At 45.8% G+C, this 66121-nt stretch overlaps 1 protein-coding gene across 2 annotated transcripts; it reads right to left on the minus strand.

Annotated features, from left to right (window-relative positions):
* Window positions 1–30331: 30331 nt before the first annotated feature.
* Window positions 30332–60530, minus strand: LOC147124395 (protein JTB-like). Of its 2 annotated transcripts, XM_085986423.1 has the most exons (7): window positions 60447–60530; window positions 58210–58324; window positions 52996–53036; window positions 50216–50301; window positions 47088–47302; window positions 42517–42590; window positions 30935–31065 (listed from the first exon to the last, which is right to left on the minus strand). In XM_085986423.1, exons 2-6 carry the CDS (start codon window positions 58281–58283, stop codon window positions 42545–42547), a joined length of 462 nt encoding a protein of 153 aa, XP_085842549.1. In that variant the 5' UTR covers window positions 58284–58324; window positions 60447–60530; the 3' UTR covers window positions 30935–31065; window positions 42517–42544. The 2 variants fall into 2 exon arrangements, with proteins under 2 accessions (XP_085842557.1, XP_085842549.1); XM_085986431.1 differs by lacking the exon at window positions 47088–47302 and having other exon boundaries at window positions 30332–31065.
* Between the last annotated feature and the right edge of the window lie 5591 nt (window positions 60531–66121).

Here is a 66121-nt window from a genome sequence, read left to right on the forward strand (position 1 = left end):
TGGTGGCAGACCTCAAGGAAGTGGGGGTTCCTCTCCAAGCGCTCACACTTCCATGCCACTGCAGAGCCCTCGGTCAAAGCCCCACCGGAGTCCACACCCAAGTGAGATAGATGTCTCAACCACTGCACAGCCGCAGGAGCCCTCACAGGCTCACAACCCCAGAGGACGCCCGCCAGAGGTGTCGAGACAGGAGCAGCAGGAAAGTGAGCAAGGGGCCTCCACATCTGCTGAAGCCACAGGGGAAGCACTACGTAGGAGCTCGCGTAAGAGGAAGATAAAGCACAAGTATTCACAAGGGTAGTATTTTGTGTTTAGTGTAAAAATGCCATCACGTCTTAATTGTACATAAACATTCTGATGGCAAATGTTGCAGTTGTGGCGTCTGTCATTTCGCTATTGGGACTTTCACATTGAGGCCTTAGGAATACTTGCAACTGTCAGTATGGTGGTCGGAGTGCTAGGAATCCTCTGGTTCTTGGCCATTGTCAATACTCTGGTAAGAAGCTGCGAGGCAAAAGTGTTTGATTGAATAGGTTAAGCAAATCTGGCCAGGATGAGTGCGTTCCTTGCATCCCGGGCAGCAATGTTCTCGCGTAATGCTGTCGTTGGTTGATGGGCCTCTGCAGGATGTTCTTTTTCGCACTCCTCCACCTCCACCTCCTCCTCCTCCTCATCTGAGGAGGATATGGGAGGAGCCACTTGGTCCTTGGGAATCTGCAAGCCACGACGCTGTGCCATGTTGTGAAGTGCACGATGATTCTGGAGACCCTGGCTGCTGAGTACTGCAGGGCTCCACCGGATCTAGCCAGGCATCTGAAGCGCATCTTCAGCAAACCGATGGTTTGCTCAATTATGGCTCTGGTGGACATGCGGCTGGAGTTGTAGCTCTCCTCAGCTTCGTTGGCTGACCTCCTCAATGGCGTCATCAGACATGTCCTCAGGGGATAGCCCTTGTCTCCAAGTAGCCATCTGTTAAGTTGGTCCAGTGTACTGAATAGCGGAGGCACTAGACTGGCGCAGTATGAAGGAGTCATGGCAACTGCCAGGGTACATGGCACAAACATGCAAAATCTCCTTGTGGTCACACACCAGCTGAATGTTAAGGGAGTGGAAGCCCTTGCGGTTAACAAAAATACCTGGATTGCGATGGGGTGCCTTAAGGGCCGCATGTGTGCAGTCAACGACACCCTGCACCCTTTGAAAGCCTGCTAGATGAGCTAATCCAACCGCTCGCGCCGTGACACTTGCTCGATCCTTGGTGAAATGGATGTGATTGTGCGCGAGGGCAAAGAGGGCAACGGTTACCTGTGTGATGCAAGTGTGTGTGGCTGCCTGGGAGATGCCGCTGATGTCTGCTGCTGATCCCTGGAATGAGCCTGAGGCAAAAAATTTAAGTGCGGTGGTGACTTTAATGGCCACTGGTAATGTTTGTCCACCTGGTCCTCTGGGCAGCAGGTCTTGCTGTAGCATTGCGCAGATGTCAGTCACTACCTCTCGCAAAAGTCGGAACCGCCTTTGGCACTGTTGCTCAGACATGTTGAGATAGGTGACCCTGCGTCTGTAGACCCTGTTTGGGGGGTATCTCCTGCGCCGACGGGCTTCCAGGCGCAGGCCCCTTCTGGCCTGTGCAGCCTCAGGTGGGTGAACAGCAGCCTGGCGCTGCTGCTGGTGCTGCTGTTGTTCCTGGTTCTGCTGGAGCCGCGGCTGGTGTTCGAGCTCCTCTAATGCCCAGATGGGAAGGAAATAAATGGCTCCCATGCTTCTGGTATATGCCTCCGTTGAGGAAGCGCTGAGTGAAGGTGGTGAGAGGGGTTTCCCAGGAGGCCACACTGGAGACGGGTGTGAGGCTCCAACCTTCCACAGGTGTGGTTAAGCCTTGTAAAAGTTGCCCCAGACCTGAGACCACTAAGTCCTGCCACCTGCAAATGATGGCTGATCAAATCTCCTCTTTATTGATTGACCTGCAGTTGATAGTCAGCAATCCAATAGTGCTCCCGCCAGGTTTCACATTCGTGTTTCCCACCAGGCATGTTTTACGTGGGAAGAGGGTTAAATTTGCAAGGGCCTGTTAAAATAGGATTATAGAGGCCATTTAGTGGTTATTAAGGGCCTAAAAGACCAGTCCTGCCTGTTGGATGCGGGATGGACTCCGGACCATCAGACACGCCCGAGTTAAAATTGCTCGTAGTCGGGAACCAGGCGGGGGTTGGGGGCCCGCCCGCCAGTTTTTGCGATTTTTAACCCCCCCACACGCCTCCAAGCCCGACTCCACGGCTCAATGAAAATCGAGCCCTATGACTCCGCTATCCAAATACTAGAGCAACTATATGTTAAGGCCCCAAACAAAATTTTTGCTCGGCATCTACTGGTCACAACTCGACAACAACCCGGGGTATCACTTGACAAATTCCTTCAAAAGCTTCGCAGGCTCAGCAAGGATTGTAATCTCAAAGCTGTCTCAGCTGAGCAGTACCAGGAGGAGTTAATTTGTGATTCCTTTATTAACGGAATTGCGTCTCCTTTCATACGCCAGCGTCTGTTGGAGAATAAAACCCTCAAGTTACAAGCTGCCTATGACCAGGCATGTTTTCTGAAATTAATAAAAAAATGCAGCTGCCTATGACCAGGCATGTTCTCTGAACTTAGCAAAAAAAATGCAGAGACCTATCTTTTACCGCATGCACGGACTGCTGCTATCACTTTTGGTGACTCCTCCAATGGGCCTTGGGTGGAAGCCCTCACTGATGACTACTCTATCCTAGCCAATGATGACCCTACCCTAGAAGCCCTCACTGATGACAACCCTGCCCTAGCGGCATCTTGGCAATCTGGAAGGAAGTGTTTCTTCTGTGGGGGTGCATTCCACTATAGGAAATGTTATCCTGTTCGTAACGCAACCTGCAGTCATTGCAGTAAGAAAGGTTACTTTTCTAAGGTATACTGGTCAAGAGCCCCTGTTAGTTTTGCAGCTGCTATCTATAAAACTGCTCCTCCCCCAAGAGCCACTACTAAGGTTACAGCTGCTATCTATAAAACTGCTCCTCCCCCAAGAGCCACTACTAAGGTTACAACTGTCAAGGGTAAAACTACTCCTCTCATCACAGCTGTTTTTCCCCAAAGCCTGTCCCATGCAGCCACGAAGGTTTTGGTAAATGGACACATGTTGAGTGCACTAATCGACTCATGCAGCTCTGACAGCTTCATCAGTGAGCAGGCTGTCAGTAAGTTAAAACTGCGTATTTACCCCTCGGACAGGGAAATTGCAATGGCTCTGACGACACTGACCACCAACTCTTCCGGATTTTGTCTTGTCGACCGTATTCTCAATGGCCGCACTTATTCCTCCACCCAGCTCGGGGTGCTCACAAACCTATGCAATGATGTGCTCCTGGGACAGGATTTCCAGAAACAACACAAAAGACTCACTTTTGAGTTTGGAGGGTCAAAACCAGAGCTTACTATTTCCAAAGTACCGTTTTGTGCGCTTTCGGCGGCTTCGCTCGAAGAGCCCTCCTTGTTTGCCAATCTTTCCTCCCGATGTAAGCCCATAGTCACTAAATCATGACGTTTCAGCCAAGATGATCTATCCTTTATCGAGGCAGAGATCTCTCTCCTTCTAGTTGACGGTATCATTGAGCCATGTTCATCTTCCTGGCGGGCTCAAGTCGTCATTGTTAAAAATCCTCTGAAGCAACACAAGAAACGTCTTTGCATCGATTACTCGCAAACTATTAACCAGTATACTGACCTGGATGCCTACTCACTACCACACATCGATGACGTGGTCAATAACCTTGCCAACTACAAGGTATTTTCAACTTTTGACTTAAAGAGCGCATACCATCAAGTACCGTTAAAGAACTCTGACAAAAAGTATATGGCCTTTGAGGCCAATGGTCGGCTTTACCAGTTTTGTCGACTTCCATTTGGGGTCACCAATGGGGTGGCCGTCTTTCAACGGGCAATGGATAACCTAGTTAAACAGGAGAACTTAATGGATACTTTTCCATATCTGGATAATATCACTATTGCTGGTCATGACCAGAAGGAGCATGATGCCAACGTCCAGAAATTTTTTGCCGTTCTCCGTCATCGCAACTTAACCTTAACTGAGTCCAAATCTGTGAAATCAGTACCATCAGTCAACATCCTTGTCTACTGGGTGGGCAATGGTGTCATCAAACCGGATCCGGAGCGACTTCGTCCGCTTCAGGAGCTCCCTCCTTCTACGAATCTCCGCTCTCTTCGTCGGGCCCTCGGCATGTTCGCCTATTATGCGAAGTGGATACCCCACTTTTCCGACAAGATCCAGCCCCTGCTTCACGCGAAGTAATTTCCATTGAAGGCAACAGTTGTTTCAGCTTTCAACCTCCTCAAGCAACAACTGGAAAAAGCCACGCTTCGTTTCATCGATGAAAATCTCCTTTTCGTGGTCGAGTGCGATGCATCGGATGTGGCGGTCTCTGCTACCTTGAATCAAGGTGGTCGACCCGTTGCATTTTTGTCCAGAACTTTGCAGGGTAGCAAGCTCCATTATCCTCCTGTCGAGAAGGAGGCTATAGCTATCATCGAAGCAGTACGTAAATGGAGTCATTTTCTCGTTCGTCGCCATTTCACGCTTATAACCGATCAGCGCTCCGTGGCCTTTATGCTGGATAACCGGAAACGCACTAAGATCAAGAATAACAAAATACAGCTCTGCAGGATGGAATTGGCCGCCTTTGACTACACCATACATTATTGACCCAACAAAGAGAATGTGGCCCCGGATACCCTCACGCGTGCATTCTGCTCTTCCATGTCAACTTCGACTCTTGCAGATCTTCATACTGACTTATGCCATCCTGGCGTTACCCGTATGTTACACTTTGTGCGATCTAAAAATCTTCCATTTTCTACGGAAGACGTGAGAAGAACATGCTCCACTTGTAGAATTTGCGCGGAATTAAAACCGCAATTCTTCCATCCGTCGGATGGCTCGCTCATACACACTACACAGCCTATGCAGCGACTCAGCATTGACTTTAAGGGGCCACTGCCTTCCTCAACGCGAAACACCTACTTGCTTACTATGGTGGACGAATATTCACGCTTTCCCTTTGCTTTCCCCTGTCCCAATATGCTTACTTCCTCAGTGATCAAATGCCTCGATCAGGTCTTTTCCCTTTGCGGTACGGCCAATTTCATCCACTCTGATTGGGGTCCCTCCTGCATGTCAAGCGAACTCAAAAGTTATTTTCCCAACGGGGAATCGCCACAAGTAGAATGACACCGTATTATCCTATTGGAAATGGACAGGTTGAGAGATACAACGCTATCATTTGGAACACCGTGCAAGATGAACAGAGGTCACACAACCTATCAGACCAGCAGTGGGAAACTATGCTTCCTGACGCATTGCATTCCATCAGGTCTCTTCTTTCTACATCCACCAACGCTACTCCTCACGGACGATTCTTCAGGTTCCAGCGTCGCTCCACTCATGGGACGTTCCTACCATCATGGTTGGCAGCTCCTGGCCCCGTGCTGCTTTGAAGATTCGTCCGATCTTCTAAGAGTGATCCCCTCATCGACAAAGTGGAACTGACAGATGTCAATCCCAAGTATGCATACGTGCGGTACCCTGCTGGCCAGGAATCCACAGTGTCACTTCGGGATCTGGCTCCCTGCCCAACCGGTCCCACGGACCCAATCGATGGTAGGACTCGTATCAATGACGCCAATACCCTGCGCTCCTCTGAGGATGACGCCCTACCCGGGACGTCAAGGGATCTGCCAGCTATTCCGCCGGATCAACCTGGGGAACAGAGCGCTCCCCGCGGGATGGTCACCTGAAGCCAGGATGCCGGTCACTCACTGACTACTGGGCAGGGTGAAGCCAGCTCTGCGCCTGTGGGGGCCCACACCCGGAGCCACGATCTCCCCAGTCCCCCTCAGGTCGACCGAAGCGACACGGACTCTGCCAGCCCGCTGGTACGAACTAAGCGACCCAGGAACCAAAACACGGTCCGAGGAGACGTGCCTTCCGGCCACCAACGGAGATCCAAATGACTGCGTCTATTCTTAGTCCGACTAATTTGGTAGAAAGAAGCTGCCGGACTTCCAATCTTTCAGGCGGGAAGAATGACATAAATCGTGCCATTCATGTAGAAATGACTTATGAAATATACTGGGCGGCCTGCTGTTGGTGCTGTCCAGGGAGAGTATAAATACTCGGGCATGGGCCCAGCTTGCTCAGGGACATTTTGTAAACAGGAACTAGTGAAGGATAACTAGACTTCCATGTTGTGAAACAGTCGATTACAGCCTTGTTTAATACTTTGACCAAGTGCCTAGTAGTTTTCTTACGTCACACACTGTCCATCAATACTCTGGCGGAGGCTCTGTCTCCCTCTGCCTCTTGTTGATTATATTTAAGTATTCACATATGTTCAGTTCTAGTCTTAGCATAAGATTTTAATTTTGCTGAAGGTGTTTTTAATCTTTTTAATCTGACAATTCTACAATTCCCCTTCATAGATTTTCACAGTTGATTCCCTCTACCTTTCTGCAGTTAAAATTTAATATTAATGTGATCCTTTTCAGATAATCAGATTTTATGCCCTTGTTACATCCTTGGCTCCATTCTGCTGATCAGTTATTTCGCAGACAAGGCCATTTCAAACCATTTCTTTATTCAATAAAGAAAGAAAACTTGTATTTATATAGCACCTTTCATGACTTCAGGATGTCAAAAGCACTTCACAGCTAATGAAGTACTTTTGAAGTGTAGTCATTATTAGAAGGTGTGGAAAGGCAGCAGCCAAATGCACCCACGATCAGCAAGGAGATAATCTTCTTTAGTGCTGTTGGTTGAGGGATAAATGTTGACCAGGACCTTGGTAGAACTCCCCTTCCCTCCTTCAAATAGTTCTTGAGATATTTTATGTCCGCCTGAGGAGGCTGATGGGCCTTGGTTTAACATACAAAAGAAAGCATCTCTGAAAGTGCAGCACGGCAATGAAGTGTCAGCTTGGATTATGTGCTCAAGTCACTGGAGTGAGGCTTGAACCCATAACATTCTGACCTCGTTAGCAGTTGTCTCAGGCTGAACCAGAATGTTCACATTTCCATCATATTCAACCCCTGTGCTGAGATACTGACCCCATATCCTCTCAATCACAAAGACTGCCTACCTCCACCTCCGAAACATCACATGACTCTGCCCCTACTTCAGCCACCTGTTGCTGAAACCCTCATCGATCCCTTAAATCACCTCCAGACTTGATTATTCTAATGTTCTTCTGGCTGGTATGCCATCCTCCACCCTCTGTAAACTTCAGCTCATCAAAATCTCTGCTACCAATTTCTTATCCTGCACCACATCCTGCTTTCCTATCACTCGTGTGCTCCATCCTACAATGCCTCCTTTTCCCCAGTGCCTCACATTTAAAATTCTTATCCTATATCTTTTAAAACCCTCTGTGTCCTCACCCCAGCCATTTTATTTTATAATTCTTTGGGAAGTGGGCATCAAGGCTGGCATTTATTGTCCATCCCTAATTGCCCTTGAGATGGTGATGGCAGGCCTTCTTGAACCACTGCAGTCTGTGGGGAAGGTACTCCCACAATGCTGTTAGGTAGGGAGTTCCAGGATTTTGTCCCAGCAACAATGAAGGAATGGCAATATATGTCCAAGTCAGGATGATGTGTGACTTGGAGGGGAACCTGGAAGTGATGGTGTTCCCATGCACCTGCTGCCCTTGTCCTTCTAGGTGATGGAGGTCACAGGTTTGGTAGGTGCAGTCGAAGAGCCTTGGCAAGCTGCTACAGCACATCCTGTACTCAGTGCACAGTGATGTCCTAGGACTAAGATGATTGGTCTCCAACAAGCACAAGCATCTTCCTTTGTGCCAGGTATAACTCTAGTCATTGGAGAGTTTTCCCCCTAATCCCCATTGACTTCAGTTTTACTAGGGCTCCTTGGTGCCACACCTAGTTGCTTGCTGGTTTGATGTCAAGGGCAGTCACTCTTCCCTTGATCTCTGTAATTGAGCTCTTCTGTCCATGTTTGTACCAAGGCTGTAAAAGTCTGGAGCCAAATGGTCCTGGTGGAACCCAAATTGAGCATTGGTGAACAGGTTATTGGTGAGTAAGTGCTGCTTGATAGCACTATTGGTGACTCCTTTCATCACTTTGCAGATGATTGGGAGGAGGCTGATGCAGCGGTAATTGGTTTTGTTGGATTTGTCCAATTTTCCACATTCTCAGATAGATGCCAGTGTTGTAGCTGTAGTGGAACATCTTGGCTATGGGTGCAGCTAGTTTGGAGCACAGGTCTTCAACACTACAGCAGGGATGTTGTCAGGGCCCGAAGCCTTTGCTATGTTCAGTGTCGTCGGCCATTTCTTGATCTCATGTGTAGTGAATCGAATTGGCTGAAGACTGGCATCTGTTATGGTGGGACCTCAAGGAGGCCGAAAAGGATCATCCACTCGACCCTTTTGGCTGAAGATGGTTGCCAATGCTTCAGCCTTGTCTTTGGCACTCATGTTCTGGGTTCCGCCATCGTTGCGATGTCCTGCGGTCGTGAAAGGTGCAAGTCTTTCACAATGGAGGATGTCTTCAGTGTGATGACTTGGTCACCACAAGGACTGTGTGGTGGTAACTCCTACCAATGTGGTCATGGACAGGTGTATCTGGGACAGGTTGGTTTGTGAGGACAAGGTCAAGTAAGTTATTCCTTCATGTTAGATTTCTTACCACCTGCCTCAAGCACAGTCTAGCAGCTATGTCCTACAAGACTCGGTCAGTGTTGGTACTACTGAGTCACTCTTAATGATGGACATTTTAAATGTTGTGCCCTTGCTACCATCAGTGTCCATTTTTTCCTTATGTCCCTGTTACAAGTTTAAGGTCTTGCCTTACATATGTGGTGCTGTTTACTCCTGTAAGGTATTTGAGTGTCTTATGTTTAGGGGTGTACCTGTTGTGTTCAATATCTAACTATATGATTGTGTAACCCAAGGGTATTACAATATTATCCCCTTATGATCCGAGTTTGGTATTCATGTTTTTCACACTGCTTCTTCAATCTCCCCAAAGCTGGCTGAGAAAACACTTGGTGAAACAAGGCTATTATATGAATTGTTAAGCTGCTTTATTTCATAGTGAGTGAACATACAGAGCAACAGTTATGATCAGGATTCATTTAGTTCAATCAGTACACCTTGTCTTCATGCAATAATACAAAATAATAAATATACTATGCCTAGCCATATTAGTCGATCATTTTGCTTTAAATCATAGAATCAAAGAATGATACAGTACAGAAGGAGGCCATTTGGTGCATCGTGTTTGTGCTGGCTCTTTGGTAAAGCTATCCAATTAGTCCCACAACTCTGCTCTTTCCCCATAGCCCTGCAAATTTTTCCCCTTCAAGTATTTATCCAATTTCCTTTTGAAAGTTGTAATTGAATCCACTTCCACTACCCTTTCTGGCAGTGCATCCCAGATCATAACCACTCTCTGCATTAAAAAAAAAAATTCTCCTCATCTCACCTCTGATTCTTTTGCCAATTATTTTAAATCTGCGTCCTCTGGTTACCAACCCTTCTGCCATTGGAAATAGTTTCTCCTTATTTACTCTATCAAAACCCTTCATGATTTTGAACACCTCTACTAAATCTCCCCTTAACCTTCTCTGCTCAAAGAAGAACAACCCCAGCTTCTCTGGGCTCTCCACGTAACTGAAGTCCCTCATCCCTGGTACCATTGTAGTAAATCTCCTCTATACCCTCCAAGACCTTGACATCCTTCCTAAAATGCAGTGCCCAGAATTGGACACAATGGCCTAGAAATTCATTGTAGCCACTTTTGGGGCGGTAAAGTCGGGCGGCCGCTAAAGTTTGCGCCCGCCACCAAATCGAGGCCACTTCTCCGATATTCATTAGCTTCGCCCTAAGAGTTTGCTCGAGCGCTAAAACTGGCGCTGGACGCCTCTCTTTAGGCGCTAAGCCGGAGGTGCTGAGCGAGAGCGCCGAGGCCGGGCGCAGCGCAGGTGCGGTCATCTCGTGATTGACAGCAGACACCCTGGCGCCGGCCAGCTCTTAAGGGGGAAGGGTCGACTTGGTCTGCTGCCACGCCCTGGATAGTGGAGCCCTCCAGCTAGGCCTGAACACTGCTACTGGACCCAAATAGCGCCTGAAGCCATGCAGAAGGCCCGTGAACGAGCGCAGCGCTTCTCAGAGCGTGATCTGAGTGTGCTGGTTGGTGGTGTGGAGAAGAGGCGCCATATTTTGTACCCGGACAATGGCAGGAAGTTGCCGGTCCGCGTCTACCGGAGAGCCGCCAGCAAGCTGTCAGCCAACAGCGAGGTCCCCAGGACCGGTGTCCAATGCCGCAAAAAGTTTAATGACCTCACTCGGATTGTCAGGGTGAGTACCCTTTCCAGTGACCTCCTCATCCTTGCATATGCACCTCACATTATGGGCAAAGGGACCTGAAAGCCCTAATGGCCAGCCCTCATCCAGCAGCTATGGGACAGGCATGAACATCAATTGCACATTCTGCACTTAACACACTGGCCAAGCTATTTCACCATGGGAGGCAGTGCACACAAGATCAGGGCGACACACTGGCCAGGCTATTCCACCATGGGAGGCAGTGCACACAAGATCAGGGCGACACACTGGCCAGGCTATTCCACCATGGGAGGCAGTGCACACAAGATCAGGGCTACACACTGGCCAGGCTATTCCACCATGGGAGGCAGTGCACACAAGATCAGGGCTACACACTGGCCAGGCTATTCCACCATGGGAGGCAGTGCACACAAGATCAGGGCTACACACTGGCCAGGCTATTCCACCATGGGAGGCAGTGCACACAAGATCAGGGCTACACACTGGCCAGGCTATTCCACCATGGGAGGCAGTGCACACAAGATCAGGGCTACACACTGTACTTAGAGGCCGTCCTTTCTCTTGCAGGCCAAGCTGGCCAATAACAAGAAGAGCTGGACTGCGACCGGGGGAGGCCGACCCCAGATCCAGCCGCTCACCGAGCTGCAACATCGCGTGGAGCGCATCATGGGTGGCCGGGTGATTGGCCCCATTGCATGTGGAGATGCCGACCCTGTTCTGGGCACCAATGGTAAGGACATCACCTTTTGGACCTCTCTCGTCCCACTTGCGCATCAGATCTACATCCTTTGCCACTGTCCGACCAATGCGCTGAATGCCACCACTCATGCATTCCTCGCTGACGCCCTCTCCTCACTCTAAAGCTACTCTTGTGCCTTCCTGCTTTCAGATGCTGAGGAGGAGGTCCCTGAACTTGCCAGTGACAGCCTCTCAGAAGAGGAGGAGGAGGAGGAGGAGCAAGAGGAAGGCGGCCCATCAGGGGAACCCTCAGCCGCGGCAACCCATGTGAATGTAGGGGACACGTCTTCCCTGGAGGGGAGCGTGGCGGAAGTGTCGGAGGGGAGGGGAGCTCATGGGACCTGCGGCCTGCAGAAACGCGGGAGGGGGGTGGAAGCTCGGCGGCCTTCTCCCCAGAGGGGGGAAGGGTCGGAGGGGAGTCCAATTGCTGGGCCCAGCGGCGTCCAGCAACGCAGGAAGGGTCGGCCAGCTCGGCGGCCTTCTCCCCAGAGGGAGAGTCCGGCCTCCAGTCCAGAGATGGTCTTCGCCGAGGAGATGGAACGCCTCGAGGACTTGTCCGCGGACTCGGAGCGCCGGCACACGTAGCTCATGGGGGTAGTGGCACGGTTGCCTGAGGCCATCGAGTCCCTCTCTCGGAGTGTGACCGACGTCGGGGCCTCACAGGCCATCAGTTTGGCGGAATTCGGGGCAGAGCAGGCAGCGAGTCGGGCGGCATTCGGGGCAGCTCAGGCAGCGAGTGGGCAGCTGATCAGTGGTGCCGTGCAGTCACTGGGTGCTCTGATGAGGTCACTGAACAGGTCAACATGGGCACTCACTGCTGCCACACTTGCTGTGTCAGCCAGGCATCGCCAGGGCACCCGACGCGCTGCAGCAGCACAGCGGTCTGTCCCTCGGCAGATTGGTGCGCATGCTGCAGTGCTGGCCCGGGCGAGTGCCAGTGTCTCAGGTGACCAGCGAGCGCCTGCCATCCGCCAGCTTGCCCCCATTCCTCCAGCCGCCACTGCCACTCCCCCCAGTGGAGCTGCCAGGAGCTGCTGCAGCGACTGATGCTGGCCAGCCACAGCTGCAGCATTCAACAGCCGCCCGCTCAACGGCCAGACCTCGACTAGGCCGACCCCCAAGGGCATCTGCCGTCATGACATGTGCCCCTCTGGAGCCTGCCCCCAGCCTTGCAGCAGCCAATGGCCTTACTTTGAGGAGGAGCAGCAGGGCGGGCAGGGGCCACACAAAGATGGCCAAGGCATCGCCCTAGCGGGCCAAATAGTCGAATGTGTGGCCAGTTGTGTTTGTTTTTTGAGGCCGAGAATTGGATGTTTGTTTTTTGAAGGTCGAGGATGTGATGTTTGTTTTTTACGAAGGCCGAGGATGACGGCCATTTTAGTTGCACTGTTTTGTTAATCCTCTCCAGGTTGTGGGAGCGAGTAATGTGTTTTTTGGGGGTTTCGTCTGTTTTTGGTTTTCATGTGGGAAGGGCCCTGAGTTTGTACAATAAAGCATTTTATTTATTAACATTGTCCATGTTTGATCTTTGAAGTGTTTGTTGCCTTAACCGGCTGAGGGCTTGCGGAGCGGCTGCAATCATGTTCTTTCATTGGCACAAGCCATTCCCTGACAGGGGGCCTAGAAGTGACGTTCAATAAGCCGCCGACGGGCGGCCCTTGGACCTTGTGCCTCCCTCCTGTGCTGGTACTCCTCGTCCTCCTCATGCTCCTCCTCCTGAGGTGGTGGTCCAACGTGAGGTGGCAGTGCCTGAGTCCTGCGGATAGCCAGGTTGTGCAGCATGCAGCAAACGACGACGAATTGGGAGACTCGCTCCTGCGAATACTGGAGGGCTCCCCCGGAGCGATCGAGACAGCGGAACCATTGCTTGAGGACGCCGATTGTTTGTTCTATGATGTTCCTAGTCGCTTGATGGCTCTCGTTGTATGCCTCTTCAGCAGGGGTCGTGGGCGCGCGGAGCGGGGTCATGAGCCAGGTACACAAAGGATAGCCTTTGTCCCCGATAAGCCATCCTCTTGGGGGAGGCTGTGCCTGGAACATGTCAGCCACAGTTGTCTGTCGCAGGATAAAGGCATCGTGGCTGCTGCCTGGAAAGCGGGCATTGACAGCTAGGATGCGCTGCCTGTGGTCACATACCAGCTGTACGTTGAGGGAATGGTAGCCCTTCCGGTTGCGGTAATCCTCGGCATGCTCCAGAGGTGCCCGCAAAGCCACATGCGTGCAGTCAATGGCGCCCTGCACCATGGGGAAGCCCGCTATTCTTGCAAATCCCACTGCACGCTGCTGCTGCTTGTCCAGGGTCATGGGGAAGGAGATGAATTGATGTCTCCTTCTGAAAAGGGCTTCGGTCACCTGGCAGATGCAGCAATGCACGGCGAACTGGGAGATGTTAGCGATGTCCCCAGCAGCGGATTGGAAGGAGCCGGTGGCATAGAAGTTGAGAGCCACCGTCACCTTCACTGCCACCGACAGAGACGTCCTGCGCATCAGCTGTGGCTGCAGATCTCTGTGAAGCAGCTGGCAGATGTCTGCAACCACCTCCCTTCTGAATCGCAGCCTCCTAACACACATCGCGGCAGACATGGTTAGATAGGAGGACTGCTGGTGGTATACCCTGGGTGGGTAAGGCCTCAGTTGGCGATGCCTGTTGCCCCCTCTGCGTCTAGCCAGGGCTGCCACTCTCTCACGGCATCTGTAAGCCCTTCTGGCATAAGGCTGAAAGTCAGCGTTGGCACCCAATGCAGCCCCCATTATATGCTGGCAAACACTGAGCTCTCAATGAAGGCAAAGATAATTGCTAAGCTCTGGCCTGAGCCAAAAATACCTGTCCTAGTGTTGGTCCAAACCAGTAAGCTCTCCTCCTTGGTCTCTCTCCAAAAAACCGTTGCACAAGAGTGAATGCTGCAAAATGGCTGGCCTTTATAGTGCAGGGTAAGTGCCCTTTAATTAGCGCTCCCCGCGGCCCACCTCGGCTGTGTACCGTTCCACTTCACAGTCGTTAGGGCCGCCTGGTGCACAATGGGCCGGCGCGAGTGAAGTTCCGGTTCGGGGCGCACAAAGGGCGTTGCACTAGTAAATGACGTCATGGTCTGCGCGCGCAGCAGGGCGCGCGCTAAGACTTTGCGCCAGCGCTAAATGTGTACTGAAGTTGGGGCGAGGCGCAGATCGCGCTGCGCCCGGGCGCTAAGCGCCTAGCGCTCGAGATCTACTCCTCCTAAGGCGCTAACGGCTGGCGCGCCCAACTGAATTTCTAGGCCAATATTCCAGCTGCAGCCAAACCAGTGATTTATAAAGGTTTAGCATAACTTCCTTGCTTTTGTACTCTATGCCTCTGTTTTATAAAGCCTAGGATCCCGTCTGCTTTTTAACAATCTTCTCAACTTGTCCTGCCACCATCAAAGCTTTTGTGTACGTACACCCCAGGTCTCTCTGTTCCTGCGCCCCCTTTAAAATTGTACCATTTTTTTATATTACCTCTCCTCATTCTTCCTCCCAAATACTAAAATAATAAAATAACTTCTAACGACTGCAGCTTTTGCTGGGCTTGACTGCCCTTGCAGCTATCTGTTTTAAAAACCTAACTGATTGCTTGTATCTCTATTTCCATTTTTTCTCTTAGTTTCACAGCAAAACATATTCAGAGACTTCCTAACACAGGCTGTGAGGTGTTTCTTGATTGCCATGACAGGCTAATGAATTACAATCTAAGCAAAACAATATCAATGCTTGGACATTAATATTTTAACTACCTATCATCTCAGTGGCTTTTTTAACTTCTGCAAATATAGTATGCTTTAAAATACATCTGAAAGTAACTTTACCAAATACCTTCTAAGGAAAAATGATCAAAAAATCATGAACTGTGACATTCACTGTGAAGTTCTTAGGGACTTTTTTCTTTGTTAAAGTTACTTTGTAAATAAATGCCAATTATGGTTGGATGTCATCAAAAGTGATGTTTATGCCCTCCCTAATGGTTGAGCTGGTTTAGGCATTGAGTCTTTGAGTTATACAGACCAAGGAGGCCCCAAGATTTACCCACAATTTGTACTGAGTTAGATGATTTCAGGCAGGATGGCACTAGAGGTGCTACAATGGGTTAGAGAGGAGAAAATTAGTCAGGGTGTTGACTCCTAATTGCTATATATTGACCTCTGCTGAAACATGCGTGTATGTGCTTGCCTGTGAGTTGATGGGATTTGACTCAACCCCAATAGTCAGCCAGAACTTAGGGGGTGAATTTCTGCATAACTTCGGCAGAAGAGCTATGGAATTCCTGTAAAAATGGCATAAACAATGTTTACATTATTTTCCTGGGGCTTCCATAGCTCTACCACCAAAGTTATGGCAGACAAGTGGGAGAACCCCAGCAGAAACTTAACACCTTATTTTCTAGGTACACACTTGAAAAAAGACCCCTTAAATGAGGCATCCTCAGAACTTTACACCTGCAAGTAATTACTGCCTCCAAGAGAGGAAACAGAATCAGCTCAAAAAGAAAATAAAATTGTGTTTATTTTGTGACTAACACAACTTTCTAAAGAATCTTTTACTTCTCCAAGCAATGATTAAATCATTTAAAGGCCAATCTAGACAGACTTGTACAAATGGTGTGTTACTTTCAACAATGAGAATACAAAAGCAGTTACCATCAAGCATGCTTGACTGATCTGCCCACTTACATTAAGGGTGCAACAAATTAGTGGCTAAAGGATTAAACTTGTGTTCTTGTGTACCTTAATTTCATGCTTGCAAATTCTATTGGAATATTAAAAGGCTGCAAATGTGATTAAACATAGAAACATAGAAGATAGGAGCAGGAGTGTAAAGTCTGTGGGTTGTACTGTTAATAACGACACAGACTTCAGGAGTAACAAACAAACGGGTCTTTACTATTCGAAGGTCAGGACGAATCTGCCCCAGCAATCCTGCCACAACACTTATATACTGGTGTGGTCACTGTCGGTATTACAGTATACAGAAGCCAAACAAGTAGTGCCACACCTAAAGTAGTTCTCTTAAAGGTGAACGGTTACATACAATAGTTTCCTTAAAGGTAGACGGGTATATACGCTACAATCCTCCCTTTTTAGCTTATTACTTACAGAGTCCCATTAACATACATATCTTCAACTTCATATAAAACACTTTACAGATATAATCTCGGTGGGAAACAGTCCACAAAGTCAGTCTCTGCGGGAACAGTTCACAGATTCAGTCTCCGATCTTGACTTGGTCCGAACAACATCTCTTTGGTGTAGCCGGTTCACATGGATAGTGTGACTCCTCCATAGCCTTTTCCTTGACGTAACAGCTTGAACTTTCGTCCTGTTGAACCGGCAGTGCCGACTTTTATAACCAACTGGCTGTCTTGATAATTTCCCACTTTTCAACTAATTTAGCTCCTTTCGTAGGTCCCCTCCTGAGCTGGTAGAAGTGATAATATTTTAGATAGTTATTGTCTTCTTCTTTTTCTTTTCTGCCTTTTTGAGACTCTCGGGGCTCCTTTCTCGGCTGCCAGCTGTAGCGCCACCAACTCTCTATGTTCCTTAGACCTTAAGTGTTTCATCCTGATTTCAGCACTTTGGGAGTTTTCCTCACAACTTGGGCAGACCACATCCTCGTAATATTCAGTGTCACTCAACAGGTCATGGTAATATTCGGGTTCGTCCTGAGTTAGGCCAGCGAGAGGGCCTTCTACTTCCTCCTTACCCATCTGGACGTTAGCTGACTGTGGTTCCTTCCCTAGACATCTTTCTTGAAAAGACTTCTTCATGCATTCATCTTCATCCCGCTCTTCCTGGGTTTCCTGCAAATCCTTCACTAATGACCTCATTTGTGATTTCAACACTTCCCCCTTCCCTCGGGGATTGATTGATCGGGCTATTCAATCCTTCTACTGGAGCAGCTGTTTCAACATTCTGTTGTTCACATAGACGCGATTCAGCGTACTTTTGGCATCCCAGTAAAGTCTGTTTTGCAACCTCAGCTATTTCCCAAACTTTTGAGAGCTCCGAACTCCTTCCCGTTGAAGATTGAAGCTCGTGTTCAGATTGTTCCCATTGCAGAGTCTTTTCCCTCAGCATATGAAGGAGTTGGCTGACCGTTAACTCTTCCACGGGAACACTGTGGATCAGAGTCTTCTCCATTTCATCCACCTTTTCCTCCAATGCTTCCACCTTCTGTTCCTCTTGTACTTTGGCTTTCAGCGCTCGGAAAAGTTGCGCCCTGATGCTCTCTAGCTCATGTTCAGGGACCATTCTTACAGTCTCTGTGTTTCTTACAGTTTCCTTTTCTTCCACTGAAAGGATTCCCAGTTGAATCTGTTCTTCAAGTTGTTGAACCTCGGACATTGCCGCCTCATATTTGTCTTGGGTTTCCTTCAATATTTTAATGAGTTCTTGGACATCTTGCCTTTCATGTTCTGCCATGTCTTTCACCTCTAATTTCTCATCTATGGATGGAACTTCTACCGATGAGTCTGTCTTGGCCTTGAGCTCATCAAGAATTTCCTGCAGCCTTTGGACTTCTTGCTCATGTTCAACCTTTAGTTGTTCATATGCTTCTACTGAAACTAGCTTTTCGGAGGTTGCCGAGTTAACCCCCTCCAGAATTGTAGCCTGGGCCTGTTCATACTGTTCTTTCAACTTCTCACACTCTGCTTGTAAGGAGTCATAGAGAAGAACTGGAATAACATCCTGGCTTCCTGAAGATTCCTCTTCATTTGCTTCTTTCGCAATTTCCTGTTGGAGTTCAGCCAAGTCTGCTATGCTATCTGCCTCTCGAAGTCTCACTGCCATCAAATCTTCTTTAGTCTTGCAGTCTATCTCAGCCATTTTCCGATTACTTTCATTTAACTGAGTGAGTAGTCCCTTATTCTGGGCTGAGAGATATTGCACCTTCTCATGTAGACCATAGCACTCCTTCTCTGCTCGACATAGCTGGTTACTGCTGATTTGGTTCTGTGTTTCAAGTTCCAACATCCTTTGCTTAGCTTCTTTCAGTTTCGCCCCTATAAGCTCCTCTTGCAACATGGCCACATTATTCACATCAGGTAAAGAAGCGTTTCTCTTTTCCATGTCCAAGATTTTTTTCTGCATATCTTTAAGTGCACACTGCGATTCAGCTTCTCTTAACCTTGCTTGCACTAGCTCCGTCTCCAATTGCAGAACAAAATCCTCAGTGTAGCGTGGTTTGCCTTTATGCTGTATCTCTAGATCATGCAAATATTCTAACTCCTGAACATCATAAGGGAGATGTGATCGGTAATTGGTCACGATGGCTCTATGGTCGCTCTTTGCTTGAGCTAGCTGCCTCTGCTGTCTTTCCAGGTTCTCCCATTCGGTGTCCCAGAACTTTTCCATTGTTTTCATCTCTTGTACGAGACGGTAACTCAACTGTTCTAATTGTTGTCGTACTTTGAAATAAGTTTGAGTCCGAGTTCGGTGTTCTTCCGTCGTGGATAAGTCCTTAACTTGAACAGGCTCAGAATTCTCTGTCAAACTGGAGTTCTGCTCTGAAGCTTTATTCTTCTCGGTAGCATAAGCCTTTATGCATGTCTTCGTTTTCTCCACCATAGTCGGCAAGTTCATTTTAGCCTTGTCTTCCATATTTGAGTTGGTCTTATCGTCATCCGTTTCAGAATCTGAGCTGATAGCTTGCACCGAGTCCTCACTCATTATGGCTTTTAGATAGTGCCATTCCATGTCTATTTTCTTGATCCACTCTCGTCCTAGAAGTGGTGGTCCTCCCTCAGATAATACGTACAAGTTCATTCTTGGGTGTTCTTTACCCCTATCTCTCACCTTGACTCTTATCTTCCCCATGGGGTATACCTTATGCCCCGTGTATGTCTGTAATATGAACTTGGTATTCCTTAAGGGTATGTGAGAGAATAGCCGGTGGTAGTCCCTTCGATTGATGACTGATAGAGCTGATCCAGTGTCCAACTCCATTCTTACTTGGACTCCAGCTATTCTTAGCATGACCCAGATAGTTTGTAGATCAGCTTCCCTCCCCACATTGTGAATTCTCAGACTACCCAGCTCCTGGTTGTTTGGGTCTGAGTCTGAATTCTGTTCGTCTGAACTCTTCTCAGCCACCTTGTGTACCTTGCTGTACTTTTCTTGTGGTGGCTTCCTTTGGTTGTTGGTCTTCTTCCCTGACCGGCATACCTTTGCGATGTGACCCAGTTTGCCACATTTCCTACATTCTTGGTTCTTAAACCAGCATTGATTCTGGTCGTGCGTTGTCTTCCCACAACGATAGCATTTTGTTGTATTCGAGGTAATTTGGTCCACCCCGAGTGCCGCCGCCTTCAGCTGCATTTCTGCCGTTCCTTTCGCTGCGGCTTCGTGCGATGCAGCTATAAGAACAGCCCTGTCTAGTGTGAGGTCGTTCTCTTCCAGTAGTCGCTTTTGCGTCCCTTCTTTGGACAATCCACATACGAACTTGTCTCGCAGTGCCTCTGTCAGATTCCCTCCGAACTGGCAGCATTTCGCTAGCCTACGCAGTTCGACCAAATATTCCGCGTTGCTTTCGTCTTTCCGTTGCGTTCTTGCATAGAATTTGAATCGTTCAGCCAACATCAACGGTGTGGGGTTCAAGTGGTCCTTCAGAACAGCCACAATCCCTTCGAAAGTCTGATCCGTCGGTTTAGCTGGTGCTAGTAGATGCTTCAAGAGCCCGTATGTCTTTGCGCCCATCGAGTTTAACAATGTTATCGCTTTGTCGTCTTCCTCTATTTTGTTGGCTTCACAATAGATCTCGATGCGTTCCACGTACGTGGCCCAGTCTTCTATCTCAGAATTAAAATCGTTAATATTCCCTCGCTTAGGCATCTTCCTTTCCTTGGGAGCAGCACAAGTATTTCTTTAAATTCTTATTTATTATTTATTTATTTCTAAGATGGCGGTTTTTCCCGCGAAAATGGCGGTTTCCCACTCTTTCCTTCTCTCCCCGCCCCTTCAATGGCGGTCTCCCGCGTCTGTCGTCTTCTCCGCCTAATGGCGGCTTCCCGCGTTTCTTCCCTGGTGGGAGGGGTACGCTTTCCCCACAGCGGACAGGTTCAGCCGCTGGGCTGGCTTCCGCACAGCTCCCCTTACTCGGCTCTGTCTTTCTCTCCCGCTCGCACGGCTCTACCGGCGCTGGGTACCCCGTTCACGGAGAACAGTTCAGCCGCTGGACTGGCTCTCGCGCAGTCTCTCTCCCCTTGCTCGGCTCTGTCTCTCTCTCCCCCACGTTCGGCTCTACCAGCGCTGGGTACCCCGTTGGTGGAGAACAGTTCAGCCGCTGGACTGGCTCTCGCGCAGCCTCCTTTGGTCGGCTCTGCCTCTCCCACACGCCCGGCTCCCGTTCGCCTCCCAGCCCTCACGCAGTCCGGTGCTTCCCTCCCCGGCTGCGGCTGAGTTTCTCTCTTCCCGCACCTGCTCCCGGTCTCAGCGCTTCGTGGCTTCGGTCGCTGCCTGGCTTTTCCCGCCGATCGCGGTCCGGCTATCTCACGACGCCGTTGGACCTGCCTTCCTGACCAGCTCTGCTCCCCCTCGACCGTGGTCAAGTGCACAGCCCTTATCCTCCGGATTTCGTTACACTTTCCCCTACTCACAGTCTCCGCGGCCGCCTTGTTTCCAGCTGATCGGCTCACTCCGCACCGTGGTAGAAGGGTAGTCAGTGCCTGTTGCTGCTGGAAGCTTTTGTTGCTAAGTCTTCTTCCTTTCTATTGCTGCAGCCTCGTGTTTTCTCCCAGCATAACGACGAGGGCGGTTGCCTCTCTTCGACGCTCTTTAGTTGCTTTGGTAGTCTTGCCGCAGGGTACGATCGGACTCGTCGCCACTGTAAAGTCTGTGGGTTGTACTGTTAATAACGACACAGACTTCAGGAGTAACAAACAAACGGGTCTTTACTATTCGAAGGTCAGGGCGAATCTGCCCCAGCAATCCTGCCACAACATTTATATACTGGTGTGGTCACTGTCGATATTACAGTATACAGAAGCCAAACAAGTAGTGCCACACCTAAAGTAGTTCTCTTAAAGGTGAACGGTTACATACAATAGTTTCCTTAAAGGTAGACGGGTATATACACTACAAGGAGTAGGCCACTCGGCCCTTCGAGCCTGCTCCGCCATTCAATGCGATCATGGCTGATCATCCAAATTCAGTACCCGGTCCCTGCTTTCTCCCCATATCCCTTGATCCCTTTAGCCTTAAGAAATATATCCAACTCCTTCTTGAATATATTTAATGTATTGGCCTCTACTGCCTTCTGTAGTAGAGAATTCCACAGGTTCACCACTCTCTGGGTGAAGAAATTCCTCCATTTCTGTCCTAAATGGCCTACCCCTTATCCTTAGACTGTGACCCCTGGTTCTGGACTCCCCGACCATCGGGAACATCCTTCCTGCATCTAGTCTGTCCAGTCATGTCAGAATTTTATAAGTTTCAATGAGATCCCCTCTCATTCTTCTAAACTCCAGCGAGTACAAGCCCAATCGTCCCAATCTCTCCTCATACGTCATTCCTGCCATCCCAGGTATCAGCCTGGTGAATCTTCGCTGAACTCCTTCCATGGCAAGAACATCCTTCCTCAGATAAGGCGACCAAAACTGCACACAATACCCAAGATGTGGTCTCACCAAGGCCCTGTACAACTGCAGCAAGACATCCTTGTTCCTGTACTGAAACCCTCTCGCTACAAAGGCCAACATACCATTTGCCTTCTTATTGCCTGCTGCACCTGCATGCTTACCTTCAGCGACTGGTGCACAAGGACACCCAGGTCTCGTTGCACTTCCCCTTCTCCCAATCTATTGCCATTCAGATAATAATCTGCCTTCCTGTTTTTGCCACCAAAGTGGATAACCTCACATTTATCCATGTTATATTGCATCTGCCATGCTTCTGCCCAATCACCCAACCTGTCCAAATCATCCTGTAGTTTCTCGGCATCCTCCTCACAGCACACACGCCCACCCAGCTTTGTGTCGTCTGCAAATTTGGAGATATTACATCTAGTTCCCTTGTCTAGATCATTAATATATATTGTAAATAGCTGGGGTCCAAGAACCGATCCCTGCGGTACCCCACTAGTCACTGCCTGCCATTTGGAAAAAGACCTGTTTATTCCAACTCTTTGCTTTCTGTCTGCCAACCAGTTCTCTATCCAAGTCAATACCTTGCCCCCAATCCCATGTGCCTTAACTTTACACGCTAATCTCTTATGTGGGACCTTATCGAAAGCCTTCTGAAAGTCCAAATACACCACATCCACTGGTTCTCCCCTATCTATTTTATGTACTAGTTACATCCTCAAAAAATTCCAGTAGATTAGTCAAGCACGATTTACCTTTTGTAAATCCATGTTGACTTTGTCCGATCATGTCACTGTTTTCCAAGTGCTCTGCTATTACATCTTTTATAATGGACTCTAGCATTTTCCCCACTACCGATGTCAGGCTTACCGGTCTGTAATTCCCCGTTTTCTCTCTACCACCTTTTTTGAATACTGGGCTAACATTAGCTACCCTCCAATCCATAGGTACTGTTCCAGATTCCATTGAATATTGGAAGATGATCAGCAATGCATCTACTATTTCTAGGGCCACTTCCTTAAGTACCCTAGGATGTGGATTATCAGGCCCTGGGGATTTATCGGCCTTCAATCCCATCAATTTCCCTAACACCATTTCCCTACAAATACTGATTTCTTTCAGTTCCTCCCTTTCATCAGACCCTATGCTCCCCGACATCTCTGGGAGGTTATTTGTGTCCTCCTTTGTGAAGACAGAACCAAAATATGTCTGCCATTTCTTTGTTCCCCATTATAAATTCCCCTGATTCTGACTGCAAGGGACCTACGCTTGACTTCACCAATCTTTTTCTCTTCACATATCTATAAAAGCTTTTACAGTCAGTTTTTATGTTCCCCGCAAGCTTACTCTCATATTCTATTTTCCCTTTCTTAATTAATCCCTTTGTCCTCCTTTGTTGAATCCTAAACTGCTCCCAATCCTCAGGTTTACTGCTTTTTCTGGCCAATTTATATGTCCTCTCCTTGGATCTTATGCTATCCCTAATTTCCCTTGTTAGCCTTGAGTTCGAATTTTTTGGGCCTGCTAAAGAGTTATAATTACAATCTGAAATGGGAGGCAGGTGGCTGCGCAATAAATTAAATCTCACTTTACATACAAAAATGCTGATGGCACAAAACAATAGATGAACTAACACAATAGAAGAAGGGTTGTGATTCAATACCATCAAAATCAGAAATACTGATTAGAAAGTTTGTTTGTAATAAATTGGAGGATTACATAAATGACTTTTAAATGATAAAGAAATGCCGTGATCTCTTAGCAGCCCTTTGAGAGGCAGATCTAGGATTTCAGATTTTTTGATGGTTATTGATTGCTGTTGAATGTTTTTTTTCTCTGGGATGGACCTCAGTTCTTGATTTTTAAAAACTGCTCCACAACTATCATTAAATGCATGATCCAAATTATGTGTACTCTTGAGAATGCCATCTTCAAATTATAAATGTATAAATGATACATGTGGATCAATCATCAAAATTGGATAAACCAAAAGAAAGATTAAATTACATGATGAGCATGTTTTGTGCCATCAGCCTTTTTGTATGTAAAGTGAGATTTAATTTATTGCGCAGCCACCTGCCTCCCATTTCAGATTGTAATTATTTTGTATCAGTCTTTACGGTAGAGGACACTAAGAATATCCCAACACTAGACAAACAGGGGGCTCTAGGGGGAGAGGAGCTAAATACGATTAAAATCACTAAGGAAGTGGTACTTGGTAAAATAATGGGACTCAAGCCGGATAAATCCCCTGGACCTGATGGCTTACATCCTAGGGTCTTGAGGGAAGTGGCGGTAGGGATTGTGGATGCATTGGTAATAATTTTGCAAAACTCCCTGGACTCAACAAAGGTCCCGGCAGATTGGAAAACTGCTAATGTAACACCCTTATTTAAAAAGGGTAGTAGGCAGAAGGCTGGAAACTATAGACCTGTTAGCCTAACATCTGTGGTTGGTAAAATGTTAGAGTCCATTATTAAGGAGACAGTAACGGGACATTTGGATAAACATAATTTGATAGGACAAACTCAGCATGGTTTCATGAAGAGGAAGTCATGTTTGACAAATTTGCTTGAGTGCTTTGAGGAAGTAACATACAGGGTGGATAAAGGAAAACCAGTGGACGTAGTGTATTTAGACTTCCAAAAGGCATTTGACAAGGTGCCACACAAAAGATTATTGCTCAAGATAAAAAATCACGGGATTGGGGGTAATATTCTGGCGTGGGTGGAGGATTGGCTCTCTAACAGAAAGCAGAGAGTTGGGATAAATGGTTCATTCTCAGACTGGCAATCAGTAACTAGTGGTGTTCCGCAGGGGTCAGTGCTGGGTCCCCAACTCTTTACAATCTATATTAACGATTTGGAAGAGGGGACCGAGTGCAACATATCAAAGTTTGCAGATTATACAAAATGGGAGGGAAAGTAGTGAGTGAGGAGGACATAAAAAACCTGCAAAGTGACATAGACAGGCTAAGTAAGTGGGCAGAGATTTGGCAGATGGAATACAATACTGCAAAGTGTGAGGTTATGCACTTTGGCAGGAAAAATCATAGAGCAAGTTATTATCTTAATGGCAAGAAACTGGAAAGTACTGTAGTACAAAGGGATCTGGGGGTCCTGGTGCACGAAACTCAAAAAGTTAGTATGCAGGTGCAGCAAGTGATCAAGAAGGCCAATGGAATGTTGGCTTTTATTGCTAGGGGGATAGAATATAAAAATAGGGAGGTATTGCTGCAGTTATACAAGGTATTGGTGAGACCGCACCTGGAATACTGCATACAGTTTTGGTGTCCATACTTAAGAAAAGACATACTTGCTCTCGAGTCAGTACAAAGAAGGTTCACTCGGTTAATCCCGGGGATGAGGGGGTGGTCATATGAGGAGAGGTTGAGTAGATTGGGACTCTACTCATTGGAGTTCAGAAGAATGAGAGGCGATCTTATTGAAACATATAAGATTGTGAAGGGGCTTGATCGGGTGGATGCAGTGAGGATGTTCCCAGTGATGGGTGAAACTAGAACTAGGGGGCATAATCTTAAAATAAGGGGCTGCTCTTTCAAAACTGAGATGAGGAGAAACTTCTTCCCTCAGAGGGTGGTAGGTTTGTGGAATTTGCTGCCCCAGAAAGCTGTGGAAGCTACATCATTAAATAAATTTAAAACAGAAATAGTTTCCTAGAAGTAAAGGGAATTAAGGGTTACGGGGAGCGGGCAGGAAATTGGACATGAGTCTAGGTTCGGAATGGTCATGGCCTTGTGGGTAGTGGAACGGGCCCAGGGGCCGTGTAGCCTGGTTCTGCTCCTACTTCTTGTGTTCTAATTCTGTGTTAGATTTCAGGAGATGGTTTTATTCCTGTTCCTGGCTGGGGCGGAGATCGCCTTTACAGAAGGTAAGTACTGTAGAAAATATAGGGACAGAGTGATCTCCTGGAAGAGTTTCGATCGCCTAGATGGGTCGGAGAGGAATTTCCCAGATTTTTTCTCCCAAATTGGCCATTGGGTTTTTTATCTGGTTTTTCGCCTCTCCCGGGAGATCACATGGTTTCGGGTGGGATGGAGAGTGATAGAAGATTTGAGGTTAGGATCAGATCAGCCATGATCTTATTGAATGGTGGAGCAGGCTCGAGGGGCCGATTGGCCTACTCCTGCTCCTATTTCTTATGTTCTTATGTTCTTAAAAGGTATTGTCAGCTCCAGTGATTGAAAGGTGATTTTTTTTTTAAAGTCCCTTTTGATTTGTTTCACTTTCGGGGGGGAAAAAAGGGGATTTGATGAGCTCATCCTCATTCTGGAAATGGACCAATCTATTCAAATGAGTTAAAAGATAGTGAGGAGATAATATGGCAAAATGACCATGATGCAACTGGAGGAAATACTGAAGGCTATACAGGATAAGTAAATAGCCTAATCGTATGACTAGTTATATAGAACTTGAAAGGATCAAATTACACATCCAGGAGCGTGTTACAAATAGCCAGTCATTCTCCAATCACCCCACTCAGAAGTTCCATGAAGGAGAATTTATCTCCGAATTACTGTTACTCGGTGCTAGTCTTTGAAGGGCTAGTACCATTCATTTTAGGACTTGAATTTAACTTCTAAACCTAATGCATTAACATTGATTTTGTGTGACTAATTTGGAGTGGTTACTCTGTGCCAAGTAGAACCTCTAATTAGATATGTTTTACCATAGGAAAAAAAACTAAGCTTGACCCTTCTTGCATGCTTGTTATATAAAGGAGGATATAGTATTTACCCACTTGTTCCTTCCTTGGTTTTCAGCAATTGTAGTTTCAGATACCTTTGATTCAGGTTGATCATAGACAGTTTAAGGAAGATGTTTGCCCTATATCTATTGTACATGAAATTCTAGATTTTCTTAATGGAACTTAGTCCTTCACTTTGCAAAATCATAAATATTGATGGCTATTGGCAGGTGGAAATGGTTCTGGTAAGCAACATAAAGGCTATTTTTCTAAAACTCTGCTGCCTGTATCCTAACTTGCACCAAGGTCCGTTCACCTTCACCCTTGTGGTTGCTGACCTACAATGGCTCCATGTCCAGCAATGCCTTGATTTTAAAATTCTCATCCTTGTTTTCAAATCCCTCCATGTCTCACCCCTCCCCATCTCTGTAACCTCCTCCAGCCCTACAACCCTCTAAGATCTCTGCGTTCCTCCAGTTCTGACCTCTTGCACATCCCCAATTTTTAACACTCCCACCATTTGCATGCATGCCTTCAGCTACCTAGGCTTAAGCTCTGGAATTCCCTCCCTATTCCACTCTCCTTTTAGATGCACCTTAAAACTTCTCTTCGACCAAGCTTTTGGTCCCAATATCTCCTTAAGTGGCTTGTGTCAAATTTTGTCTTATAACTCTTCTGTGAAGTGCCTTATAAATACAAGTTGTTGTTGTAAAGGTATAAACTATGTCAATTTAAGGTCATGACATTTGAGCTCAAGCAGTTTAATGACATTACAAGGATTAATGAAAATTGGTCCTTCAGAAAATACATTTTCTGTTTCATATTTTTCAATTCATATTTGGAGTGCCATCTTAAGCATTTAAATTAGTCCCCAATATACTTAAATATATTGAACTACTACTTCATTTAAAGGTTTATTTTTATTGATTGTAATTTGGATAAACAGATTTGATGTTTGACTGTGGGAGGACTGCACTGTCGGAGGTGCCGTCTTTCGGATGAGACATTAAACCGAGGTCCCGTCTGCTGCCTTAGATGGACGTAAAAGACTGCATGGCACTGTATCAAAGAAGAGCAGGGGAGGTATCCCTGCTGTCCTGGACAATATTTATCCCTCAATCAACATAACAAAAACAGATTATCCAGTCATTATCACATTGCTGTTTGTGGGAGCTTGCTGTGTGCAAATTGGCTGCAGCGTTTCCCACAATACAAAAGTGACAACACTTCAAAAGTACTTAATTGGCTGTAAAGCACTTTGGGATGTCTGAGGTTGTGAAAGGCGCTATATAAAATGTAAGTCTGTCTTTTTTTCTTTTTCAACCCTAACAAACTGTTTGATGTGTGGTGAAAGTGATTGCCCTTGACATCAAGGCAGCATCAACCAAGTGATGCACCAAGGAGTCTTAGTAAGACTGAAGTCAACAGGGATCAGGGGAAAAACTCAGCAGTGGCTGGAGTCATAGCAGGCACAAAGGAAGATGATTGTGGTTGTTGAGGCCAATCATCTCACCACCAGGCTATTGTTGCATGAGTTCCTCAGGGCAGCATCCTAGGCCCAACTTCCTTCAGTTGCTTCATCAATGACCTGCCCTCCATCAGGTCAGAAATGGGGAGGTTTGCTAATGATTGTACCATGCTCAGCTCCACTTGCAATTTGTTAGGTAATGAAGCAGTCTATGTCCATCTGCAGCAAGGCCTGGTCACCATCCAGGCTTGGGCTGATAAACGCCAGATAATATCACACCAAATAATGACCATCTCCAAAAGAGCCTAACCACCTCTCCTTGACATTCAATGGCATTACCATCACCAAATCCTCCATAGGCTAGGGGTCACCACTGACCAGAACCTCAACTGGATGAGCCACATAAATGCTGTGGCTACAAAAGCAGATCAGAGGCTGGATATTCTGCAGCAAGTGGCTCACCTCACTTCCCAAAGCCTCTCCATCACCTAAAAGGCACAAGTGTAATAGAATAATTTCTGCTTGCCTGGATGAGTGCAACTGCAACAACACTCAAGCTCAACACCAGCCAGGACAAAGCAGTCAGCTTGACTGACACCCCATCCGTTAGCTTAAATATACACTCCCTCCAACACTGTGGCTTCAGTATGTACTTCAGTACATCCCAAACTTATGACCTCCACCACCTAGAAGGACAAGGGCAGCAGCTGCATGGGAACACCATCATCTCCACGTCACACACCATCCTGACTTGGATATATATTGCCACCGTTCCTTCATTGTCGCTGGCTCAAAATCCTGGAACTCCCTACCTGACAGAATTGTGTAAGTACCTTCACCACATAGACTGTAGTGGTTCAAGGCGGCCCACCACTACTTTCTCAAATTACAACTAGGGAGGGTTGGCCTCGCCCGTGACCCTCACATTGAGAATTTTTTAAACACAAACTCTGTATGCAGGGGCATGAACTCAAGCTTAGGTGCAAAGACAGTCTAGATTTACTTCGCACAGAGTGTTGAATGTGTGGAACTGCCCAGGGGACCATTGGAAGTCCAGTGTCAACAAATTTAAGAGAAAATTAGATAATATTTTGGTAAAGAAAGCAATTGAGGAATATAATAGACTAAGATTTAAAAAATCTTTGGGACCGACTAGATTGTTATAATTTGGGCTTGCCTCGAATACTTTTTCCCCTATTCTCCTGCCAGAAGGCAACTTCCATACGTGAGTACACTCCCTAAAATCTGAACTTTAACTTTGTGCATTTAATGTTTGGGCAACTGTGCAGCAAAGCAAACATGCGCCCCTCTTACTGTAAGGCTGTTTTGTAAAAGTCCATTACATCTCATCACTTTTGAAAACAAGCATCAGCCAACGCAGCTACTTTTTAGAACAGGCTAAACTACTAAACTGACTTATTCACAAACAAGAGTGGTATAAGTGAGATCTTCAATAGTCCAAATACAGTGCTAGGGATTGAAATAGATTCAAAATAAAACTGTCAGCAAGTCCCTTTGGATTCCCTTGCTAAAAATCCTGATCATGTACTTCTCAGATGGAAATAAGCAATCCTATTTCTCAGCAAAAACAGTAGTTTTTATAATTATGCAAGAAAGCACTTGGAGCCTAATTTACCTCTATATACCAGTTCGATAAATACCTGTACATCCATTTATGAAATGTAGTTTTATTATACTTGCTTTTAAGGCAGGGCTGTCAGATAAAGGTGATCGACTGAACAGTAACAACCATCTTTACAATCTATAGATCATAAGGCATGAAGATAATGGGATGGGGGTGGTTGATGAGATTTCAAAGATTGGAAAATTGACACCATTTCAACCCACAACAGATCATAAAAACAGAACTATATAATTTTACAGCATAGGAGGAAGCCATATGGCCCATCGTATCTGACTCTTGTCACGCATCCCAAAACTAATTCCACTGCCTGCGCTTTGGGTGTATCTTTGCATCTCTCTATGCTTCAAAAGCTTGTCCAATTTTATCTTAACAGATGCAATGCTTTTGGCCTCAACCACTCCCTGTATGCATGCTCCAAAAGCTCTGTAGGTAAATTTCTCCCAACCCCTCTCCTCTTTTGGTGATAATTTTAAATTGATAACCCCGATCAACTCCCGAGGGCCATTACAATTAGTTCCAGTGCTGCTGCATTACCGTTAGCCAGTGACCCCTGTTGAAAGTGTGTGTGTGGATATTGGATGGGGACATTAACATTTAAAAAAAAATCAAGACTGTGAAAAAGCCATTCAGTCCATTAATCCCATCATCACAATTGCTTCCTCAGGACACGCATCAGCTATGAGCCTGGGTAAAATCTAAAATGTGGAGTAGTTAGATAAAACTTTTATTTTTGTAAAGTAATAAATTGAGATAACTTGTCTTGCTAGACAAGACCCAACATGCATAGCTTTTATGATTTTATTCCCTGCAAACAATACCAAAGAGACAATTTACATGCATTCAAACCTGCATTTTAATAACATTTAGATTACACTCCTATGGGGAAAAGTTAACACCAGTACAAGAAATGTATATTGAAATCAGTGCCAATGTGCAGTTTTTAGATTTATAGAAATAAAAGGAGATACTATAAATCAAATCTGAATATTTGGTAAAACAATATACTGAACAGACCATGTCCATCCATTTTATTATTTTTCTACATAAATAGAATTTTTATATTACAATTATTACTTCTCCATATATAAATATTATACATAATGAAACTGTCTAACCAATAATGGCTTCTTCAGATAATTACACCTTAACATTTGTGACCATCTTGAAAACTACAGCAATATTTTAAGTAAAACAAAAATGTGAACTCTTACATTTCCTGCAATGTACGTGGGTGGGATGCTGAATGTAAAAATCACCACAACGCTGCGGAGCACCGTTTGAAGAAAAGTTAATTCAAAAAGCAAGTTACTCTTTTTTTCTCTTCCAAAACTCTCAAATGTCAATAAAATTGTTGCAAAATTAAATCTCCCCAAGCTGCCGTCGCACTTTTTGTTCTGCACGTGTGTCTAGGGTCCTTTGTCGGAACATAACAATGACGGCAAAGATTACCCCCACCAAAACCATAACTCCTTCAAACTTCCAAAACTTCAGTTCCTCCATTTCAACTGAACGACAGCTAGAGAGGTGAAAGTGAAAACAGCATTAATTAAAAATGAAAGATTAATATATTTAATAGGCAATTTCCTGGATCCAACATTAAGGAGATCTACTAGGTTAATGACGCATTCAGCTGTGACTTTTATACAGAATTCAAATACAAGCTTTAGAGGATATGACAAGCCACAGTGAAGCATATTTTTGTATTTCATAGATGATGAGGATTAAACAACTTAAAACAAAAAACAAACTAAGCAGTGAAATACAAGTACAGGAAACTCTTTGGTATCCGGCACCGACGGGACCGGTATGTTGCCGGTTGATCAAAAATTCTGGATGACGCAGCGTGTTATCTACTGAGGCTATTTTTAACAAAGAAAAATTTTTAAAAATCAAGAAATGTGCAGTATACAGTAATTGGGTACTCACCTACAGAATGTGTTAAATGGATGGTGGAAGATGCTTGATTAAGTACAGTACTGCCAGTTGAGGGTAATGCAATGCAATGACTACCAGCAGCGTGGGAGACACACAGTACCCCTGTAAAATGGCGGATCAGAAGAGACTACCGGCAGCGCGGGAGAGTCAGACTCCTGTTACAGGGGTATTGAGGTGTTCCGACTTCCGACAGCGCCAAGAAGCAGAGTAGTGGCAGTTTGGAGAACTACCCCCACTGACTTCCGCGGGAGACTCGGACTCAGCAACATTGCCGGTTATTGAGGTGTTATTTTTGGAGTGAGAATTTTGCCGGTTAATAGAGAATTCTGGATATTTAGGTGCCGTTTAAACGAGAGTTTCCTGTACTAGGTATCCATAACTCTAGAGTATAACCAGCTGGAACATTGCCTCACAGAAAATCCCTGATTAACCACAAAAACTAAAGTCTCCATTAGCCCCCTCTGCAGAACCTGCTATTCACAGATCCCAGAAACAGCCAACAAGCTAAAGACATAGAATCAACCTGTTCAGCCGAGTGATGTTGCACTTCGCTGGAAATAACTTACACTACAGGTCCACAATCCCTTATCCGCAATTCCGAAATTCGAAAAGCTCTGAAAACCTAAAGTTTTTTCGTGGAGCGTCACTCGTGTGCACGACATGACCCGACGCGGCCGATGCTTGACCCACGCAGGTGTGAGGCGTCAGTTGTGTCTCAGCGCTGCTACCAGTCACACGTGCGTCTGCTGCTCTCTGATATTTTTTGTTATTTTGTGATTTTGAGTTTAATTTCACTGAAAATGTCAAAAAGAGCTGCAGATACCCCTACCATTCTGAAATCCGAAAAAATCCGAATTCCGAAACACATCTGGCCCCAAGGGTTTCGGATAAGGGATTAATAACCTGTACCTTTACTTATATAGTACCTTTAACACAATGAAACATCCCAAGGCGCTTCACAGGATTGCAATCAGACAAAAATTAACACCAAGCCAAAGAAGCAGATATTAGGAAGAGTGACTAAAAGCTTGGTCAAAGCAGTATGTTTTAAGGAGCGTCTTAAAGGAGGAGAGTGGTGGAGAGGCATAGAGGGTTAAGGAAGGAACTCCAGAGCTTGGGGCTTAGGCAGCTGAAGGTACGACCACCAACAGTGGGGTGGAGGATGCACAAGAGGCCAGAGTTGGAGGAACGCAGAGTTCTTGGAGGGCTGGATGAATTTAGAGATAGGGAGGGGAGAGGCCCTGGAGCGATTTGAAAACGAGTAAAATCAAGGAGTTGGTGGCCTCTGCGGAAGCCAATGTAAGTTAGCAAGCACAAGGGTGATGGGTAAACGGGACTTGATGCGAGTTAGGATATTGGCAGCTTAGCTTTGTATGAGCTCATGTTTATGGAGAAAAAGAAAAAAAAGACTTGCATTTATATAGCGTCTTTCACGACCACCCGACCTCTCAAAGTACTTCATTGGCTGTAAAGTGCTTTGAGTGTAGTCACTGTTGTAATGTGGGAAACGCGGCAGTCAATTTGTGCACAGCAAGCTCCCACAAACAGCAATGTGATAATGACTAGATAATCTGTTTTTATGTTGATTGAGGGATAAATATTGGCCAGGAGAGTGGAAGATGGGAGGCCGACCAGGAGAGTATTGGAATACTCAAGTCTGGAAGTAACAAAAGCATGGATGAGGGTTTCAGCAGCAGTTGGGCTGAGGCAGGGGCGGAGATGGAAGTAGGTAGCATAGAAACATAGAAGATAGGAGCAGGAGTAGGCCATTCGGCCCCTCGAGCCTGCGCCGCCATTCAATGCGATCACGGCTCCCCATACCCCTTGATCCCTTTAGCCTTAAGAAATATATCCAACTCCTTCTTGAATATATTTAATGAATTGGCCTCCACTGCCTTCTGTGGTAGAGAATTCCACAGGTTCACCACTCTCTGGGTGAAGAAATTCCTCCTCATTTCTGTCCCAAATGGCCTATCCCTTATCCTTAGACTGTGACCCCTGGTTCTGGACTCCCCGACCATCGGGAACATCCTTCCTGCATCTAGTCTGTCCAGTCCTGTCAGAATGTTATAAATTTCAATGAGATCCCCTCTCATTCTTCTAAACTCCAGCGAGTACAAGCCCAATCGATCCAATCTCTCCTCATACGTCATTCCTGCCATCCCAGGTATCAGCCTGGTGAATCTTCGCTGAACTCCTTCCATGGCAAGAACAACCTTCCTCAGATAAGGTGACCAAAACTGCACACAATACCCAAGATGTGGTCTCACCAAGGCCCTGTACAACTGCAGCAAGACATCCTTGTTCCTGTACTGAAACCCCCTCGCTACGAAGGCCAACATACCATTTGCCTTCTTCACCGCCTGCTGCACATGCATGCTTACCTTCAGCGACTGGTGCACAAGAACACCCAGGTCTCGTTGCACTTCCCCTTCTCCCAATCTATTGCCGTTCAGATAATAATCTGCCTTCCTGTTTTTGCCACCAAAGTGGATAACCTCACATTTTTCCACGTTATATTGCATCTGCCATGCTTCTGCCCAATCACCCAACCTGTCCAAATCATCCTGGAGTTTCTCAGCATCCTCCTCACAGCACACACGCCCACCCTTTGTGATGAAGATATGAGGTTGGATGCTTAGCTCAGAGTCAAATAGGACGCCGAGGTTGCCAACACTCTGGTTCAGCCGGAGGCAATGGCCAGGGAGAGGTGATGAATTAGTGGCTGGGGAATGGAATTTGTGTCAGTGGCTGAAGATAATGGCTTCAGTCTTCAGAATTTCAGGAAGTTTCGGCTCATCCAGGGCTGGATGTCGGTCAAGCAGTCTGACAACCAGAAGCAGTGTAGGGGTCGAGAGTGGTGGTAAGCACCGTAGGAGGTTTATCTCCATCAAATTGAAAGTGCTATATAAATGCAAGTTGTTGCTGTTGTAGGCTCCAACCTAAGATCTGTACTTTTAATTTTCTATACAAACAAGTATGTCAATATACTGGCTGTTTTCAATTACTTTTTCTTAGCTGACAGTGTCAAAGAAAACTGGGCCAGAACACCACAGCTCCAAGATTGTCAGAGGCATCACATCCCACTGAGGATACATCCATAACAATTCACTATAAAGTAGTAGAAGCACTGTTACAGTAACCACATGCACCCAAATGCAACTGAATACCCATCCAAAAAGGACCACCTGCAGCAGTTAGTAATGGAGACAAGGGTGGCAACCTCTGATTCTTGGAGTGGGAGGGGGAGCATCCAGTTGGTGTAGTCCACGTAGGAACCAACAACGTAGGTAGAACTAGGACTGAGGTACTGCTGAGAGTGTTTGAGGAGCTAGGGTCTAAATTAAAATGCAGAACCTCACAGGTAATAATCTCTGGATTGTTAACGGAGCCACATGCAAATTGGCATAGAGACAAGCAGATTAGAAGGTTAAATGTGTGGCTGAAAGAGTGGTGTGGGAGGCAGGGGTTTCAATTCATAGGACACTGGCACTGGGGAAAGAGGGAGCTCCACTTAAGTGAGGCTGGGATCAATGTCCTGGCAAATCGAATAACTAGGGCAGTATATATAGGACTTTAAACTGATGAAGGGAGGGGTGGGAGGATTTAGGAAAGGGTAAATTCAAAAGCAGTAATGTCAAGACTGTAGAGCAGAGTAGTGATATGGGTAAAAATAAGCAGAGTGGGTCAGGAAGGGACAGAGAGCTTAAAGAAAATAGGGCAGTGACTAAAGTGACATCAGGGAAAAATAGAAAAAAGTTAAAGCTAAAGGCACTGTATCTGAATGCGCGAAGCATTCGCAACAAAATAGCTGAATTAATAGCACAGATAGAAATAAATGGAATAGCAAAATGCTGCAGATGCTGGAAATCTGAAATAACAACAGAAAATGCTGGAAACACTCAGCAGGCCAGGCAGCATCCGTGGAGAGAGAAAGAGAGTTAATGTTTCAGGTCTGTGAATAAATGGGTTTGATCTAATAGCCATTACAGAGACATGGTTGCAGAGTGACCAAGGTTGGGAACTAAATATTCCAGGATACTTGACTATTAGAAGAGATAGGCAGAATGGAAAAGGAAGGGGGTAGCCCTGATAAAGGATGGGATAAAAACAGTAGAAAGGAACTTCGCTCCTAAAAACAAGATGTAGAATCACTTGGGGTGGAGCTAAGAAACAACAAGGGGCAGAAAACACTGGTGGGAGTTGTTTATAGGCCCCCTAACAGTAGTTGTAGCATCGGGCATAATATAAATCAGGAAATTAGAGGTGCAGGTAACAAGGGTAATACAGTAATTATGGGAGACTTTAATTTTGATATAAACTGGGCAAACCAAATTTTTCAGTAAGTGCAGAGGACGAGTTCATAGAATGTATTTAAGGTAGTTTTCTAGATCAGTATGTCGAGGAACCAACTAGGGAACAGGCTATTTTAGATCTAGTATTGTGCAATGAGACAGGGTTTATTAATAACCTTGTAGTAAGGGGGCAGTGATCACAATACGATAGAATTTTATGTTGATTTGAGAGTGATTTTGTTTAGTCCAAAACTAGAGTCTTAAATCTGAACAAAGCAAATTACGTAGCTATGACAGACGAGTTGGCTAAGGTAGGCTGGGAAACTAGATTAATAGATATGATGGTAGTTAGCAATGGCAAATATTTAAAGAAATAATTCATAATTTACAACAAAAATACATTTCCTTAAGAAATAAAAACCTCACAGGAAAATTGGTCTAACCGTGGCTAACAAGCGAAGTTAAAGATAGTATTAGATTAAAGGAAGAGTTTTATAATGTTGCCAAAAATAGTAAGTGTGAGGATTGGGAGGATTTTAGAATTCAGCAAAGGAGGACCAAGAAATTGATAGAGAGCAAATAGATAGAATGAGAGTAAACTAGCAAGAGACATAAAAACAGATTGTAAAAGCTTCTATAGGTATGTAAAATGAAAGAGATTAGCAAAAGTAAACGCGGATCCCTTAAAAGGCAGAGACAGGAGAAATTATAATGGGGAATAAGGAAATGGCAGAGATATTAAACAAATACTTTGTATCTGTCTTCACACAAGACGACACAAAAAACATTCTGGAAATAGTGGGGAACCAAGGGCCTAGTGAGAATGAGGAACTTAAAGAAAATAGTATTAGTAAAGAAATAGTACTGGAAAACTTAATGGGACTAAAAGCCAACAAATCCCTGGACTTGATGGCCCACATCATAGGGTTTTAAAAGAAGTGGCTACAGAGATAATGGATACAATGATTGTGATTTTCCAAAATTCCCTAGATTCTTAAACGGTCCCCGCAGATTCGAAGGTAGCATTATTCAAGAAAGGAAGGAGAAAGAAAACAGGGAACTATAGACCAGTTAGCCTGACATCAGTAGTAAAGAAAACGTTAGAATCTATTATTAGGGACATGGTAATATGGCACTTAGAAAATCATAATATGAATGGGCAGAGTCCACACAGATTTATGAAAAGGAAATCATGTTTGACAAATCTGTTAAGAGTTTTTTGAGGTTGTAACTAGCAGGGTAGATAAGGGGGAACCAGTAGATGTAGTGCATTTGCATTTTCAGAAAGCATTCGATAAGGTGCCACACTAGAGGTTATTACACAAAATTAGGGCTCATGGGGTTGGGGATGGATTGAGGATCGGTTAACGGACAGAAAACAGTAGGAACAAACTGATCATTTTCGGTTTGGTAGGCTGTAACTAGTGGGGTGCCGCAAGGATCAGTGCTTGGGCCTTAGCTAATTACAATCTATTTCAATACATTCGGTCCGCTCATCTAAGTTAATGTACCCAAGTTTGCTAACGATACAAAGCTAGGTGGGAAAGTAAGTTGTGAGGAGGACGCAAAGAGGCTGCAAAGGGATATAGACAGGTTTACTGAGTGGGCAAGAACATGGCAGATGGAATATAATGTGGACAAATGTGAAGTTATTCACTTTTGTAGTAAAAATAGAAAAGCAGAATATCTTTTTTTAAATGGAGATTGGGAAATGTTGGTATTCCAAGGGACCTGAAGAGGGAGTGCAACAAAGGTACACCAGACTGATTCCTGGGATGGGAGGGATTGTCCTGAGGGGATGAGGCCTATATGCCTTGGAATTTAGAAGAATGAGGTGATCTCATTCAAGCATATAAAATTCTTACAGGGCTTCGCAGGGTAGATGCTGAGAGACTGTTTCCCCTGGCTGGGGAGTATAAACTAGTAGTCACAGACTCAGAAATAAAGGGGCTGGCCATTTAGGACTCAGATGAGAAGAAATTTCTTCACTTAAAGGGTTGTGAATTTTTGGAATTCTCAACCCCAGAGGGCGGTGGATGCTCATAGAAGCATAGAAAATAGGAGCAGGAGTAGGCCATTCAGCCCCTCGAGCCTGCTCCGCCATTCAATGAGATCATGGCTGATCATCCAAACTCAGTACCCTGTCCCTGCCTTCTCCCCATATCCCTTGATCCCTTTAGCCTTAAGAAATATATCTAACTCCTTCTTGAATATATTTAATGAATTGGCCTCAACTGCCTTCTGTGGTAGAGAATTCCACATTTTCACCACTCTCTGGGTGAAAAAATTCCTCCTCATCTCTGTGCTAAATGGCTTACACCTTATCCTTAGACTATGACCCCTGGTTCTAGACTCCCCGGCCATCGGTAACATCCTTCCTGCATCTAGACTGTCTAGTCCTGTTAGAATTTTATGAGTTTCAATGCGATCCCCTCTCATTCTTCTAAACTCCAGCGAGTATAAGCCCAATCTCTCCTCATACGTCATTCCTGTAATCCCAGGTATAAGTCTGGTGAATCTTCGCTGCACTCCCTCCATGGCAAGAATCATCCTTCCTCAGATAAGGCGACCATAACTGCACACAATACTCAAGGTGTGGCCTCACCAAAGCCCTGTACAACTGCAGCAAGACATCCTTGTTCCTGTACTCGAACCCTCTCGCTACAAAGGCCAACATACCATTTACCTTCTTAACCGCCTGCTGCACCTGCATGCTTACCTTCAGCGACTGGTGCACAAGGACACCCAGGTCTCGTTGCACTTCCCCTTCTCCCAATCTATTGCCGTTCAGATGATAATCTGCCTTCCTGTTTTTGCCACCAAAGTGGATAACCTTGCATTTATCCACATTATACTGCATCTGCCCAATTCATACTGGAGTTTCTCGGCATCCTCCTCACAGCACACACGCCCACCCAGCTTTGTGTCATCAGCAAACTTGGAGGTATTACATCTAGTTCCCTCGTCTAGATCATTAATATATATTGTGAATAGCTGGGGTCCGAGCACCGATCCCTGCAGTACCCCACTAGTCACTGCCTGCCACTCGGAAAAAGACCCGTTTATTCCAACTCTTTGCTTCCTGTCTGCCAACCAGTTCTCTATCCAAGTCAATACCTTACCCCCAATCCCAAGTGCCTTAACTTTACACACTAATCTCTTATGCGGGACCTTTTCGAAAGCCTTCTGAAAGTCCAAATACACCACATCCACTGGTTCTCCCTTATCTATTCTACCAGTTACATCCTCAAAATTCCAGTAGATTAGTCAAGCACGATTTACCTTTTGTAAATCCGTGTTGACTTTGTCCGATCCTGTCACTGTTTTCCAAGTGCTCTGCTATTACATCTTTTATAATGGGCTCTAGCATTTTCCCCACTACCGATGTCAGGCTTACCGGTCTATAATTCCCCGTTTTCTCTCTACCACCTTTTTTGAATAGTGGGGTAACATTAGCTACCCTCCAATCCATGGGAACTGTTCCAGAGTCGATAGAATTTTGGAAGATGACCAGCAATGCATCTACTATTTCTAGGGCCACTTCCTTAAGTACCCTAGGATGTGGATTATCAGGCCCTGGGGATTTATCGGCCTTCAATCCCATCAATTTCCCTAACACCATTTCCCTACAAATACTGATTTCATTCAGTTCCTCCCTCTCATTAGACCCTATGTTCCCCGACATCTCTGGGAGGTTATTTGTGTCCTCCTTTGTGAAGACAGAACCAAAGTATGTATTTAATTGGTCTGCCATTTCTTTGTTCCCCATTATAAATTCCCCTGATTCTGACTGCAAGGGACCTACGCTTGATTTCACCAATCTTTTTCTCTTCACATATCTATAGAAGCTTTTACAGTCAATTTTTATGTTCCCTGCAAGCTTACTCTCATATTCTATTTTCCCCTCTTAATTAATCCCTTTGTCCTCCTTTGCTGAATCCTAAACTGCTCCCAATCCTCAGGTTTACTGCTTTTTCTGGCCAATTTATATGCCCTCTCCTTGGATCTTATGCTATCCCTAATTTCCCTTGTTAGCCATGATTGAGTCACCTTTTTTGTTTTATTTTTATGCCAAACAGGGCTGAACAAATTCTGTAGTTCATCCATGCGATCTTTAAATGTTTGCCATTGCCTATCCACCGTCAACCCTTTGAGTAACATTCCCCAATCAATCCTACCTAACTCGCGCCTCATACCATCGTAGTTTCCTTTATTTAAATTCAGGACCCTAGTCTCTGAATCAACTACTTCACTCTCCATCTTAATGAAGAATTCTATCATATTATGATCGCTCCGCCCCAAGGGGCCTCGCACAAGATTGCTAATTATTCCTTTCTCATTACATAATACCCAGTCTAAGATGGCCTGATCTCTAGTTGGTTCCTCGACATATTGGTCCAGGAAATCATCCCGTATACACTCCAGGAATTCCTCCTCCACAGTATTGTTACTAATTTGGTTAGCCCAATCTATATGTAGATTAAAGTCACCCATGATAACTGCTGTGCCCTTATTGCACGCTTCTCTAATTTCCCGTTTAATGCCATTCCCAACCTCCGCATTTCTGTTTGGGGGTCTGTATACAACTCCCAGTAACGTTTTCTGCCCCTTGGTATTTCTCAGCTCTACCCATACAGATTCCACATCATCAGAGCTAATATCCTTCCTTACCATTGTGTTAATCTCTTTAACCAGCAATGCTACCCCACCTTCTTTTCCTTTTTGCCTCTTTTTCTTGAATATTGAATACCCCTGGATGTTGAATTTCCAGCCTTGGTCACCCTGGAGCCATGTTTCCGTAATCCCAATCACATCATATCTATTTGCGCAGCTAAATCATCCACCTTATTACGAATGCTCCTCGCATTAAGACACAAAGCCTTCAGGCTTGTTTTTTTAACACTCTAAGACCTTTTAGAATTATTATTTACTGTGGCCATGTTTGATTTAAACCCTTGATTTCTGACTGCCACTTTTGCTTTTCTCCTTCCTGTCTTTTGCTTCTATCCTTGTTTCCCTTTCCTCTGTCTCCCTGCACAGGTTCCCAACCCCGTGCCAGTTTAGTTTAAACCCTCCCCCACAGCACTAGCAAACACTCCCCCTAGGACATCGGTCCCGGCCCTGCCCAGGTGCAAACCGTCCAGTTTGTACTGGTCCCACCTCCCCCAGAACCAGTTCCAATGTCCCAGGAATTTGAACCCCTCCCCCTTGCACCATTCCTCTAGCCACGTATTCATCTGAAATATCCTTCTATTTCTACTCTGACTAGCACGTGCCACTGGTAGCAATCCTGAGATTACTATCTTTGAGGTACTATATTTTAAATTTACCTCCTAACTCCCTATATTCAGCTTTTAGGACCTCATCCTGGTTTTTACCTATATCGTTGGTACCTATATGCACCACGACAACTGGCTGTTCACCCTCCCCTTCCAAAATGCTCTGCAGCCGCTCCGAGACATCCTTGACCCTTGCACCAGGGAGGCAACACACCACCCTGGAGTCTCGTTTGCGGCCGCAGAAACACCTATCTATTCCCCTTACAATAGAATCCCCTATTACTATAGCTCTCCCACTCTTTTTCCTCCCGTCCTGTGCAGCAGAACCACCCACAGTGTTAGGAAATTGGCTGCTGCTGTCTTCCCCCGATAAGCCATCTCCCTCAACAATATCCGAAGCGGTATATCTGTTTGAGAGGGGAATGGCCACAGGGGACCCCTGCACTACCTGCCTGCACCTACTACTCTGCCTGGTGGTCACCCATTCCCTTCCTGCCTGTGCAGCTTTTACCTGCGGTGTGACCAACTCATTAAACGTGCTATCCACGACATCCTCAGCATCGCGAATGCTCCATTATGTATCCATTCGCAGCTCCAGCGCCGCAATGCGGTCCGCCAGTAGCTGCAGCTGGATACACTTCCCGCACACTTGGTCGTCAGGGACACAGGAAGTGTCCCTGATTTCCCACATAGTGCAGGAGGAGCATACCACGGTATGTATTCAAGACAGATTGATAGATTTTTGGATATTAAGGGAATTAAGGGATATGAGGATAGTGCAGGAAGGTGGAATTGAGTTAGATCAGCTATGATCTTATTGAATGGCGGAGCAGGCTCGAAGAGTCGAATGGCCTACTCCTACTCCTATTTCTTATGTTCTTATGTCTCTCCACCACTGTAAAATGCATGCTAAGGATGGACAATAAAAAGAGACTATTAAAAAAAGTGAGCGAGTGCGCTTGTGTAGTTGCAAGTCGAATGTTGTAAACTCTGCTAAAACATTCAAACCTGTCAACAAGCAATATATGAATTCAGTCTTTGCACCAAACAGAAGTTGAAAATAGCATGTATGGGTGCTAAATGTGAATGTAAACAACATAATGGGCTGATTGGCTTTGTCATTCTTTCTTTTACTGTTGTTGTTGTATAAGAACATAAAGTAAGAAATGGTAGCCAATTGGTGGACAGCGGAAGCTCATATGGTTCCCAGTTAAAGAGAACAGCCAACCTAATGGGGAAATCATTAACTGGCAAGTGAAGTATAACAAATACAAATGCACAAGACTTATTTTTTGTTTCTGAACTAACCCATTTTAGAATCAAATGGAAGCATTGAATATGTTTCTTCCCAGGAGATAAATTGGGATTTACTGACTAAGTTGGCCTTTCGAATGCCAAAAATTTCTTCCTTAAAACAAACGAGGAGTTCTGTTGGACTGAATTCTGGGCTTGCCTTACCTTCTATACTTCAGGTCTGATGTACACTTTACTTCTTCCATAAACCCAGTAAACGTACATTCCACATGCACGGTCTGCAGAAAGTTACATGATAAATCATGGAATAATAGTATCATCAGTTTTTTAAGACAGAAAATACATAGGTCGTTAACCTCGTCAACACTAGCTATATAGTAGATTCCTTCTTTTTATTTTAGAATCTGGTTCCTCGATAATATATCAGATTTGTTTCAGATGTGCAAATTGTATGGTTGATTCAGTGACCACGGTATTACAATTTTTATTTAAATTATGTTTTTAATTTCATTATTAGTTTCACGAGGATTCATCAAGATGGCAGAATAAATTGGATCACAAGCTTTTCCACATGTATTCAGTAGCAGGAAGGTGGATTGTAATGGGGCGATTTATCCAAAGTAATCTTTTTTTCCTCCTGTTTCTCTTCTATTTCTCTTTTTGGTTATGGGAAGAAAATGTAATAGTACATGTCTAAGTTTACTCAGCTAGATTCAGGGCCTTGTCCAAGAAAACAAAGCTCATCCAGACAGCCATAAAAGTTTAACTGAGACAGCCCTGGGATTCAAAATCCTGACCTTGTAGGAATGTCTAGTTCCTATCCAAAAGACTGAGGTCCACTCAGGCGATCAATTAAACGAGGTTTAATGAAAACTAAACAGAGTTTAACGAATAACTACAGGAGAACATCGAATATAGGTCTAGTCAGTTCGGAGGCTCCACGAGGACTGCTTGGGCGGTCCCGTGGCCGACGTCATCACGTTTTTCCCACCGGTGGGGGATCACGTGATGAACGGCGTGACGTCATCGCGTTTACCCGCGCTATTAAAGTGATCGCGCTCTGTACATGTAAACAGTGAAAACAAAGATACAGACTCAGGCTGTAACCAACAATATTATTAAAAGGGAATTATATACAATTGATTGGAGTCCCTTAGTGGCTCCGCCACATGCGCCCCCCCCCAGAATTGTCTTTAATAGCAAAAGTAAAACGGTGAGGAGGCCTGACAAGCCCGTCAGATCGTCTTCCGTAGCCTTGAAGTGGAAGCTGATGGACGGCGGGCGAGCTGGCAGGCGGTTGCGTTTGATCTGGCACGGCGACAGTGGGCAGTCGGCCACGTTTCGGCGGTTGTGCGATCTCGACTGGGCGGTCAAGGTCCAAGTGAGCCAGCTTCAACCGGTCAACCAAAATGTGGTATGGTTTACCTCCGACATCGACCGAAAAAGATTTGTCTCCCGGCTCTATCACACGGAAAGGACCAGTGTAAGGGGGTTTGAGCAGGTCCCGATGCGCGTCGTGGCGGATAAACACAGTCGGCGTTCTTCAGCTCAGCTGGGATGTGGGAGCTCTGCAAGCCATGATGCGACGTAGGCACTGGAGCAAAACTTCTGGCTGCCTCCTGGTGGCTGATGAGCTGCTGGGATGCGGACCATGGCTCTGTTGGAGTCGGAAGGAAATCCCCTGGTACGCGTAGCAGCTGGCCATATACGAGCTCCGCCGAGGACGATTGAAGATCATCTTTAGGTGCCGTACGAAGACCCAAAAGGACCCATGGAAGCCTGTCCACCCAGCCCGCGCCTTGAAGGCTGGCTCACAGTGCGGCTTTGAGCGACCTGTGAAATCGTTCGCACAGGCCGTTCGCCTGTGGATGGTAGGCAGTGGTGCGATGTAGCTTGACGCCGAGCCCCTGAGCCACAGCGTTCCAGAGCTCCGAAGAAAACTGCGGCCCACAATCGGACGAGATGTCCGCCGGTACCCCGAAGCGGGCGACCCAAGAGGAGATGAATGCCCTGGCGACGTCTGCGGAAGTGGTGGATGAGAGAGGAACTGCCTCCAGCCATCGAGTGGTGCGGTCCACCATTGTAAGATGATGAGTAAACCCGTGCGAAGGCGGAAGTGGCCCCACCAGGTCCACATGCACATGATCAAACCTACGTTCCGGAACAGCGAAAGTGGCCAATGGAGCCTTGACGTGACGCTGCACCTTGGCCTTTTGGCAGACCACGCAGGTGTTGGCCCAGTCGCGAACATCCATGTGTATGCCCCGCCACACGAATTTGGACGACATCAACCATTGCGAGGCCTTCATGCCAGGGTACGACAACCCGTGTATGGCGTCAAAAACTTTTTGGCGCCAGGCGACCAGGACAATAGGGCGAGGATCTCCTACGGAGACGTCGCAGAATAGCGTAATGCCCGCGGCATGGAATTTGACGTTGGCTGCTTGGAGGCTAGAGGGGTTGGTTCTGTAAGATTGGACTTCCGGATCCGAGGCTTGATCCGCAGCCATGAGGGCATAGTCAATGCCGAGCTGGACTGCATGAACGGTCGCGCGGGAGGGGCAATCCGCCACCAGGTTGTCCTTACCGGACACATGCTGAATGTCAGTGGTGAATTTTGAGATAAACGTCAACTGACATTGTTGCCGAGCTGACCACGGTTCGGTGGTCTTGGCCATAGCGAACGTTAGTGGCTTATGGTCCACAAAAGCCGTGAACGGACGTCCCTCTAGCAAGAACCGGAAATGGCGGATGGCCAGAAAAAGGGCCAGTAACTCCCGGTCGAACGTGCTGTATTTCCGTTCATTTCGCCATAGTTGACGGCTGAACAACGCCAGCGGTTGCCACGTCCCATGCACCCACTGTTCCTGCACTGCGCCGATGGCATAGTCTGACACGTCGGTGGTAAGGGCGATGGTGGCACCTGGCAGCGGGTGTGCCAACATGGTTGCGTTGGCTAAAGCGCCTTGTGTCGACGAACGCCCGGTCCATGTCGACCATCCAGCTAATCGGATCCTTGCCGGACTTGCCCTTGAGGGCCTCGTACAGGGGCTGCATGAGCAGAGCTGCATTAGGGACGAACCGGTGATAAAAATTTACCATCCCGAGGAACTCCTGCAGGGCCTGGACGGTCTGCGGGCGCGGGAACGAAGTAACTGCCTCCACCTTCATTTGCAGGGGAATTGCGCCGTCCGATGTGATGCGATGGCCAAAAATCAATCTGCTGCAGGCCGAACTGGCACTTGGCTGGGTTGATGATCAAGCCGTGTTGACTGAGGCGTCTAAAGAGGGTGCGCAAATGGCAGATGTGCTCCTCTTTATTAGGGCTGGCGATGAGGATGACGAATAGAAACTTGAGGTCCCGAAGCACGGAGTCCATCAAGCGCTGGAAAGCCTGTGCAGCGTTCTTCAATCCAAACGGCATCCGCAGAAATTCAAAAAGGCCGAATGGGGTGATGACTGCAGTTTTCGGGACGTCTTGCGGGTGTACGGGGACCTGGTGGTAGCCACGGACAAGGTCGACTTTTGGAAAAAATGGTATTTCCCGCCAAATGTGCAGAGAAATCCTGAATATGAGGGATCGGGTACCGATCAGGAGTAGTGGCGTCGGTAGTCGCCGCAAGGCCGCCATCAGGTTTCGGAACAACGCAGAGAGGCGAAGACCAGGGACTATACGACTGGCGAATAATCCCCAGCCGCTCCATCGTGTCGAACTCTGCTTTCGCAGCCGCCAGCTTGCCAGGTTCGAGGCGCCGGGCCGGTGCGTAGACCGGGGAGCCAGTAGTGGTGATGTGATGTTCAACACAATGTTTCGTGGCCGTGGAAGAGAAAGTGGGTCTGGTCAGGTCTCGGAAATCTCCGAGGAGGCGAGTGAAGTCATCCGCAGGTGGTGACGCACAGGAGACATTGCGCGCCACGGTGTTACCACGGTGGCACGAGATGGAGTGAAAAGTGGCCGCATTGATCAACCGGCGGTGCCGTACATCCACTAGGAGGCTGTTGGCGCACAAAAAATCCACCCCGAGGATGGCTGGAGAGACTTTGGCCGTGATGAAATCCCAGTAAAACCGCTGGCCGCCGAAGCACACCTGGACCCACCGGCTTCCGAAGGTCCGAATGGCCCCGCCATTAGCCGCCTGGAGGGAGGGGCCGTGCCCCCCGGCTTGTAGATCAAGATTTGATGCGGGTAGGATGCTCCACTGCGCCCCGGTGTCGCAGAGGAAACATCGACCAGATAGGGAGTCGTTGACGAAGAGGAGTTTTCCCAAATTACCGATTGCCATCGCAGCCGCGGGGCGCTCGTTATAACCGGTCCTCTTTTGACAGGGTGGCTGCTGTTTTTTTGTGTGTTTTTTTTTTTGAGCGAGAAGCTGCAGGGAGGGCGGCAGCATCTTACTTTCGCGCCAAAACAGGCGTGGTAGAAGCACAACCCCGCAGGTTGAGGGGCTGTAGCGGCGTCTGTGGGGGATGGGCGCCTCGTGGCAGCACAGTACTGCTGTGTCACCGCGACGATCTTGTCCGCATCGGCAGCCAGCTCTGCGCAGTCGGTGACTTCCGACCTGGCTAGGGCAGCCTGAACTTGCTCCGGGAGCTGGCTGAGGAATAGCTCCCTGAAGAGGAAGCATTCCGGTTCAGAGCCCAGGAGCGTGAGCATTTGGCTCATGAGCTCGGACGGCTTGGAGTCCCCGAGGCCAGGCATATTCAGCAGCCGGTGGGCGCGCTCCGACTTCGTGAGCCCGAAGACCTGTAACAACCGCGCCTTTATCGTTTCATACTTGCGATCTTCTGGTGGATTACCAAGCAGGCTGACGATCCGCGAGGCGGTGGAGCTGTCGAGGGCGGAGACCACGTGATAGTAACGGGTCTGATCTGCAACAATGTTCCTGATTGCGAACTGGGCTTCAGCCTGGATGAAGCACGCGGCTGGCTGTTGCTCCCAGAACTGTGGTAGCTTCAAAGCAATGGCGTTCGATTCCATGTTCAGTAACTTCTGCGAAAACCATTCGCAAAAGTCAGGGTCACCAATGTAGGAATGTCTAGTTCCTATCCAAAAGACTGAGGTCCACTCAGGCGATCAAATAAACGAGGTTTAATGAAAACTAACAGAGTTTAACGGATAACTACAGGAGAACATCGAATATAGGTCTAGTCAGTTCGGAGGCTCCACGAGGACTGCTTGGGCGGTCCCGTGGCCGACGTCATCACGTTTTTCCCGCCGGTGGGGGATCACGTGATGCTCTGTACATGTAAACAGTGAAAACAAAGATACAGACTCAGGCTGTAGCCAACATATTATTAAAAGGGAATTATATACAATTGATTGGTGTCCCTTAGTGGCTCTGCCACAACCTTCTGATTGGGACTAGAGTGCTCAACTGCTGCATGCTTGACACTACAGCTTCAGTCATTGATGTACAAATTTTCATTTTTCAGCTGGCAGATACCTGCTAATCTAATTTCAAAGCTATACTTCAAATAGCAAAATTTATACCTAAACTAATGGAGAAAATCAACTGTCACCTTTCAGACTCTGAAAAGAATGCAACTGTATATGACAGTAATTCTAGCAATCTAGCTGTATTTAAAATACTGCCGTGAAAAGACAGAATTTGCATTCATATAGCGCCTTTCACAACCTCAGGTCATCCCAAAGTGCTTTACAGCCAATTAAGTACTTTTTGAAGTGTAGTTACTGTTGTAATTTAGGAAACGTGGCAGTCAATTGGTGCACAACAAGGTCCCACAAACAGCAACAGGGCACAATTTCAAAATTTGCAGATGACAAAATTTGGAAGTACAGTGAATAGTGAGGAGGATTGTGACAGACTTCAAGAAGACATAGGCAGGCTGGTGGAATGGGCGGACATGTGGCAGATGAAATTTAACGCAGAAAAGTGCAAAGTGATACATTTTGGTAGGAAGACCGAGGAGAAGCAATATAAACTAAAGGGTACAATTCTAAAGTGGGTGCATGGAGAGAGAGACCTAGGGGTATATGTGCACAAATCGTTGAAGGTGGCAGGGCAGGTTGAGAAAACAATTAAAAAAGCATACAGAATACTGGGCTTCATAAATAGAGGTATAGAGTACAACAGCAAAGAAGTTCCGATGAACCTTTATAAAACACTGGTTCGGCCTCAACTGGTGTATTGTGTCCAATTTTGGGCACTGCACTTTAGGAAGGATGTGAAGGCCTTAGAGAGGGTGCAGAAAAGATTTACAAGAATGATTCCAGGGATGAGGGACTTCAGTTATGTGGATAGACTGGAGAAGCTGGGGTTGTTCTCCTTAGAGCAGAGAAGGTTGAGAGGAGATTTGATAGAGGTGTTCAAAATTATGAGGGGTCTAGACAGAGTAGATAGAGAGAAACTGTTCCCATTGTCGGAAGGGTCGAGAACCAGAGGACACAGATTTAAGGTGACTGGCAGAAGTACCAAAGGCGACATGAGGAAAAACTTTTTTATGCAGCGGGTAGTTAGGATCTGGAATGCACTGCCTGAAAGGGTGGTGGAGGCAGATTCATTTGTGACTGTCAAAAGGGAATTGGATAGAGCCAGCATGGGCTCGACAGGCCGAAGGGCCTCCTTCTGTGCTGTAACAATTCTATGATTCATTCTATAATGGCCAGATAATTGGTTTTCTTTTTTTTATTTTTTTATAAAGTGATGTTGGTTGAGGGATAAATCTTGACCAAGATGGGGAGAACTTCCCTGCTCTTCTTCGATTTGTGTCATGGGATCTTTTATATCCATTTGAGGGGGTCAAACGAGGCCTCGGTTTAACATCTCATCTGAAAAACAGCACCTCCAACAGTGCAGCACTCCTTCAGTAATGAAGTGTCAGCTTGGATTATAAGCTCAAGTTTCTGGAGTGGGACTTAAACACACGACCTTCTGACTCAGAGGCAAGAGTTGTACCACTGAGCCAAGGTGAAAGACTCTGCATGGCAAACAGTCTTCCTGATCGCTCATGATTTAATAAGGTGGAGCCTTCCATGGAATAAACAGAAGGCTCCATCATTTAAAATAATAAGTCTTATAGGTTACAATCTAGAGATCCTCAATATGAATATCCAGTTGAATCACCACATGGCAATATAGTTTAACACGTCAGATTCCACTGTAACCGGAGCATCCAATAATCAAACACAAGCCTGTGTGTGAAAAGAAATTTGATGAAATATCATAGTAAAGAGAATCATAATGGGTCATAATTTGCTATAGCAGGGCAACGAACAGAATTAGCCATTAGTTAGCCTTGCCCGGGACACTGGGATAACTCCCCTGCTCCTCTTTGAAATAGTGCCATGAGATCTTTTATGTCCACTGAGAGCAGACAGAGCCTCAGTTTAACCTCTCATCCGAAAGATGGCACCTCAGACAGTGCAGCACTCCCTCAGTACTGAACTGGAGCGACAGCCTAGATTTTTGTGCTCAAGTCTCTGGAGTGGGACTTGAACCCACAACCTTCTGACTTAAAGACAAGGGTGCTACCAAATGAACCACAGTTGCCACAGTAAGATCTGCACGTCAGAAGTGGGAAGGAAATGTAAGCTAGAGTGTGGCTTCAATGCCAGAAAGTGAAATAAAAAGAGGGAAAGGAAGATTGGATTGAGAGAAAAAGAGACAAAAGTAAAAAAAAGTTAGCCTTACTTATTTTGACAGCAAATTACAGCCCAATATGCTGTGCACAACTTACCAACTAGTTATGAAGTAACATTGGGAGCAGGTTGGTTAGTTTATGGTGTATATGTTGCTGTGATACCAAAGGCATAAGGGTAACAAATACATGTCTCAAATTATTTTTAATCATGATATCAAGTTACTGATTTTTTTCTATCAAAAAGAATTCTATAATGAGACTATATAAGCATAAAAATGTTTGTAAATTACACACACATTACCTTTTCATAATCACTGCATGGAGCACATTCTCTTACAATGCTGAATTCTTCTTTTTCCCAGCAAGGTCTTGGTTGTAAAATACTTGCTGTTTAATTCATAAATAAAAATAACGTTTTAGAACATTATTACTTTACAGTTAAAAATTCTTAACCTGTCAGTATTGGCATTTTAAAATAAATTACCTCCAATAGAAACATTGTTTGCCTGAATAAATTTCGAGCTGTACATCTCAATGTTAGTCACAGCTAACTAGTAAAATTCTAGAAAACACATACTGTACATCATCTTTTGGGTCAGTCTAGTGGTGCAGCATATTCAGTTAACCAACACAGCTACTGTATAGAGATATACTGAATGATTTGTATCCGATTCTCCACACGACAGGTACAAAACTTATGAGGATTGGGGATGGGGGGGAAGGGAGAGAAAGAGTAGCAGAGGAAGGCACTAAGCGGAGACTAAGTACTTTCCCCAGAGGGAGCAGGAGGAAAAAAAGACAAGTGAGCTTGGACCACACTTCCACACAGACTAGCAATTGGCTCCAGAGAACTGTTGGCAAAGATCAGGTAAGTTTTTTTCTCAAATAATGCTTGATTCAGGGTAAACACAAGAGATTATTTTTGTACTACATTGTACATAACATACAAGTCAAGTCTTACCTTTCAAGAGAAAATCAGAATTTATTTGCAGCATGTCAAGCCAAATGGAAGAGATGTCACATTTGCATTAAGACATTTATATAGTGCAAGCATAACATGGTGAAGTTAATTCACAAAATTCCCAGTCACCTCAATAAACAAATTGCTTTAGCTCAACATCACACTGCCCCTTCCTTTCACAATGTTCCTAAACTTCAGGTTTGTTTTTTTTGTTCATTTTAACTGCTTACTCATTCCTATTAGGAAAAGAGAAACAGCTCTGTAAAGACATATAGACTATTCACCTACTCAGGTGAATATTAGTGGATGCTAGGTGAAATGGCTATATGTGGCTATATTTCCTAATACATCTCAAATTTAAGGCAGGCTGCAAGTTGCCCACGAGATCTATGATCCATGCTTCTTCTGTACCTCTAACAGCTGAACTGTGGGATGTTGCCAGAACCAGGATTTAGCCGAGTTTGCTCCAGCCGCCAGTGAGCAAAAACTAGGAGACTAGGCTATTCCAGGACCCATACAAGCAAGCATTAGATTTGTTGTTATGGTTTTTAAAAGTACTACATTAACACTTTTAAAACGTGCTGTAGTCTGAAAGCAAATTGTTTACCAGTCCATTTAGCTCTATTAAAACTCATTGCATATGAGTGTGGCCCTCAATTTAAAAGAGAGGGGAAAATTTACCTTATTGCACTGCAATTTTGATACTGAGAAATGTAGAGGAACAGAGACACCTTGGAGTGCATGTCCACAGATCCCTGAAGGTAGTAGGACAGGTAGATAAGGTGGTTAAGAAAGCATACGGGATACTTTCCTTTATTAGCTGAGGCGTACAATACAAGAGCAGAGAGGTTATGCTAGAACTGTATAAAACACTAGTTAGGCCACAGCTAGAGTACTGCGTACAGTTCTGGTCACCACATTACAGGAAAGATGTGATTGCACTACAGCATGTACAGAGGAGATTTACAAGGATGTTGCCAGACTGAAGAATTTTAGCTATGAGGAAAGATTGAATAGGCTGGGGTTTTCTTCTTTGGAACGGAGGAGGCTGAGGGGAGACTTAATTGAGGTGTATAAAATTATGAGGGGCCTAGATAGAGTGGACAGGAAGCACCTATTTCCCTTAACAGAGAATTCAATAACCAGGGGGCACAGATTTAAAGTAATTGCTAGAAGGATTAGAGGGGAGTTGAGGAGAACTTTTTTCACCCAGAGGGTGGAACTCACTGCCTGAAAGGGTGGTAGAGGCAGAAACATTCATCACATTTAAAAAGTACTTGGATATGCACTTGAAGTGTGGTAAACTGAAAGGCTATGGACCAAGAGCTGGGATTAGGCTGGATAGCTCTTTTTCAGCCAGCGCAAACACAATTGGCCAAATGGCCTCCTTCTGTGCCGTAAATTTCTATGATTCTATTAATTTCTTGTAATCAAGGCCAGAACAGGACTGAGTTACTCTAAATATATTTTAGAAAACAATATCAGCTGATAACACAATTCTTCTGTACACATTAGTATTTTAATACTAAATCTATATCATAGCTGCTCAAGTTCAATTTATTTTTAGGTGTAATTTGTTTTTGCTATGCCTTTGCACATCAAAGGATCCTGAATTAATTTACCAGACATCAAACTCGATCACAAAAGAAAGCAAATCTTAAGAATATGTTTAAAATGAATTCTCGGGTTGTGGGCATCGCAGGCAAGGCCAGCATTTATTGCCCAACCGTAGTTTCCGAGGGGGTAGTGGCGGGCCTTTGCTGCAGTCCCCCTGGTGAAGGTGCTCCCACAATGCAGTTAGGTAGGGAGTTCAGGATTTTGACCCAGTGATGATGAAGGAACGTTTAGATATGTTCAAGGTGGGATAGTGTGCAACTTGGTGGGGAACTTGCAGGTGATGTTGCTCCCATCTTTCTAAGTGGTGGATGTCAGGGGATTGAGATGCATATTTTACATTCAACTTTCTGTAGCCAAAGTCTTGTATCTTTACATTCTATTAATCCAGCTTTGTTTTCAATGGCAGCTAGGATTCTGGTATTTAAGGCTTTTTTTTCTATATTTTCAAAAATGAAAAGCAAAGTTTTGATACAACTTGTCAGTTTTACCATTACAGCACTTACTTGTATTCCTTTCTGACTGCAATGGCACAGCTTCAGATATCCTACAAGAAGTAGAGGCTAATTTCAACAAAGTATAATGATTACACATACATAAACAAGCTGATAGTTGCTCACTTCACTTTTTAAAATGTATTTGAAATCAAAAGAAAAATCATCAAAACGGACTCCTTTTTGAATGCAGTGCGCAAAATTAAAAATATTGTATGCATTATTAAACCAATTAAAATTGTACTTTCTTTCACCCTATTGTAATTTTTGCAGAAAAAAGTGTTCTGGTAAAACAGCGTGACTAGTAATTCATCAAGTACAACACTTTCAAAGTGTAATTTAATCTGGTGATGGTCCAGAAGTGATATAGTTCCTGTAACTTAGAATTAATGACAAATGTTTGTAGAGAGGATAATGATTGATTACGTGAGTGTGATTACATAAGAGCGATCTAACTGAAGGATTCAGATGTTGATACAGACTGAAGTTGGAAAGCTTAAATTGGTTCAAATCTTTATATGAGCCACCAACATTAGTTTATAGCCTTGAAATCTCTCCGTAGTATGTTAACTAATACTTATTGGGCTGAATTTTGTTACCAGTGAACCAACTGTGCTGATAAACAGTGTCTGAACACACTTTTCCCCTTTTTATCCAATTACATCGTTTTTTTGCAACCAAATATTGAGGCTATTTACATTTTACATCCATACTAACATAGCTAACGTAATACCGATATTTAAGAAGGGGGATAGAATATGTCCAGAGAATTATAGACCAGTCAGCTTAACATCAGTGGTAGGAAAAATAATGGAATCCCTACTAAAGGAGAAAATAGAAGAACATCTAGAAACCAAAAGTATAATAATGAATAGCCAACATGGATTTCAAAAGGGAAAGTCTTGCTCGACCAACCTTATTGAATTTTTTGAAGAGGTAACAGAGAGAGTAGACAATGATACTGCAGTAGATGTAATTTATCTGGATTTTCAAAAGGCCTTCGATAAGGTACCCCATAATAGACTGATGAACAAGGTCAGAGAGTGCAGAGTCAGGGGACAAGTAGCAGAATTTATTGCTGACTGGCTTCAGGACAGAAAGCAGAAAGGAGGAGTAAAGAGTAGCTATTCACAGTGGCAGAAGGTGGGTAGTGGTGTTCCACAAGGATCAGTGCTGGGACTACTGCTGTTCACAATTTACATTAACAATTTAGACCGAGGAATCAAAAACACAATTTCTAAATTTGCAGATGACACCAAATTGGGGGGGGGGGGGGGCGGGGGGGAAATAGTCAATACTGAGGAGGACTGCAACAAGTTACAGGAGGACATTAATAAACTTGCAGATTGGGCATATAATTGGCAAATGAAGTTTAACACAGATAAATGTGAGGTATTACATTTTGGTAGGAAGAATAGGGAGGTCACAAGTCTAGGTGGGGTAGAGGAACAAAGGGATCTAGGAGTACAAATACACAAATCACTAAAAGTTGCGATGCTGGTTAGCAAGGCCATAAAAAAGGCAAACCAAGCACTAGGGTTTCTTTCAAGAGGGACAGAATTGAAAAGTAGGGAAGTTATGCTAAACCTGTATCGAACCTTGGTTAGACCACACTTGGAGTACTGCGTACAGTTCTGGTCGCCATATTATAAAAACGATAGAGGCACTGGAGAGGGTGCAGAGAAGATTTACAAGGATGATACCAGAAATGCAAGGGTATACCCATCAGGAAAGGACGAACAGGCTGGGTCTCTTTTACTTGAAATAAGGCTGAGGGGTGACCTAATAGAAGTCTTTAAAATTATGAAATATTGTGAGGGAGTGAATAGAGAGAGAATGTTTCCACTTGTGGGGAAGAGCATAACTAGAGGCCTTCAATATAAGATAGTCACCAAGAAATCCAATAGGGAATTCAGAAGAAACTTCTTTACCCAAAGAGTGGTGACAATGTGGAACTCGCTACCACAGGGAGTGGTTGAAGCAAATAATATAGATGCATTTAAGGGTAGGCTAGACAAGTATATGAGGGAGAAGGGAATAGAGGGTTGTGCTAATCGATTTAGATGAGGAAAGACAGGGGGGAGGCTTGTGTGCAGCATATACGCTGGCATGGACTGGTTGGGCTGAATGGCTGTTTCTGTGCCGTATACAGGTAAACTATCCTTTATCCGAACTTCCGAAAACCGAAAGTTTTTTCGTTCAGCGTAAGTCGTGCGCACGACATGACCCGAGTGGCGCAAAACATGACAGGAGTGGTCCTCCGGGGCCCAGAACAAGAATTCCTGCAGATTGTCGACACGCCGGCCTTCGCTCTCGATGTTAAGTGTGACTAAGGGAGCTCTGCCTTTCTCTGTGAGCAGGGCAGAGGGTCACAGAGTTCCCTCCTGGGTAGGAGATTGCAGGCCGAGCCGGGCAGTGTGAAGGAGGTACCGGGAGAGTGAACCCAACAATACAGCGGCCCGTTCGATAGCTGCAGCGGCCCATCCGATATGCTGCCGTTCTATCCAAACTTCCGGATAGACCAGCGCTAATGTTGTCAGATACGAAGGTTTTCATCTCCGTATCCGACAACAAACACTGTTGCTCAGCAACAGCTTGTAAATACTCGGCCCGTGGCTTGGAAGCGTCGCTGAAGCTGTTGCTAAGCTACAGAGACGCTTTCCAGAGTCTGCCTGTGAAAAGAATGCTAGGAGTTTCCCAGTCTGAAATAATACCTTCTGAAATCCAAAAATTTCCGAAAACTGAAACACAGCTGGTCCCAAGGTTTTCGGATAAAGAATAGTCAACCTGTATCCTATGAAATTCTGCAGGAGAATCAAAGGTCACATAGTACAAAAAAAATTCTTATTTGCAGATTAAAGTAACATTTAAATTTTTAAATGCCCTTTGGGGTTAGGTCTCTCTACTTTAAAGCAGCAAAATATTACTGGTGCCACAATATTAATTCCACGCTTTCTCTCCTAATGGATGGCAAAAGAAACCTGCTATGGGAGAACGTTTTAATTTTTGGTACTGGAGGCAGAAAAAAACTATGCAATCATTCAAGAAGCAGTTAGATGCTGTGATGGGAGGATTCAAAAGCTTCTACAGAACAATGAGCTAAACAGGCCAAATGGCTTCCCTCATTCATATCAATTCTGCTCATCATAAAGATAACTATTGCATTAGCAGTAGAGCTGCAATAAATATAAATAAAACACTAAAGTTGGGATCATAAATGATCACCAGTGGAATGCAACTGATTATAGAGTTATGGGTGTGGACTATAAAACTGAATTAATATTATGGAGTTTTGCTTAATACCCTTGGTGATCAAGAGAAATTGCAGAGAGTATTTTATGTTTACTTCCTGCCTCCACTATTGGTGAAAACTTTGACTGGGATAAAGTTGCATGGATGCCAAAGGCCTTATTCTTCAAATGCAAGTCTAGGTATTGAGAGTCAGCAAGTAATTCCACCATGGAGGGCATCACAGCCAAGTCTGATCTTGTTCTCATCTGACACTCATGTGTACTCTTTCCAGCAGAGGTCAGTAGATATTAATAAGCAGTAGAAACTCTGGCTGCTTTTCCCCTCCCTAGCCCAGGGGACAGCGGCTGGTTGTAGCGCCCAACTTCGCCTTAGTTGAGATCAGCTTTATTATTAAAGGGCATTCTGGTCTGTATCGATTAGAACTACATTGGATGATACCTTTACCTAATGGGCCATCAGATTAGCAATTTACAAAACTGTGCTTGTTGTTGGTTGGTAATGATAAGTTGCAACAACAACTTGCATTTATATACCATCTTTAATGTAGTAAAACAGCTCAAAACACGCTGCACATTTTCTTTAGAATCAATAGACTGCATGGCCTTTTCACGTCATGCTTTAAGTTCTTAGGAAGTGGCACCACTTTCCATTGCCAGGCTCACGCTCATCCAAGTGGGCTAAAGCTGCAGCTATAATTTCCCAAAGTGTATAACCAAACCAATTATCCTTGAGGTGTTCTACAAGGACAAAAACTACAGGGCTAACTTAGCACTTCAAATAATTTTTAAAATTCATTTTTATGGGATGTGGGCGTCGCTGGCAAGGCCAGCATTTATTGCCCAGCTCTAATTACCCTTGAGAAGGTGGTAGTGAGCCGCCTTCTTGAACTACTGCAGTCCGTGTGGTGAAGGTACTCCCACAGTGCTGTTAGGGAGGGAGTTCCAAGATTTTTACCCAGCGACGATGAAGGATCAGCGATATACTTCTAAGTCAGGATAGTGTGTGACTTGGAGGGGAACTTGGAGGTGATGGTGTTCCCATGCGCCTGCTGCCCTTGTCCTTCTAGGTGGAAGAGGTCGCAGGTTTGGAAGGTGCTGCCAAAGAAGCCTTGCCGAGTTGCTGCAGTGCATCTTGTAGATGGTACACACTGCAGCCACGGTATGCCGGTGGTGGAGGGAGTGGATGTTTAAGGTGGTGGATGGGGTGCCAATCAAGCGGCTGCTTTATCCTGGATGGTGTCGAGCTTCTTGTGTTGTTGGAATTGCACTCATCCAGGCAAGTGGAGAGTATTCCATCACACTCCTTACTTGTGCCTTGTAGATGATGGAAAGGCTTTGGGGAGTCAGAAGGTGAGATACTCGTCACAGAATACCTAGCCTCGGACCTGCTCTTGTTGCCACAGTATTTATGTGGCTGGTCCAGTTAAGTTTCTGGTCAATGGTGACCCCCAGGATGTTGTTAGTGCAGGATTCGGCTACGGCAATGCCGTTGAATGTCAAGGGGCGGTGGTTCGACTCTCACTTGTTGGAGATAGTCATTGCCTGGCACTTGTGTGGCGCGAATGTTACCTGCCACTTATCAGCCCAAGCCTGAATGTCGTCCAGGTCTTGTTGCATGCAGGCATGGACTGCTTCATTATCTGAGGAGTTGCAAATGGCACTGAACACTGTGCAGTCATCAGCGAACATTCCCATTTCTGACCTTATGTTGGAGGGAAAGTCACTGATGAAGCAGCTGAAGATGGTTGGGCCTAGGACACTGCCCTAAATAAAATTATAAGCACCAAACAAAGCAACAATGGGCTTTTTGGGGTCTACTAGGGTCCAAATTACACAGCGCAATTGCTTTAAACAAGTTTTTTTTTTTTTTTTTTTTTTTATAAATGTGTCTGTAATCCTGTACTTTTACCAGCTTACATTAGTTGGCAAGGTTAATCGAGCTCAACACTCAACTCTGCATAGATGCTTATTTTACCTGAAAGATGTGAACATGCTCCATATTGTACACAGATAAACCAGAAGATCCACCAACTCTACCAACTGCAACATTTTCTTTTTTCCCCTCCACTCTGGGCACCTTGGAGAACTTGCTGTAATAAAATAATAGGAATGTTAGAAAAGGCATTTACCCATTTTGAAAAAGGCAATGTCTCACATCTGATAGCGATCTAATTATCAAAACAATACAGTTTAAGATTCCATAAACGATGCCTGGGAGAATGTACATGGCATTATACTGTTAAAACACTAACCTAATAGGTGTTCAAATGTTCAATGTGAGAATAATGCTCAAGTTGGTCATCTGAACCATAAAATTAGGTTAGTCTTAGCATCACATCCCAGTTATTTTAGACAGTAAACTTAAAAAATATGTACAGTACTGTGAATATCCTTGTTACTTCACTATTTTTTTTTTTTTTAAATAAAAAAAAAAGTGTTCCTGGGTGTCAGTGGAGTGCTGAATAGTAGCAGAGTATTATATTCATTTATGACATCAATACAAGTATATTGAAGAATAATTTATAGCACATTGCAGACGTAGTATATATTGTAATCATGGTTACCTGGGAGTAACCATACAGCAGTACACTTAAATGAAGAAGTCAGTTGACGTAATAAACTCAGAGCATGTTGTTTTGTCTTTCAGAATATATTTAAACTTTGAAATGAGATTACTACCTTGAAATAACTTCCAAATACCAGTTCTACATTATAACAATTTAAAAACTGGTTAAATTCCATTATGGTTCTGTGTTTCACCTGGCATTTACAGAGATTAAAATTCCCTATAGGAAAAAAATCTCATGTTTATATTAGCATATTTCATTACCTCAGGACATCCCAAATCACTTCACAACCAGTGAATTACATTTGAAATGTAGTTACTTATTATGCAGGAAAATGCAGCAACCCATGTGCACAGCATGGTCCCACAAACAGCACTCAGTTAATTTGTTTGGTGATGTTGGCTATGGGAAAAATATTGGCTAGGAGACCAGGAGAATTCCCCTGTTTTAATAGTGCCATGGGATATTTAACATCCAGCTAAATGGACAGACAGGGCTCTATTTAATGTTATATCTGAAAGACAGCACCCCCAGCAATGCAGCAGTTCCTCAATACTGCAATGAACTTTCAGCCTAAATAATAGCTCAAGCCCTACAACATTTCAAATAAGCTGTTGTAACCACCAAGCAATTTTTTTGACTTAATTGGTCAACAAATTGAAGAGTATTATACTCATTTTTAACAAAAACAAAATGACTTAAACCAAAAACAATCTGTAGAACACACATTTCTCACTGCATGCATTAGCCATGACTGCCACATAGCAAATCAAATCATTTTTAAATTGGAGCTACCCTAAATAAGACTCCCTATTGGTCACAATATCATGTCCCTGAAACTCAATTCTCTGCTATTCCACATAACATATATAGTGGAAATACACGTACTTATATATGTATAATATATACAAATAGGCAAGTTGATTTCTAACTCTAGCTTGTGGTAAACCCCCTGCAAATACGGATACTCCAAGGCTTGCATGCACTCTCAAAGTCCCTGTACTAATGAGCAAAAAACAGTATCACCTAGCCATTGTTATTAGTATACAGCAACAGAAATAACATGCTAATGAAAAATCAATAAATAGAGATTCTTGTGGACCACTGAAGCACCTCGCAGACTCCAGTTTGAGAACGTGGGAGGGAGGGAAGATTCCGTTCATTGGAACAGGCCTATTCCTGGTTACAAGAGTTGCCAACTCTGGTTGGACGTCTTCCTGGAGTTTTCATCACACGCCCTCCCACCCAAACTGTCTATTTTCTCATCTTTATTTGTTTTAAATAATAAACTGAAGTGTTTAAAAGAAAATGAAGCAGACAATTTTGTTTAATGGCCGGTGATGTGCCTCCTGAGTTGCTCGCAGCAGTGTCCAGATTGATCTTTAATCGCTGGTGTCTCCAGGACAATCCTGGACCTGGGCTGTGACAGGCTGCTGCGAGTAAAGCCGAGTTCGGCGGTGTCAGTCGGTGACCTATTCCAGGGCCCTGGAACTGGGCCAGGGGTGAGGGGGGCCGGGCATTCCCTCTCCACAACCTGCAGCCGCTGTATTGCGGACAGTCAGAGGCTGCAGACACCGGGCTGCCGGAGAAAGTGAACAACAGCTGCACTGGCTCCCGGGTCAATGACCGGAGTAGAGTTACTCACCGCCGTGCCGATTCTTCTCCTCGCCCGGTCCTGCGCTCTCATCAAACCCCCACAACAGTCTCGGGCCTTCTCGCCCGTCACCAGGCGACACAATCAGACGGGGAAAGAGGCGGGGCGACAAACAGCCAATCCACTGGGCTGAGAGGCGGTGCTTCAATATGATTGACGTTATTGTTGACCATACACGTTCCAGACCCCGCTATCACTCGTTGCCGCTGTCAACCTATCGGCGTCCACCCTGACATCCGTTGCTGGGCAGGTTGCCATGCGACACTGCCGGGCAGGTTGCCATGCGACGCTGCCGAGCAGCTCCGCCCCTGCCTGGCGCAGTGTGCCTCTTTTGTTTGCACTAATCAACTTTTTTTACCTTTTGATTAAACAAATTGACTGTAAATTAACAAAACTTAACAAATTAAATTAAAATTGTATTGGCCGGGCTGATGATGCACTCCAGTCCCCGCAGCGCCCACCGGTCGTGGAAGGCCTCAAGCGTGCTCCATCTCCAGGGCCACCCGGGCGCGAACAAAGCCACGGAAGAGAGGCAGGCAATCGGGCCGAACGACCCCCTCGACCGCCCGCTGCCTGGACCTGTTTATAGCTACCTTCGCCAGGCCCAGGAGCAGTCCTACAAGGAGGTCCTCCGACCTGCCCGCTCCTCTCCGCACCAGGTGACCGAAGATCAGGAGCGTGGGACTGAAGTGCAACCAAAATTCGAGGAGCAGCCTCTTCAAATAATGAAAAAAGGGCTGCAACCTCTCACATTCTACATAAATATGGAAGACGGACGCCTCTAGGCCGCAAAAAAGGCAGGCGGCCTGGGAGTCCGTAAACCTACTCAAAAACTAATTGCACGGGACTGCTCTGTGCAGCACCCTCCAGGCCAAGTCCCCAATAGAAAAGGGGAGGACTCCCGTGTAGAGAGCCCTCCATTGAGGACTTCCGCCTCCACCGGATGGCAAGATGGCACGCCAAGGCGTGTCCGGATGGCAGACGAAGATGGCAAAGTGGAGAGTGTGCAGGCTGGCGCAGTGTGAAGGAGGCTGCAGCTGGTATTCTCAGAAACTTTAAAGTTGCATGAACCGGATCATAAAGGATGGGGGGGGGAATGTAAATGTGAGTTGTTGTATAACGTTCTCCCCTCTCTCAGGCATCCTCTGTACACGTTCACTAATGTCCGTCAGGGAAGGAAATCTGCCGTGCTTACCTGGTCTGGCCTATATGTGATTCCAGACCCACAGCAATGTGGTTGACTCTTAACTGCCCTCTGAAATGGCCTAGCAAGCCACTCAGTTGGAACAAACCATTACAAGAAACAATAATAAGAATAAAACCAGACGGGCCACCCAGCATTGACCTCGGCACCAGCTATGGAAACGACAACGGCATACTCAGATTCTGGAGAGGTTCCAGCGGATTGGAAAACTACAAATGTAACACCCCTATTTAAGAAAGGAGAGAGACAGAAAGCAGGCAACTATCGATCAGTTAGCCTAAAATCTGTCGTTGGGAAAATGCTGAAGTCCATCATTAAGGAAGTGGTAGCAGGACATTTAGAAAATCATAATATGGTCAAGCAGAGTCAGCATGGTTTTATGAAAGGGAAATCATGTTTGACAAATTTGCTGGAGTTCTTTGAGGATGTAACGAGCAGGGTGGATAAAGGGGAACCAGTAGATGTCGTGTATTTGGATTTCCAGAAGGCATTCAATAGGGTGCCACATAAAAGGTTACTACTACTCGTAATAAGGTGGATGAATTAGCTGCGCAAATAGATGTAAACGGATATGATATAATTGGGATTATGGAGACATGGCTCCAGGGTGACCAAGGCAGGGAATTCAACATCCAGGGGTATTCAATATTCAGGAAAGACAGGCAAAAAGGAAAACGGGGTGGGGTAGCATTGCTAGTTAAAGAGGAGATTAACACAATAGTAAGCAAGGATATTATCTCTGATGATGTGGAATCTGTATGGGTAGAGCTGTGAAATACCAAGGGGCAGAAAATGTTAGTGGGAGTTGTATACAGACCCCCAAACAGTAATGCTGAGGTTGGGCATTAAACGGGAAATTAGAGACGCGTGCAATAAGGGCATAGTAGTTATCATGGGTGACTTTAATCTACATATAGATTGGGCTAACCAAATTAGTACCAATACTGTGCAGGAGGAATTCCTGGAGTGTATACGGGATGGTTTCCTGGACCAATATGTCGAGGAACCACTAGAGATCAGGCCATCTTAGACTGGGTATTATGTAATGAGAAAGGATTAATTAGCAATCTTGTTGTGCGAGGTCCCTTGGGGCAGAGCGATCATAATATGATAGAATTCTTCATTAAGATGGAGAGTGAAGTATTTGACTCAGAGACTAGGGTCCTGAATTTAAATAAAGGAAACTACGATGGTATGAGGCGCGAGTTGGCTAAGATGGATTGGGGAACGTTACTTAAAGGGTTGACGGCGGATAGGCAATGGCAAACATTTAAAGATCGCATGGATGAACTACAGAATTCCTGTTTAGCATAAAAATAAAACAAATTGGTGACTCAACCGTGGCGAAAAAGGGAAATTAGGGATAGCATAAGATCCAAGGAGAGGACATATAAATTGGCCAGAAAAAGCAGCAAACTGGAGGAGTCCATTATAAAAGATGTAATAGCAGAGCACTTGGAAAACAGTGACAGGATCAGACAAAGTCAAAATGGATTTACAAAAGGTAAATCGTGCTTGACTAATCTACTGGAATTTTTTGAGGATGTAACTGGTACAATAGATAAGGGAGAACCAGTGGATGTGGTGTATTTGGACTTTCAGAAGGCTTTCGATAAGGTCCCGCATAAGAGATTAGCGTGTAAAGTTAAAGCACAAGTGATTGGTGGTAAGGTACTGACCTGAATAGAGAACTGGTTGGCAGACAGGAAGCAAAGAGTTGGAATAAATGGGTCTTTTTCTGAGTGGCAGGCAGTGACTAGTGGGGTACCGCAGGGATCGGTGCTAGGACCCCAGCTATTCACAATATATATTAATGATCTACACGAGGGAACTAGATGTAATATCTCCAAGTTTGCAGATGACACAAAGCTGGGTGGGCGTGTGTGCTGTGAGGAGGATGCTGAGAAACTGCAGTATGATTTGGACAGGTTGGGTGATTGGGCAGATGCATGGCAGATGCAATATAATGTGGATAAATGCGAGGTTATCCACTTTGGTGGCAAAAACAAGAAGGCAGATTATTATCTGAACGGCAATAGATTGGGAGAAGGGGAAGTGCAACGAGACCTGGGTGTCCTTGTGCACCAGTCACTGAAGGTAAGCATGCAGGTGCAGCAGGCGGTTAAGAAGGCAAATGGCATGTTGGCCTTCATAGCGAGAGGATTCGAGTACAGGAGCAAGGATGTCTTGCTGCAGTTGTACAGGGCCTTGGTGAGACCACACCTTGAGTATTGTGTGCAGTTTTGGTCGCCTTATCTGAGGAAGGATGTTCTTGCCATGGAGGGAGTGCAGCGAAGATTCATCAGACTGATACCTGGGATGGCAGGAATGATGTATGAGGAGAGACTGGGTCGATTAGGCTTATATTCGCTGGAGTTTAGAAGAATGAGAGGGGATCTCATTGAAACTTATAAAATTCTAACAGGACTAAATAGACTAGATGCAGGAATCGGCAGCGGGTGGAGGCGGAGCAGCGCAGCAGAGCGACTACAAGAGGCCCCAGAGGCTCAGGTAGGCCTCAGTGCGGCATCGGCAGCGGGTGGAGGCGGAGCAGCGCGGCAGAGCGACTACAAGAGGCCCCAGAGGCTCAGGTAGGCCTCAGTGCGGCATCGGCAGCGGGTGGAGGCGGAGCAGCGCGGCAGAGCAACTACAAGAGGCCCCAGAGGCTCAGGTAGGCCTCAGTGCGGCATCAGCTGCGGGTGGAGGCGGAGCAGCGCAGCAGAGCGACTACAAGAGGCCCCAGAGGCTCAGGTAGGCCTCAGTGCGGCATCGGCAGCGGGTGGAGGCGGAGCAGCGCGGCAGAGCGACTACAAGAGGCCCCAAAGGCTCAGGTAGGCCTCAGTGCAGCATCGGCAGCGGGTGGAGGCGGAGCAGCGCGGCAGAGCAACTACAAGAGGCCCCAGAGGCTCAGGTAGGCCTCAGTGCGGCATCGGCAGCGGGTGGAGGTGGAGCAGGGCGGCAGAGCGACTACAAGAGGCCCCAGAGGCTCAGGTAGGCCTCAGTGCGGCATCGGCAGCAGGTGGAGGTGGAGCAGGGCGGCAGAGCGACTACAAGAGGCCCCAGAGGCTCAGGTAGGCGTACCAATCTCCAATCTCAGGCAAGGAGAGAGGTAAAAAGTATTCAAGGTGTGATGTCACCACAAAACAGGTAGGTGATTCGTTGGAGTATTTCTCTCGTTTTAAAACTTTAAGTCTGTGGTTTATAGTTTTTAAGGTTGCTGTGGTGTACCAAGGCCTTTCTGGTGCAGAGTGACTGTTGGTAAACCATTTAACTGGTGTAACTAGAGGGATTGATTTAATTTAAATCCAATTAATTAAAGGGGATACTTGTGGTAAACCACTTTTATCGTTCACTACCGTTACACTATGGTTATCACTGTTATATCGTTACACTATGGTTATCACTGTTTACACTGTTGTATCACTACACGAGGTTGCCTCTTGCCACGCTGTTATACCTGGGCTGACCACTGCTGACTCCGCCCATAGCTCCGCCTACTTGCCCAGGTATAAAGGTGGTCGACTGGCTGGTATTCCTCCTTGTTGGATCCGATCACCCACGAGGGTGGGCTCTGTTATTTAGCCAATAAAAACCTATAGTTACTTTCTTAACTCGTCGCTTTTCATTGGATGAATTGATAGGTATATCAATTTTATTGGCTAAATTTTAAAATGTCTAACGAACCGTCAGACCAGTCAGACGCCCAGCTACAACAGCCACAGCAGCCGGCCTGGCTGCGAGCCCTCCGACTGCCGTACCTGGATCTAAACCCACAGGCAGCAAACTCAGCCCTCGACTTCAAACACTGGCTGAGCTGTTTCGAATCCTACCTGGGAGAATCCGGCGTGCCTCAGAGATCCAAACTAAGAGTGCTGACCGCCCAAGTGAGCCCTAAAGTATTCGCACTCATACAGGACCTTACTACATACGAGGCCGCCATCAACCTGCTGAAATAGCAGTACCGGAGCCCGGTAAATTCTATGTATGCCAGACACCTCCTAAGATCCCGCCCGCAACAGCCAGGAGAGTCTGTAGATGAATTTTTACGGGCGCTACAAACACTCGGCAGGGACTGTGACTTTAAAGCGGTAACGGCTGCAGAAAATACTGAAGAGAATATCCGCGATGCCTTCGTGAAAGGCCTTCGGTCCGACTACTCACGGCAAAGACTGCTCGAATCAAAGGACCTCGGCCTGAACACAGCTGCAGCCCTCGCCCGCTCCCTGGAAGTGGCCCATCGGGACCTCGAGGCGTATTCCAGGTACTGTACTGCGCGACCCTGGGACTCCGGCCCGACCCCGGCCGCAATACCCCTCGCAACGCCGCCTCCGGGACCTACCTCAGCGTCGGCGTCCCAGAACCGATCGGGACCGCCACCCCTGGTACCGGCTGCAACATCGGACCCCCGCGATCGGGCCGCCGGCTGCTTCTTCTGTGGCCAGGCGAAACACCCGAGGACGCG

The sequence above is a fragment of the Somniosus microcephalus genome, chromosome 1, assembly GCF_052327205.1.
Source record: "Somniosus microcephalus isolate GS21.2 chromosome 1, FLI_Smic_1.0, whole genome shotgun sequence".
NCBI classification, from domain to species: domain Eukaryota; kingdom Metazoa; phylum Chordata; class Chondrichthyes; order Squaliformes; family Somniosidae; genus Somniosus; species Somniosus microcephalus.

What these genes read in the sequence shown, in the direction of transcription:
- LOC147124395 (XM_085986423.1), bottom strand. Translation starts at nt 58,283, where the DNA reads ATGTTGCAGTTGGTAGAGTTGGTGGATCTTCTGGTTTATCTGTGTACA. An exon ending in CATGCAGTGATTATGAAAAG is followed by an intron (nt 47,303 to 50,215) that starts GTAATGTGTGTG and finishes TGGTTTTCGCAG; the next exon opens with AAGTTACTGAACATGGAATC. An exon ending in AATCCACCAGAAGATCGCAA is followed by an intron (nt 42,591 to 47,087) that starts GTATGAAACGAT and finishes AACTTTCTGCAG; the next exon opens with ACCGTGCATGTGGAATGTAC.